At 50.3% G+C, this 70,239-nt stretch overlaps 1 protein-coding gene across 1 annotated transcript; it reads left to right on the plus strand.

Annotated features, from left to right (window-relative positions):
• The first annotated feature begins 731 nt into the window (after positions 1-731).
• MICALL2 (MICAL like 2) lies at positions 732-24,719 on the plus strand. The gene is made up of 17 exons (XM_059826321.1): positions 732-874; positions 7,250-7,298; positions 10,912-11,053; positions 13,534-13,694; positions 14,376-14,497; positions 14,888-15,559; positions 15,769-15,944; positions 16,797-16,872; positions 17,196-17,311; positions 17,836-17,985; positions 20,765-20,820; positions 21,339-21,462; positions 22,062-22,152; positions 22,535-22,608; positions 22,956-23,070; positions 24,075-24,121; positions 24,213-24,719. The coding sequence occupies exons 1-17, from the start codon at positions 732-734 to the stop codon at positions 24,308-24,310; spliced, it is 2,412 nt and encodes an 803-aa protein (XP_059682304.1). The 3' UTR covers positions 24,311-24,719.
• The last annotated feature ends 45,520 nt before the right edge of the window (positions 24,720-70,239 follow it).

Raw genomic sequence — 70,239 nt, forward strand, 5'->3', positions numbered from 1 at the left:
GCTCGCCGGGCCGGGGCTCGCCGGGCCGGGGCAGGGCCGCAGCTGGAGGCCGCCCTCTCGGCCCCCTCATGCAGCCACCCCGCTCCGCCGGGACAGGGAGCGGAGGCGGCTGCAGGTGATGGCCGGTGCCTGACGGGCTGCCCCAGGCCGGGCGGACCCTGTGCCCGCGGCCGGCCCCCCTCCGTCCCTAGCCAGCGTGAGGCCTCTGGGCTGCCGTGCTTCCTCCTCCTCCTCCTCACGCCTCCCCTGCGCGGCCGCCCCTTCACGAAGGAAGCTTCATTTTTTTTTGTGTGGACGCAAAAGAAATTTACTTTGTCTCCGCGGCAGAAGCCCAACGTGTGGGATCCCATGTCGCGACAGGGCCATGCCGGGACAACCGGGGGTGCTGCTGCCCCCGTCCCTGAGGAGAAGCGGCCCCCCCGGCCACACACGACGCCCCGCAGCAGCTTGCCCACGCAGCGCCGCGGCTCACGTCCCAAACACACTCGTTTTCTGTCATTTCCCCCCCCTCCGCCAAGCTCGGCCCCGGGACGAGGCGGAGAGGCCCTCAGGGGCCGCCGCCCGCCCCTCGCCCGCCCCTTTCCCCGCCTCCTCCCCGCCGCGGCCGGCCGCCACACGCCGGCAGCACTGCGGCTGGGCTCGGCTGGGCAGGGCGCGGGGCTCCCCGCTGCCTCGCCGAGCCGCCCCCGGGGCACGGGGCCTGCCGCTGTCTTCCCCGGGCCGTCGAGGCCATGGCGGCCATCCAGAACCTGCAGCTGTGGTGCAAGCAGCAGTGCGAGGGCTACCGCGATGTCAGCATCACCAACATGACCACCTCCTTCCGCGACGGCCTTGCCTTCTGTGCCATCCTCCACCGGCACCGGCCCGACCTCATGTGAGTACCCTCGGCGGGCGTCGAGGCCAACGCGTGGGCTGCCGGCCCGGTGGGACCGCGACCCTGCGCTCGCAGCTGAGGGCCCTCGCCGGGCTGCGGTCAGCCCGCCGTTGAGCTGCGGGCTGCAGGCCCTCCGTCCAGCGTGGGACCTCGCCTTCCCCGCAGTCGCAGCCCTAACAGAAATCCCAGCTCCTCCTTGGGAGACGCTGCAGGCGGGCGGCCGTCGCCAGGAGCTCAGCTAGCCCCCGCACCGACAATCTCCAAGCAAAGAGCTCCGCTCTCGCTGCCTACGTGCTTCTTTTTCCCCCCTATATTTTTTGGTTTTCCCCTTTCTTCCCTCTGTGGCTGAAGTATGACTATTTTAAACACATCCTTTCCATTGCAAAACAAGTTTGGGCACCAATTTTTGGGGAAGCATTTCCTTCTTTGCTGTTTGTGTTTGCTTAGGCTGGGCTTTCCTCGCTCAGCCCCATGGCGGCTCAGCCACTGACGAGCTGGGAGGCGAGGGCTATTTAAACAAAATACAGTAGAAAGGCAGGGCCCGGCAGCCGCTGGATTCCTGAACATCACTCGTTTTTCCCATCTAGAGCTCTGCCTGTGGGAGGCAAAGTGTTTTCCAGCCCTTGCTGGTGCCCTGTAGGTTTTGACCTCTCCCTGCCCAGATGTTAACCTCTGGGAAGGTGAATCGTGGGAAGGAGACATAGATCCTGCTCTCTAGTTTGTTTTTTTTTTTTTAATTTCTGGGCTTTTTGGACTTTGAGGTGGGGGGGTTGAGGGGGGAGGTCAAGGCAAGGGAGCAGCGCAAAGATTGCCCGGGAGTATTGATTTAATTGTTAGGTCTCTCCCAGTCAGATGTGTCTAGCTGGTGGAGGACCAGGTTGGGTTTTCTGTACTGTGGTTTTCCTCCTGTTCCTTGAATTCTGCCTTTTCCCTCATGCTCCCAGGACAGCTTGCCGCTTGGGTTTGTGTGCAGCGATCTCTCTTACAGGTGTCTCACTTCTGGTGGAAGCCCAAGAAGAAGATCTCCTCTTGCTCTTTTTCCTCTGTTGTTTTGAAATTTGGAAGAGCAGGAGCAGGCTTGGGCAGCGGGAGGTTAGTGCAGGAGCTTCAGGCACACTTTCTGTGCAGTCCGCAGTGCTTGGGCAGTCACCATGGTGTTGCTATGTACGGCTTCCTGACATGCTGTTGTGTCTGCGTGACTCCAGATATTTCCTTTCCTTCCTTTGATTCATAGCCCCAAAGGTACAAAATACCAGGGCAGAAAGTCTGATGTGACCAGGAGGTGCTCGTAGAGGGACCATGACTGCTTCCTGGCCGACTCTGCAGCTGGCCCATCCAGAGCATGGGTGTAAATAGGGGCTCAGTGACATGAGAGCTGGAGTAATCCTGTTGACCAGTTCAGTGGGTTGTTTATAATCCTTGAACTGTGCGTCAAGGGTTGTGGATAGACGTATCTTAAATAAATTCCCCTGTGCTGAAGGGGGAAGATGTTCCTTGTGGCGTCTTTCTGTTCCCATTCATTTTCTTTTACAATAGAAATTCTGCCTGACTTCATTCAGGACCTTACAGAAGCTCTTTCCGACTTGGACCAGCACAGCAAAGACTGCCTGAAGGTTAAGGAAAGAGAAGCTTTTACCAGTGACCTCCCTCATCAGTGTCAGTGGTGTAATGCAGGAAAGCACCAGGTGTATCCTTGGCTGGTCAAAGTCCTGCTGGAAGGAAATTATGCTTTCAAGTGGTTGATGGCCAGGGCTGCCAGGTGTCATGTGTTGGATCCTGGGGCTGAACGCTTGTGCAAATTCTCTGTGTATCTGTAAAAGCTTCTCTGAGTGTTGGCGGTGAAGGAGCCACTGGCAGAGAAGTGCGGCTGGGTGCATGTGTGGCTGTGACTCCTGCTTCCCAGGGGCTTGAAGTGGTTTATCCTGAGCTCCTCCCCTTGCTTCTAGCAAAGATCCTAGTTGAAGATTAAAAGCATCATATTGAAAATAAAATTAGAAAAGGATAATTGGTGTTGTGAGTGCTTGGTGTGTTTGCAGCAGCTCTGCTGTATAAATCACTTGCAGAACATGATTCAGTCATGGCATCAGAGTTTTGCAACAGTGTGTTTTCCGTCTTGGTTTAAACAAATGACATTCTTGGGCTGAGGAGTGCAGGGGATTTTTCCTTGTAGGAGCCTGAGAAATTCACAGGAAAACTTCAAGCAATTACAAAACACGGTCATAATCATGGGCTTCTCTTGTGGGGTATGTGACTCAGAGGACAGGCTGGTGGGGGTCTCTCCCCCCTTCCTGTTTTCTTGCTGGAAAACATATGGAAAATATGATAACTTCTCTCAAGCTTGGCTCATGTTGGTCTGTATGTTATCGGTGAAGAGGGCTGGCTGTGTAAAATTAGAAATGCATTTCCCACTCACTTCCCACTCACCCAAGGATGCTCTTGGGGAGTGGAGACGCATGCTGAATTACCATGAAAACTCATTTCTCTTTTGTCCCAGCTGAGGAATGCTTCATAGCCAACCCCAGCCAGGCACGCATGCTGTGTCAGGCAGGTCCAGCCCATATTCTGGGATGACTGCAGAGCCCTGAGGCTCCTCTCATCAGAGGGACGTGAAGCCTCACGGCTGCGTGGCAGGAGGCTGAGGTCTGCAACTGCCGTGTGTGATGGTGATGGCTGTGTGAGCTCTGGCCACGATTTTGGTGTCCTCGGACTGATAAGTGAGTTAGAAGAAACAGGGGAGCTGCACATACTTGCTTGGATATTAATGCCAGATGTCGAGGAGAGGTTTTGATTAAGCTCCTTCTCTTCGTCCGGGATCTCGCTCTTTCCCAGACTGTGAGCTGGTGTTTAGCTTAGCGTTCTGGGAATTGACTGGTTGTGAAATCCCCCTTGGCAGCTGAGCAGCAGCGGGTGCCCATTCCTCCAGCAGCATTTCCTGGGCTGCTGTCAGCTCCACGAGGCAGGATGAAGCCAACAGTTGCCAATATGGACAGGGAGGGCCCTGGCTGTGCTGACGATGGGTTGCCCGCAGTCTCCAGCAAAAGGCAGGGGTGAAGCAGAACTGCTGACTGCTTAGCCTCTGTGGGGTTGTGGTTTGCGTGACAGGCATAGGCGAGGGGAGGATGGTTCTGGGGTCAGGGAGTCTCATCTGCTGTTAGTCAACCCCAACAGCACACTGCAGCTCGCCAGCGAGACCAGAGTAGTGTGGAGCAGGCTGAGAGGAGGGTGAGTGCATGGGGGACATCTTCCACCTGGGATTCCCAGCCCTGTCCCCTCTCCCCAGGTTGTTTGCACCTCTGGAAAGAACACAGCTGAAAGGTCCTGTTCCCAGCAGAGCACGCTGGTTTTGAACCCTCTGCTCAAGGACTGTGAGCAAGCACAGGGTGCTTCACTCTTTTTCAGTGATCCTTTTGACTGCGTGTATCTTGTTGTCTCTAGAGAAAATAGTACAACAGCGCTGAGAGGCAGAAACTTTTTTGGGACCGTCATGGCTCTGGGACTTCTTTTGCTCAGTCTGCTCCAAGGTAAAGTTTCCAACCGAGTTAGTGCTTCTGGCAGCAGAGATTCCTCCTATGGAAGCACATGTGCTTCCTGCTTGCACAGGACCGTGGCGTGCTTTGTGAGCGCTGGGTCTGTGCAGCTGGAGCAGTGGGTGGTCACGGAGATTTGTGGGCATGAGAAATGCTCGGCCACTTTTTGCTAAGAGAAGAATTTTTGGGGAAGCTAAAAACTTTACTTCCATTCCTGTGCTAGTGAACTCCACTCTGATTTCTTCCCAACACTGGAGGCCCTCTCTTGGGTCAGATTCATATTTCTCACCTCTTCCAATTAATTCAGTTGCCTGTGTTTTCTCAGCGGAGAACTCCTACTTCTCCATTTGTATTAGCTTTGCTTTCTTAGGATTACGTTGGTCCAGAGAGCTTTGATATTCCAAGATAGGAGATGCACCAGCAAGATCAATTTCCAAAAGAAATATTATATGTAAGCAGTTTACATGACTAGCCAGGGAAGGAGTGATGCTGAAAGGGCAGGAGGCTCTCGAAATGACTAAGTAACCTGGTTGTTTGCACTCTCCTTTGGGGAACAGAAGGGGATTTCAGACATTCACCATCAAGAGATTCGGGTTTTTACATCTCTCTTACATACCACGCAGTGTGAAGCTGCACACACACTGCCACAGCAAACAGCATTCAGCTTGGCCGAAGGCCACTGACCGACAATAAATAGGTAACTCCAGAATGTTGTGTCTTACGTGTCAGCATGACCGAGGAACCTGCAGCTCTCCTTTGCTCTTGCAGGTGTTTTCCTGCATTTCTCTACTACAGAGACTATTTGGGAGCAGAACCGGGGGTGAGACAGAGAGCTGTAATCACCTCCTTCAGCTCAGCTGAAGCTCTTGGAAAAAAAAAAAAAAAATGCTGATTTTCTTGCCTGACACAAACCAGGATGATTGTATCTATTGTTTCACTGAAACTTTTTTGGCTTGTGATTATTTTTGTTGCTCTTTTTAATCCATTGTCTCAGGGAAGGGAAATCTCCAGGCAGGAGCAATGCTTGAGGAAAAACCTCTGCGAGTCCCTTTGATTTTGCACAGGAAAGCGTATATGATTTAGAGGTGGGATGTGCCTTGTCTTCACATGCTTCTTGGGGGAGTTTGACCTTTGGGTCTTATCTGTCGTTCGTTCTTTCCTTATCCCACATAGCAGTACCAGATGTGGGAAGCAGGGAGGAGGCATAGGCTGCAGCATGATGGACAAACCTGTTTGAAGGCGCCTCTCTTATTTATGATGTAATGCTCCACTTTCTGTACTAAGCAGATAAGGTACCTGGCTTGCTCCTTGTTGTTACAAGTCATGGAAAAAGTTCCCCTGCTGCGATACAGATCATGTGTTTGTCTCATGAATAGGTTGCCGCGAGCCAGCTTTGCCCTGGCTTTCACGCGGTTATCCTGGCTTCTCTCAGAGGTGAGGGACTGGCTAACAAGGGTAGGTCCACATCGGTTATAAAGGTGCTACGTACAAAAATGCAAAATTGGTGCTGTAGCCTTTTCTGTTTATCAGCGAGAATTTTCTCTCCGATACCAGCCTTTTGCTTAGCTCTGTGCCAGCGGGTACGAGGATTGTAAAGTGAAACTGGGTTATCATAAAGGAATTGACCCTGCCCGTTTGCCTGGGCAGAAGGAAGCAGTGTTGGAGAGCACGGCTGCCAGCCAACAGTCAGTTTTGTATTCCGAGTTTATCAAGTGACAGTCAGTTTAAAACAAAGCTGACAGTGAATGTTTCCTAAGTAGGGGCCACACTCTGCTATGGGTGAGAAAGCATGCTGTGTTGCAGCTCTACTTCCAATAGCACAACCTCACTCTCCCCTGTGCCTCCTTGCTTGTCCTGCCAGGCCCCAGTTTCTGAGTTCCCAGCACAGTGCAGAGAGAGGGAGAGAAAATCTGGGGAGAGGGGAAGAGGGAGGTGATGTCCAGGGACAGCAGAAAGGAAGAAGGATTGTTGACTTTGGCTTGTAACTGCAAACAGTAATTGTCTCTTCCTTTTCAGTTATTGGTTATGATTACAAATCAAAGGTGACAGCCCTAGGGAAAGGAGAATAAGATTTCTACAGGCAACTTTGGTGTTATCAGCCACAGTATTGTGTTGTGGGCAGAGGTATTTCCCAGGCAGATACCTGGTGCTGGTTTTGTGGAGCTCTGCCAGAAGAGAAAAGAGGATTTGAAACCAGAACTTGTGTGCTGATGGAACCAGTAGTTTCTGAGATCAGAGGATATGGGTGCGTCAGAGAAGCATGCGATACATGCAGTGTCTGAGGTATCCACGTCTCCTTGGAGCTGAGGTCTATCTGTGTGGAGACAACTTGCAAGATGGGAGAAAAGCATGGATGTAGCTGTTGGAAAGTACTTCCAGGGAGACAGTGTTGTAAATCTGGCTGGCAGGCATTGGTGTATCTTTTTTGAGGTGGGAGAGGAGCAGGGCTTTTTTTGGGGAAAAAACCCCACCCCATGAGTTAGAGGTTGCTCCTGGCTGTGAATCTGCATGGGATGTTTAAGCATCAGCACGTCCTGTCCGCAGGAGGCTGCGGGAGTCAGCCCTGCAAGGGTAGACGTGCCAAAAATGTGTTGTGCTGCATGTGGGCAGATGGCTGTGCCTGCTGGGTCTCCTGTGTGTCTCTGTCCCAGGAGGTACAGCACTTCTTTGACTGTCTTGGACAGGATCTGCCATGCTGCTCTCTCCGGAGTGTCTCTGAGAGGGCAGGATGGGAGGAAGTGCTCTGTTCCTCAGACCAGCGAGGCTCAGAGAGGCTTGAGGAGCTGGAAATGAAGCAGCTTGCTCTACATCACCGACCTGAGATTTTTCTCTTCTTTCTGTATTTCAGAAACTTCAACTCCCTCAGTAAAGAAAATGTGTATGAGAACAACAAGTTGGTAAGTGACTTCTGATGTTTTACTTTTGGTCTAGTCTATGACCTGGTACTTTGCTCGTGTGGTTTAGCAACAGAAACCCTACAGATGCAGTGTGCTGAGTGTGCCATATTCAAATCCTTTGCCTTATTCTCATGTGTCCAGCCTTCTGATTTGAACGTGATGTCCAGGCTTGTCGGCTGCTTGAAAGCACCGTCAGACTGCTCACACTTCTTTGCTGGCTGCACAGCAATGCCTGTGTCCAGCGTGTCCTGTGGCAGCAGGAACTCAGACAGAGATGCTGGAGGTCAATACATGGACATGGACACGTTGAGCACGTGATGCTCCTGAGCAGGATGAAGCAGGAGCTGGGAGGCAGCTGGTGTGAGAGGGGAAGAGCAGGGAGTCTTCCCCTGCTTCTGCTTGTTCCTGGTGAAGGGGATGAAAGCTGCTGGAAAGTGGAGACAACCTAAAACCTCATCCTGCCTGGACACTTCACTCCAGGATGGGATTTGAGTTTCTCTTGTTCTCTCCACAAAGAAAGCAGAAGTTCAGCAGGCCAACACCCCCCTGCACTGGATTCAAGCATGAGCTTAGTGCTCCAAGGAAGGACTTTTTTCCCCCCTCTCTCCCTCGCAAGGAGAGAGGCAGTGGATTAAAATGCTTTTCTTCCCTTGGCATTGCTCCACACAGCTTCGTGACTGCTTGGCAGGAGCTCAGGATGTGAACGAACCATGGCAGCCTACTCTTGTCTGGACTGGAGAAATGGCATCCTCTGATGCAGTGAGCTGTCTGAGGTGGTCCTTGCCTCCAGGAGAGCTGAACTCACCTCTCCATGCTCCTTAGCTTCCGCTCCCCTTCGTCCTCAGCCCTGTTCACAGTGCCTGCGACAGACGCCCTCTCCCCAAGCTGGGGCTGCAGTATGTGAGCAGTTATTCAGTCTCTGAGGTTCAGCCCTGCATGTTCCTCTCCTCTAGGTGAGATTCAGACCTAGTGTTTTTGCCCTTGAGGTTTGGTATTTGGCAGGCATCAGGGCCTCTTTGCCATGGACAGTCATCCCAGCCAGAGTCCTGTGAAGCCCTGAGTGTTGCTCCTTCCCCAGCCAGGCTGATGGTGTCTGCTCTGCTGGCGACTTTGTTTTCCTCTGGGAAATGAGCTGTATGAGCCACCTCTGCTGCTTTTATTAATGAAAAGCTTCTTTGTGCCTCTCATAAAAAGAGTTGCTCCCCTCCTTTGTTGCAGCCTGTGTTGCCTCCCTTCATTTCTTACTTTCTTTTATGTCCTTTATTTTGCTCTCTCTTCCTCATTCCACCTACTGTAGTATGACTTGTCCGTGTTACCCTTTCACTGCTGGTATGGTGCTGCCTTGGCTCTGCCGTGGGTGCAGTTGACTCCTCCATCTCCCTGTGGGCTCCTGGGCTGGCCTCCCCCCTTGGACTGCTCTCCATCCTAGCTCCTACACTTTCTTCCTCTGGCTGCCCTTGGGATACGAGTGGGTCTGATTTCTCCCAATTTCTCTATTGTTCAGACCCTCCTTGATGCCTCACTATTCAATAACTTCTTTTCAGGGACTGTATTATTCAACTAAAAATATCTTGTTTGGGCTGCAATTTGCCATATAAGGTCTTCTGCCGAGGAAGAATGTGTCACTTCTCAAGTGCCAATAAAAACAACCCCAAACCCTAGAAAAATTTCAGTTGGTGGCATTTTTTTGCTAAAGATTTCAAAAATATATAAAGATGAGGAAGGTTTCTAGGGGCCTTGGATCCAGTTCTTTCAGTGCTAATGGATGGTGGTGTGGTGTAGCAGATACAGCAGTGGCCTGTGTCAGAGGAAAGCTGTGCCTGGCCAGCTCATACGGCCTTGAGCGTATCACTTTGCCTCCTCTATGCAAAATGGGAGCAGTGACACATACCTCTTTCATAAACCACTTGGAGCTGCACTGTTGAAAAATGTTATGCAGAAATAACGTGTTGCCTCTTTAAAGGCCAGCCTGGGCAGGCAGGTAGAGGAGAAGGGCAACTGGGCCATGTTAGGTGGTGATCTTGTTGGATCTCTAGGCAAGAGCAGTTCCCAGGAACAGGAGGATACTGTAGGCACAGGGAACACTACATCCTGATGCTGCTCTCTGCATTGCTTACCTGGTTCTGGCCAAACCAGTTGTGTGCCTAGAGCATCTTCCTCTTTGTGGTCCAGGCAGCCCCTTGCACTTGTTCTGTGCCTGTTGCGCTGGTCTCAGCTATGGCACCGTCTGGCAGGAGGTGGCGTGGCCTTCGTATCCACTAGACTGCACACCAGGAATGTCCAGCAACAAAACCCCATTGGTCGGACCAGTTGTGCAGCCAGTGAGATGGGGAACACTCCAAAGAATATATTAAGTACCAGGTTACAAGACAGGCAAGTGCCAGCCTGGCCTGGCAGCCAGCATGAGGCAGCCGGAGGTAACTGGCTGAAAGCGTGCTTAATGTCAGCTCAGTTACATTTTTACTGGGATACTCAATGGAAAAAAATGGTAATTATCTTGCTAAAAAATAATGGCTGTTTGTTTCTTCTAAGCAGGAGTAGTTGGCTTGTACACCAACACTGTTGTGTGTCTGTGCCAGAGGTCAGATGCGGAGGGTTTTAATATGTTTGAGTCTTTCTTTAACCCTTTCACTGTGGGGTTTAGCAGTAGCCTGCCTTGTACCTCCGCTCCTGCAAGTGCTGTTTTCCTTTGCTGTGTTGGCATTTCAAAAGGGATGCTCCAAACAGGGAGAGAAGGGTTTTTTTTCCTAAAAGCCAGGAAGGAAGAGGGCTGGAGAAGGTCCCTAGTAAAAGCCTTACACTGAGTTGAGCAAGGGCAAAGTTGCTTTATGGCTGTTATGGGTTTTTTGTCCTCTAGTAAAGGCTCTTGTTCAGAGGCAGAAGAAAATAGATTTTCCCTCCTTTGCCTGACTTTGATCCTGCAGTTTCAAAGCAGAGGCAACCACCAAGAGGGATATTTGCCCAAATACCTGTTAGGCAGCATGGAAATGGTTAAGCTGGAGAGAAGCTAGGTATCAGGAATTCTTCTGCATTATTCCTCTCTTCCCCCTCCCTAGTCTGGGAGAGAGAGCTCCCTCCTGCAGCCCAAGATTTCCCCTTTTTCAGATGGGGAAGAGCAGGCAGTAGGCAGGAAGCGTTAACATTTGCACAGCACTTGGAGGTAGAAAGCTGCCTGCAAACACCTACCAGTGCACCGTTAATTGGGGAGCGCTCCAGGTTGGGCTGGAAGCCTGGAAATGAGTCTGCCAGCCTGGACTGACATATCCCCTTCTGCCAGGCCTCGCTCTCCGCAGCTGTGCATATCCAGATAGAGGCAGGCTGGAGGAAGAGCAGGGGAAGCCCAGGTGAGTTCCTGTGCAGTGAGCTACGGACAGCTTGCCAGGCCAGATTTTTGGCTCCCTGCCTGAATTTCTCAATGCGGTGGCTGGAAGCCATGACTCCATTGGTTCCTGTAACGGCTGTACGATGTAGGAGTTAAACTGGTGCAGCTGTTCCCCAGTAGAGTTATTATTTGAGTGGGGCTGTTTGCAGTGGAGTTTCTTACTTCTGATGAGAAGCAGCTCTGCTGCCTGGGCTGAACAAGACACCCTTTTTTTTTTCCTTCCTTCTCTAGGCATTTCGAGTGGCGGAGGAGGAGCTGGGGATCCCAGCCTTGCTGGATGCAGAGGATATGGTTGCTCTGAGGGTACCAGACAGGCTGAGCATCCTCACCTATGTTTCCCAGTATTATAATTACTTCCATGGACGGTCTCCTAGTAAGTACCATATTCCCTGGAGGGGTGGGAAGGATTGGGGCTTAATTTTGTGCTTTCCCTTGCCTCCTAACAAGCTTGGAAAAGTAAAATAGACTGCACAGATGCCTTTTGGTAGCAGAACTATTTCAGTGGAGGATCTGAACTCTTTACACACTGGCCTACAGTAGCACCAGTGCTTTTGGAAGGGCACAGGGCCGTGCCTTGTCTTAAAACTAATGCCTTAAAATTTAACATACAATCTAAAATTTCTTATGGGTCATCCAGACAGGAGCAGTGAAGGTTCCCCTCCATGGTTCCAACCTCATCTTTCCTTTTTCGCACACCTTCATCCCTGTTCCAGTCCTTCCCACACTGCAGGGCTGGTGAGAACATGGAGTCTAACAAGGCTGAGCTTTTCTGGGAGGCTGTGCCAATGGCACAGCATCCATAGCAGGGCTTGTACAGCACAGCAGTACTGGTAGAAGGAAGTAGAAGAAGATGATCCTCTTAACTGACATAATTGTGATAGCAATTCTTTCAAACGTAAAACAGGCCACAGAGCTGCCAAGGCATTATATTCATGTACTGGAGAGTTTATCTGGGCTCACAGGAGCATTATTGTAGACTTGGTTTATATTTGGCTTTAAATTCATACAAAATGGAATAATATGATAAACCAATTTCACAGGTTCCTCCAGAGGAAACTTTGGAAAGTGGGACATGAATGACTTAACTGGTTAAGGTGAATCTAGATGGAGAAGACAGATATGTATTGAAAATGTCCTACATCTTGGAAAGAAAGCACAATTCACTGAGAGCTGTCTTTCATGTCTAACCTCTTCCCTCTTCTCCGCCTCTTTACACATCGAAGCATGCTTTTTTTCTCGCTCTACAACCTCTTCCCTCCCCCCTCTTCATTTTTTATTTCTTGTTTTAAAACCATTCTGATTGGAGTCAAACAAATTCCATCGTGTTTGTGCCAAGTGGTGGGAATCTGGGTCAGTTTGGGATGTTTACCCCCTCCCCGCCAGCATATCGCCTACCACGTCATCAAGAACAGCACATTTTTATACTCTCTAGTGTCCCACAAAACGCTCTGGTTGCATTCCTGTTGCTGGGGTGAATGTGTGTGTCTGAAAATGAGCCCAGCCAGGAATGTGCCCTCTGACACCAAGCAGACTCCTAATACCATAGTTGTGTCCTTCGAATGGGCTCCAGCAGGACCATGAAATAAGCAGGGCACAGGAGGCTGGAGAGGGCCAGCGGCCAGTATTTTATTGAGGTCAGGTGTTTACAGAAGAGCAGAGCTGAAGCCACCCATCTTTGTGCGGGGCTTTGGGAACTCGATAAATGGCACAAGCGGGAAGTGAGGGGACAGCCCGAGTCTAAACCATTTGTTGGGTCGGCTGTCACCAGTCCACTGGTCACTGGGGTAAAAGAGCCCTGGGTGTTTATTTGGATAGCTAGCTTTCCTGAGAGAAGAATGCTGGGAAGTGGCCTTCTTCTCTGCTCCCTACACTCTGCCCAGACTCCCTCTGTATTTACTGAAAAGGGTATAATTTCTTTTCAGATGGGTGGTCATTTAATTGGTTGCTCTTAAAGCGAATCTGTGGCTCGAATATCCCACAAGGAACACAGAGACATCTCATTCAGAATAGGAAGTGGCACAAAAAAAACCATCCCTGTGAGACAGATGAGGGGTCTTGCCTGTAAAAATTGTGCATGAAGCCTTATTTCCCAGGGAAGTCTCCCCGCACTTCCCAGGACACGGGGTATCATTCTTTGCTTGGCTGAAGCGTGTTGGGGATTCTCTTTCCTCCACTTGTGAATTTAGAGGGTTTCTCTTCCATTTGCAAAGAAAAGAGCATTGGGCATTTGCAGGCTTCGTGTGGCAAATCCTGTTGGTTTCTGCATTGGCACCATCGTGGCACCTCCAAGTCTCTGTCATAGAATTACCCATTTTTATTGGTCATTTCTGCATTCTACAAGCCTGTTTGCTCCATGAGAGTCCCAGCTGGGATGTGGGGTGGACACCCACAGCAGTAAAGGTTCAGGGTGTGTAGGAGGTCTGGAGCACAGCCACTTGAATGAAGCAAACCCTCCATGCTTCAGTTCCTTAGCTGTAATACCTAACAGCAGTGCCTGTTTCAGTGGTGATCAGTTCCAGCCAAACTGTGAGCCAGGTACAAACCCAAGATCTTGTTCACACTATTGACTGGTGGTGGTTTGTATTTTTCCACTTTTTCATTCCCTTCCGTGGAATTCCCTGAGAAGAAAACAAATCAGCAGTTTCAGATACCAGATGATTCCAGCGTATGTTGGTAAAATTCACTTGTTGACTGTTTCCCCTCACTTCACTACGCAACTGCTTGTGTGTCCCCTTGTATGCTTTGCATGTTATCTATCAGGCACCTCTGGATCTTCGTACACTGTAAATGACTCCTAAGCTCATGGGTTTTCCTTATGTTACCTTAAAATCTTCCCTTCTTCCTTTCTTCCAGTTGGAGGCATGGCTGGAATCAAGCGTCCTTCCTCCGAACCTCAGGAGCAGCCTCTTGGGAAGAAAGCTGTTTCAGAGCCTCCTAAGCCAGTGCCACCAAAACTGCCTCCTGCCCACCCACCAGCCAGAGCTAAGCCAAAAGAAACCTCCCCGGTCACAACAGTAAGAAATGTGTTTTGGGATGTTCTTTAAATCTTAAATCTGTTCAGTGAGCCAGAGAGTATTATGTTAGTTCAAGGCTCCTAGTGGTAAGGACTCAGTCTCTAAATTTTCTGCTCACTATGGGGGATTCAATCCAGAGGTCTGGTTAGTGAACAGATTCAGGTGGGAGTCATTGGAAAGCCATCAGTCAGCTGGGATTTATCTAGCAATGAATAGAACATGGGTGACTTAGGAACAGCATAGCCGTGTCCTAGGTCTTGGGGATGGAGATTTTTAACAGGATGTGTTATTTTTGCTAGAAAACATTGATTAAATTCTTGGAAACAGTTTCAAAGCAGAGTAGGGACAAAAACAGGATGGAAGAAAGGAAGCTCCTTTCTCAAAAGGGTAAGGACCTTCCCCAGCTAATTCAAATCAGAGACCTTTGCACTTCAGTTTCCCACAGATGGACAAAAAACCCGGGTCCTCTGACTTTGTGGGAACAAGCCCCCCTTACCCTATTCTCCCGAGGGCTGTTCCGCTTCGTATAAACACGGGGTTAGTGGGAGCAGGGATTTTCTGGATTTCACTTCTCTGTCCTAGCCAACTGGCTGTGCGTGTCGAACTCTCGCCTGCCTGGGAGATGCGTAGCTGTATGCGGGGCCACAGTGCTGCCTGCTCACCCGCTGTGTTTCCCCACAGAAAGGGGTGCTGGCAGAGAGCGGGAACATCCCTAGCAGCAGCTGTGGTATCTGTGGGAACCATGTGCACCTGGTGCAGCGCTACTTGGTCGATGGGAAGCTCTATCACAGGAATTGCTTCAGGTACAGCTCTTCAAAGTGGGGGCACAGACCTGTGGGTCACAGAGGGGCAGCCTCGTTCCTTTGGGACTGGAGGGAGAGTGGTGTGAGACACTCAGGGTGTTGGTGGACATTTTTGTCAGAGTGGAGGCAGCCTGAGCCTGCTCTTGATCCGTGCGTAGGGAAGACTCTTTGCACAGGTCTGTTTTCATCCACACCTTTCCTACTTCAGGCCATGCTGTCAGCAGCTCCTGTTTTGGTGCCTGAGGAACATGCACACGGGGTCTGCTCACTGCCAGTGTGGTACCTTCACGCTCCCTGTGCTGCCGGTGGAATTGTGCCTGCACTCTCAGCTATGTGTCGATGGCCTCCCAGTGCTCTGGAGGATGTTTTCTGAGACTTTTGTATCCACAGGTGCAGGCAGTGTTGGAACGTGCTTCTTCCTGGAAGCTACAAAGCTGGGCCTGAGCCCGGTACGTTCATCTGTACCAGCCACCAGCAGCCAGACCATGTCCAGATCTCTGGTCTCCACAGCACCGGGAACAAACCTGAGAGTACCCCAGCGCCTACCGCTGCCAGGGCGTTCCAGAAAGCAGCAGAACCCAAGAAACTGGAGCAGGTGTTGAAGAAACCCAGCCAGGAAGGCCTTGCTAATTCAACCAAGCCATCTGTTTCATCTTCTGGAAGCTCTGGCTTCAAAAGTGTAAATACTCCATGGTCCTCTTCAGCTGTGAATAAATCAGATGACTGCAAAAGTACCCCGTTGGGAAGTAAAACAGATCACCGTGAAGGTACCCCATCAGGGCCTCTTTGGGCAACCTCCACAACAAAAACACAGCAAGCCCGAGAAAATTTTTTTCGGTCATTAGAGTCCTCCAGCAATAAAACCTCTGACACTAAAAAACAAGTTCCTTCTTCTCATGGCCCTGGTAAAACTGCCCCTGCCAGAACTACTACTGAAGTCAATCCAGTGAATGCTGAGAAGGATCAGGCACGTAACCATATTATACAGGCTCTGGCTGGATCAAACGCCTCTCCAAATAGGCCAGGAGGACTCGGTTCCACTGGCTTCTCAGCGCCCAGCGGGTAAGTACTATTTCTCTTTCCCTTTTTACTCCCAAGATGATCCTTGGGATAAGTTGGAGAAGTCCCTGCATCTTTCTTCCCTTTTCCCTGACTGCTTTTGTGGCTGAGATTTAAAGACATGTAGAGGGACTCATCCAGGTCTTTGGAACAGAGGCCAATAAAAAGGTCTGTCTTTTCAAAAAGGGTCACTAGGTTGTTCTTCTTTGCAGTGGCAAGTTTTCTCCCACCAGTTCTCAGTGGCAGAGTCCAGCTCCAAAAGCACAGCCCAGCAAAACAGGGTACACAGCACTAAAAGAGGAAAAGATTACAGACCCTCTGCTCAAGAGCCAGGCTGCCAGCAAACCTGTTGACTCTGTGCACAAGCCAGCATCGAAAGGCATCAAAGGTGAGGATGACTGATTTACATACAGCTCTGGCTGGACACAGCATGCCAACTTTATGCCTTTCTTTTGGATCAGAACAATTAATATGTCAGTGACTCCTATACTTTCTGTTTGTACCACCACACAAGGGTTTTCTGAGTTCTGGGGCTCAACACACCTCCATTTGTCCCTGTGCAATTGCTCCCTCTAGCATGGTGAGTTTTTCTTCTCTGAGGATCTCCAGGTATTTGAAGTTGTACTAGCTGTCATCAAACGTTGGGATCATGGTGGATTTCAGAGGCTTAGGTAGACTTTCCCAGATGGGAGACCTTGCCAGAACTTCAGGACGATTTTGTGATTGCAGCTGCGGTTCACCCAGCCTCCTTGTCTGTTTTGAACTGAGCTTCCACCACGGTGACTGAGCAGTTGGCCAAGGGATGATGTTCGGGGGAATACCCAGTGTCATCTTCTGAATGGCCTGTCTTTTTTTGGGCCAGAAGCAGTATGTCTGCAGTTTGCTGTGAGCTTGTGGGTTTTTTGTCTCTCCCCCTTCCTGCCCCATCCTTTGGTCTCTGAGATCTGAGCTGTTTGTGTTACATTGCTGTATAACATGCCTGTTCGTTTACACTGCAGCTGTGTTTCTGTAGCTGCCTAGGTTTTAAAGCATTTGAGCTGAAAGGGGAAAATGCCACCAAGGTTATTTACTACCTGTTGTATGTGAATCTGTCCATGTTAAACTTGTGCTGGTTTGCTGCAATAACATCAGAGTATCTACCCCAGTGTGTGGCTTATCTCCTAAGAACCTCCTGAGACTCAAATATGGGTTGTTTCTTTTTATTGGATCTATTATTATCTTGCTACGTCCCTTTCTTTAGGAAGCAAGAATGTTGGCGAAGACAAGTCTGAGAACCCAGCAGACTGGAGATCTCGGTTGAAACCTGTAGCCGACAAGTGAGTGTCCTGGAGCCAGTGGGTCTCCGTGACAAGTGAATGGGGATGTCTGTGTCTGCAACTGTGTTTGTTGCTGCAGGTCTGTGTGCACATAGGAGGGAAGAGCTCCTGTGTTTTAATGCTTCTGTTTTCAGCAATCTGATGGAAACGGCAAAGGCTTTCATTTCTGGGGAGGGAAAGCATATTTCAAATTGCTGGACTTTGATTAGAAAAGCGTGACCATCCCAGATGGAGATCCAGCCCAGGATGTTCAGAACTCTTCCTGTGGAAGAGACCATTCTGCAAGAGGGATGGTTTCCTACCTTTGTCTTTCTTCTTTGCAGAGACCAAGGTGGCTCTAAGAAACCTACTGCTAACTCCCAGGTGGGAACAGGGAGCCCAGCACACAAGGAGACAAAGCCAAGTCCGTTAGTTGTCCCATCAGCAAAGCAGGACTCTGGTATGAAGGATATAAGCTTTGCCTTCATTTTGCTGGTCAGGCAGGGGACAGGCATTAGTGCTGCAAGGCACATGTAAGGAACATGTTGGTGGAGACTGTGCCTTGCTTTCAGGGATTTTTGCTCTCTGCACCTGCTTTGGCCTCTCTGGTGCCTTTATTTGGAGAGCCGTCCTTCCCCAAGGAGAGGGACTCGATCTTCACAGGGTTCCCTTCTTCTGCAAGATAGCTAGCAAGATTTCGCTTACTCTCTCTTGCATAAATGTGTAATGGTGAGAAATCTTGGTGATGGTTCCCAACCATTTATTCTTCTCTTCCACCCTTCTCTCATACTCTGGCCTTATAATAGGTGGTTTCTCCCTGTTTCGTTTGGACTTGTGCCCTTCACTATCATCGAGAGAGGAGAACTAGGACTAGAAATGAAGGTGGCTAGTGGTGACTGCCAGAGATGTTGGGCAATAAAGGGATTTTTATGAGATAAGGGTTGAAATTTCTTACCCAAAACCTGTCTGTGCTTCTTAATCCAGCTTCATCTGGTGGATTCACGAAGAAGTTGTTGATCCCCAGCTCAGACCTTATCAAGAGCTGTCAGAATTCGAAGCAGGGCTGGGAAGACCCTGGGGGCTCTGCCAAGAAGGAGGAAGAGGGCAACCAGTTGAAGAAAAACACTACCACATGTAAGGTCTCTTCTGCCTTCTTAAAGGCACTCTCTCTGCACTGTCAGGGAGCAGCCTGAGTGGTCAGTATGGGAGATATGTCCCCGAGTTTTCTGTGGCTAAGCCTGCGGCTGTTGTCATGGGGGAAAAATCTGTGTCATTAATTTTTTAGCCAGCTTGGCTTAAGCAGGAACCAGCCAGGCCAGAGAATTCAATGGGAAGGGAAGAAGTTAAAATAGGGATTTGTCAAGGTCACTGCCCTGTCGATTCTTTAGACTGAAAGATGAAAAGGACCACCTCGTAATTTGGGGAACTGGGATCTAGTTGATGTCTCTCTTCCTCTCCAGTTGACTGGCTTTGGGAAATGAAAGGAATGCAGAGAACTGTCAGCTAGAGACTCCATCTGGCAGGACCCGCGGTAGCAGCAGCCAAAGCTGCTGCTTCTTGGACTTTCAAAGATGACCTGACCAGTTCTGACCAGTTTGTCCCTACCTGTAATCCCGTTTCTTACTCCTATATGTTCAACCACAGCTTTACTCTGTATCTCTCCTCCTTTGGCCAGTTGTACTTGCCTCCTACCTATCCCACCACAATGCAAATGAAACTCTCTGGAGCTAACCTGATGTTTGCTGCTGTCCTGTTTGCTTGGTTTGTTTGTTCTCCCCTTTCCTTACCCCATCTGACCCTGTCTTACCTGTTTGGACTAGAAGGTTTTCACAGCAGGGCTCAGCCCTGACTCTGATGTTTGCCTCGGACCAAGCGGGATGGGTCCCGACGGTTCGGTGGCCTTGTGCTTTAGTATTTGTTAGCTGGTTCCAGCATTGTCCTTAGCCTGCAGCTCTGACAGCTATGAAGCATTCAAAATCCAATTGTGTTGTCTGTTTTAAAAGTTTAGCGTGCCTCCACTGCCATCATTTTCCAAAAACTTACCATCTCCTTTTTCCTCAGACTCGGGCACAAGGTTCAGCATTACATCTTTCCCGGGAAGTGAGCTGTTAAGATAAGGGAGGCTGGTTTTATATCAGTCTTTCTAAAGCTTAATGATTGCTGTTGGGGAGTGTCTGCTATGGGAAACTTTCCCAGCAGTCTCCCCTCGTTTTTCATGTGTGTGCAAGTCTGCCATCTGAAAGGCTGTTCTCTTGCTGCTGTCACTTGTCAGCCTGTGGATTAAGGACAGACTTGTTGCTCCTCTGTATAGGTCTGTACCTCAGCACTCAGAGAGCTGCTGTGAACAGTCAGCTGCCATTCCTGCCCTTAATCTTGTGTGTGTTGAGTGGGGCTGTGGATGGTGAGCGTTTCTGGGGATCATTAATTTTCTTTGGTGTAAGTAGTGTTTTCTGTTGAGAAAGGAGGCTCCAGGATTTTCCTGCCAACTGTCCTACTTCCAGTTTGCAGGCAAGCAGCCAACCCATCTTATGTCTGTCAAGACAGAACTTGAGGATGTCAGGGGATATCAGACCCTGAGCTGATCAGGAGAGCATCATTTTACTAGCTGTTCCCCTCCAGTGACCTTGGCTTTCTCACGATCGGTGGTGCAGCTTTCTGCCTTGGGTGGAGATGCTGCAGAGATCAGCCAGAAGGAGCCTGGAGATACAGGGCTGAGCTGGGAGAGGGAGGTGTTGCTCGGGCAGCAGCAGCAGACTGCCCGTGGCAGGCCAGGCCCCTCTCGGAGGAACCTTTAAGAGAACTGCGAGTCGCAGGTCAGCAAACCAGCAGCATCCAGAGGGAGGAGTAACCTGATGGAGGCCGGGAGGCAGGGACAACACAGGTTATTGCCACATCCAGCATCTTCTCCTTTCTTCCTAGAAAACACAGTAGAGCAAGGACTGGGCAATTGGAGAGCTGTTCTTGAGCTCTTCCTCAAGTCAGCACCAATTGCCAGAATCTCTCAGGAAGCTCCCCTAGTCTGTCTGTCCTGTTTTCCTCCTTGTGTGTGCTGAGCCTGCACCACTGCTGCCTTTCTTACAGCCCTGCTCTTTTGATATTAGGGTTTTCCTTCCTATCACATCATCCGTGTACGCCTCTGTTCTCTCTCTGTGGTAATTATCCAGCCCAGCCCCTCGGGTACCCGAATACCTCACACTCTTCTGTAGTTATCCTTGCAGCACAGTTGGGCAGAGGAAGCTGAGGCACAGTGGAACAAATACACATTGCTTAAGGAATGATTTTTAATAGGTGTCCAGGGCCTAAATAATGCTGTGTAGCAGGGCCTAAGGGACTTCTCACCTAGGAAGTGTTTTGTGGGAGGAATTGAACCTTGGTTTCCTGAGACCTATGCTAAGGTCCCCTAGACCATCTTTGTTTCATCAGTATTTACTGATACTTCCTTGTACAAGAGCACCAGAGGGGCATTTTTAAGTATACCTTGGTGTTTCCTGTGACAGTAACTCAGTATTTCTGTTCTATACTTCAGAAGCTTAATAAGGGGTGGCTTTTGGCACAATAAATACCTACGAGTTTTAACAAGATAATGAATGAACATGGAAGTCAGTATTCTCGGGTGCAAGCTCCCAAGTCACACCTGAGTTAAGTGACTGTCTATGCCCTGGGGATGCATGTGACCGGAGGGTATCTGAGTGTCCAGGCACGAGGAGTATATCAGGCTGTGCTGATTCCTGCAGGCACATCTCTCACCTTAATCTAGCCTGCCAATGCATGCGTGCCGTCAGTGCCCTCTTGGGTGGCAGGGACCTGTTGTGCTCTCTGGTGGTGTAGGTAGATTTAAATCTGCCTACGTATTTAAATATTTAAAGTTTGTTGTGGTGTTTTTTGTTTTTTGGGGTTTTTTTCTTCCTTCTAGTTAAACCTTCTGTTCCGAAAAGCATCCAGAGCCCTGAGGCAGTGTCCCCAACCAAGGTATGGCTGCAAACCAGGTGTAATGGGTACAGGCTGGGGTTGCTGGGTATCCCACTGGAGTGCTTGCCCAGATATATCTCAGTTTGTCTTATTGGTGGGGGTGTTCTGAATTCCCAGGGAAAGGGTAAAAGGCTCTGGGGCAGAGACAAGATGGAGAGACTGCCAGTTATCTCCCATGCAGGGGGACAATAGAAGCTGGAATAAGGCAGAGCCAAACAAAATTCTGGTAGACATTGCATCCCCCAACAAAGGAGGGGGAATGTCTGTGGATCGACAAGTCTGGGTGGATGTTATCATTCACAGCGAATGTATCACAGTGCTGTAACGTTGCAGTGGCCACCGCTCTGTTATGAGCAGCCAGGTCTGCATCTCTGCTGACTTGGCCCTTCAAGGACATGGCTTGAAGGGCCCATGCAGTTGGGCTCCTTATGTCGTTTCTTATCTCTGTTTGGGGCTGTGACCTCAGCAGGCAGCCTGAGGGTACTGAGCTGTATTTGGTCCTACATTTGTTTTCCTAGCTGCACCCAGACTACCTTCCTGAGGAGGAAATCCAGGAGAAGGTGTGTGACATTGAGAAGCAGCTGGATGAGCTGGAATTGAAAGGAGTGGAGCTGGAGAAGCAGCTGCGTGACTGCGAGGGAGGTAAAGGAGACCTGGGACCAGCTGTGTTATGGTGGGAAGGTGTGAGGCTGCTGTCCTACCCCTGGGCATCCTTGGCTCCATTTCTAGTAGCTCATGCTACATGTGAGACACCAGGTTGCCAAAGGTACCTGGTATAGCAAGATAAAACCCTGGGGATTTTGAACCCTCTCTGGCTGTTTCTTAACCTATCGTGTGAGCAAGGCCTTGTGTTTATTTGGCTGAGGATCAGAGAGTTTGGGGAGTGGAAGGCTGCTATTGATCTGGCTTTTGGACCCCAAGCCAGACTGGCCGTCATGGCTGGCTCCTGTTTCACAGGGCTTAGTGGGTTCATTCAGAATGGCAGAGTTGTGCTGGCCACATGGAAGATGAGCTGGGTGCCCTATAGCAGAGTATCTGTGAGCAGCTTCCTTGAATCTGCAGAGGGTGATCTGCATCCTTTCCCTTGTGCCAAGGAATACCAAAGATGATGTTTTCACTTGAGGTTGTCTGTGGCTCATATAAGTTATCCTAGGCTCTCCCTCAAGTTATGGCGTGTTTGAGCCAGAGAGACTGAACTGATGCAGCTTCTGAAGGAGTCTTGTTCTTTGTCTCCTTTGCAGATGAGTCTGAGGATGCCCTCATGGTGGATTGGTTCAAACTGATCCATGAGAAACAGCTGCTGCTCAGACAGGAATCAGAGCTGATGTACAAGTAAGTACAACCAGAAATTCACCCGTCTGCCTGTGCACTTCCCCTGTGAGCAGTAAGCAGTGAAGGAGAGGGAGCATGGCAGCCCAAAAAAGTAATGTGCCAATTGGTGGGATGAGGAGGGCTGGAGGATCTCTCTGGGAGAACTGCCAGCACCCTGATGTATTAGCTGATGGGCCTTTGAGCACTGATGAGCACGCAGGGTCTCTGACGAGCTTGTGAGGAGGGAAACCTCACAAATGTGATGGAGGAGGATTCCCCCTGATCCACCAGCCCCTACCCAGGTGGTTGGTAATGCAGAGATGAGGCTTTAGCATGATATGAGAAGGGTCCAGCCCTCGGGCACGGAGGGGCATTAATTCATCAGTTCTGTGGTTCCTTCCAGGATGAAACAGCAGAAGCTGGAGGAGCAGCAGTGGAACATTGAGACAGAGCTGCGACACCTCATGAACAAGCCAGGTAAGGACTGGCTGCACTGAGAGTCCTGCTGGCCCCTGGCTGTGCGGAGTCCTCTGCTCTGCACGCCAGCCCTGCGATGTCCTTCAGATCTGAATGACACTGACAGGGATCACAGTTTCACTGGGGGATCTCTCCTGACGGCTGCGCTGTCGAGCTGTCAGGTGCAGACTCCCTGTAACTTTCAACACACCTGCGCTTTCTGAGGGGATGTAAGATGTGCCGCTGAGCATGAGGATAATAAAATTTGGGCCTGTGAGAGGGACTTGCTGGAGCAGAGTGGAGGCAGGAGCCACAGCGGGGAGGTACTCACCTGTAGCTGTGAGATGGGCTTCCCTTGTCTTGTGCAGAGGAACTGAAGACACCAAGGGAGAAGGAGCGAGAGAAGGAGCTGCTGGAGTCGTACCTGAACACAGTCAATGATCGGAATAATATTGTGGAGTGCCTGGATGAGGACAGACTCAGGTGAGGGGCCTCGAGTGGTGGGAGATGAGCCAACACCAGGGATGATTTCCACTGTACTTCCTCCACTGCCCAGGCTGTAGAGGTGGATGAATGGCTGTAACCCAGATTTCTGCTCCATGAGAGGTGGGTGGTGACCTGTCACCAACCATCTTGTCCTAAATGCTGCTGCCATTGCTTTCTTGGCAGCTGTTAGAAACAGATCAGAACCACAGCCATGTTCAGTGCTCTCTCAAGCTAACGCTGCTCTGAGGACAAGGGCTGTGAAAATGTAGAAAGCGGGGAAAGAGAGGGCAAGGCTGGAGATGGGGAGGATGCAGGCAGCACAAGAGCTGCAAGACGACTCTGGGAACATGAAGCCAGGAGTGCGCTGGTCTGCTGCAGCAAGTGAAAGAACCACTGTAGCAGAGAGTTGGATCCTCCCCAAGTTCAAAGGAAGACTGCTGTGTCAAGTAACTGGATTTGTGCCTCCTGTTGCTAAAAGCAGCCTCCATTTCTTGACCTCAGGGCACCAACTCCAGCTCGAGGATTCTAGTAATGCCCAGGCTTTTGGCTCTGGCCTTGCCGAAGCACAAGGAGAGAGCAGCACAAGGAGAGAGCAGTGTGTTTGTCCCTGACTGTGATGCAAGCACCTCTGCAGCACCCCAGGCTACTGGTGTCTCAACCTTTATTCATGTCTCGGGTGTGGTGGTGTCTCACAACTCGGTGAACTTGATGATTCATAGACCAGCTGTGGGAAGGGCCTCCCTGCTGCAGTGTTGGACTGCCACGGTCTGGAAATCCCCGCACAGGCCCTTGCTTTCAAGGGAACCGCATGAAATTTGCTAATGTCTAGGACTCCTCTAACTGGTTTTTGTGGTTTTTTCCTGCACCCTTCTCAGGGTGTGCTGTGCAGGTTGGTTGTTTCTGACTGGGGAAATAACGGTATTCTTTGCATGGTTTTTGGTGTCTACCGCCTTGTCATGAAACACAGCGAAGTTTTCTAATGCTATACTGTTCCATTACAGAGAGCAAGAGGAGGACCAGATGTTGGCAAACATGATCCAGAGGTTGGGTAAGGGCCCTTTCAACTCTAATGGAGCAGCACTGGGTGGCACTGGGGCTGTGGGTCTCAACCTGCTCTGTGTCTGCTCCTTCTCCTGCAGATGGATCTCTTGAGAGCCAGGAACCAGAGAAGAAGAAGAACAAGTTCCGCTTGTCCAAAATATGGAAGCAGAAAAATAAGAGTAAAGCTCAGGATTGATGTTCCTTTGCCCAGCGGCCCAGAGGGGGTCATCAAAGGGATGTTCCTTCCTCACTGCTGCTTTCCTGGAGTCGTGCAGGACTGTGATGAGGCTCCTCTGCTCCCTGACATGGAGACTGCAGGTTTGCGGACCAAAGGAATAGTGTGAATCCCCTCTGGCGCTGGTATGGGGCCCAAGGATGCCTTTCCCAGAAGATGGACTTTTAAGACTGTTTTCCTCCTTTGGATCTAGCTCAGAGCTGGCTTCAGCCTTGTTGGCAGCTCAGGGGGGCAGACCTCAATTTGCCCATCCACTGCTCAGGTCGTTGCAGTCCTGAACGCAGGAGCATGGCACTGCATGTCAGCCCACGGTGCCCCACTCATGTCAGCCAGGGCTGCACTAAGGATGCTTCACTGGTCTCTCTCTCTCCCTACGTGTGCTGTGGCTCTTTGGCCAGGATCAAAGATGCAGAGAGGGAGGTGCTATGGGCCACGAGAGACTGCGGGTCTCCCCCTTATTATGCCAGTGCAAACTGGAGCTGCAGGCCCCACAGCTGGGGGGAGGCAGAGAGCAGAACCACCTCTGTATCTATGGGGTGGGACGTCCTAGACCCGGAGCGGTTTCAGCAATAGTGCTCTGTTTCCAAACCTCCTTTTGGGAGGTGCTGTAGGCTGGTTTCTCAAAGCCATGAGGGGTTGCTCACTGCTTCATTCGCTCTATGGGGGAGACTTGTAGCTTCCTTCTTTCTCTGACTGCATGGTGAAGCAGGGTTTTCATTGTCTGTGGCCCATCCTGCTGAAAATGAACAGAAGTCTTCTTTTAACAACCTGGTGCTAACTGGGAGCAAAAGGGAATTAATGGGTTTGCCTCACCTGTGAGTCTTCTGCAGGGGACCAATATTTCAATCCTGAGGCTCCGTCCCTGGACAGCCAGCGCCCTCAAGGGGTGCTGCGGTTCAGCTTGGTGAGACCAGGAAAGTACGAGCAGGTCCTGGGCTCTTGGCAGTGGATCTTTCTGCTCTTCCCTCAGCCCAGTGACTGCAGCCAGACACCTGCCCTGTGTGGCAGCATCCTCTCTTCCCAGTCAACCTGGGGAACAGGGATGGAGACAGGCAGGGAAAGATCAGATTAATTCATGATGCCTCTAGCTCTGGTATGTGTGGACTTCCCTCCTCCCTCCAAGCCAGGTACTTTGAAGTTTCTCCAGGTCCTGTTCTCCAGCAGGGACTGGGATTTTGCAGGGAGGAGGTTTGCTGACCGCTGTGCCCGGTGGCAAAGCAGAGGCGATGCGTCCCTTACCCACGAGGTGGCAGTGGGACTCTCTGACCCAGGCAGCCCGCCCTGGGCACCGCAGAGGTATGCTGGGTGAGGTACCAAGTGTCCAAAGGGGTTCCTGGTGCCCACAGTGTGTGCCATGTGTGGGTCACCCTGTACCTGCATATGCTTTTGTCCAATAAAGAGTTGCTGGAGCAAATCTCAGAGTCCCAGTGTGAGTTTGGATGTGGGTTACTGGGTGTAGGGTGCCCTGGTCGCTGTGAGCGCTGACGGCCCCTCTCTGGAGCTGTGAGCAGTAGCAAGAGCTTGGCGTACCTGTGATGGAGAGGCTCCCCTTCCCAGAGCTTGCAGACCAGCTACAGGTCCTGGGAGAGCAGGAGCACCAAGGGGTTTCTCAGTGATTTCGTTTACGTGTCAAACTCCTCCTGGCTCTCAGGTAAGTGCATTTTCCCCCTTGCTGCTTTAGCATCACGCGTGTCCCCAAGCCTTGTGGGATCCCAGCCTAGCCAGCAGTCTGAGGGAGAAGAAGAGAGGCAGAGCTTGCTCTGCCATGGTTGTCCTGTGGCATTGGTGACCCAAATGGCTGAGCCACGGTTTCATCAGGTAAAACGCTGATGAAAGTGCTGTCACCCCACTCTTTGCTCCATGCTCACCCGTTCTCGCCCAGAGGGGCAGACGAGCTGGTTTTGGGGGACATGCTGACCACAGGGGCTGGCATGCTGTGCCTCGCCATCCTGGTCTGCTTGTCAGGAAGTTCATTCTTTCCTGGGGCTGTGTGTAAAGATGAGGGGAGTGAGGAGGGCCCCTCTCCCAGGCCTGGGTGTCAGCAGCAAATCCCCAGAATTAAACCTGCCTGCGTGGGGCTGCCAGCAAGAGGGAGGGAGCTGAAACCACCTCTGCTGTAGGAGAGAAACACCCTTCCTAATGAGTAGGTCCCCCTCCTACAGCTATCCCAGGCTGTCATTATTGCTGGGCTTTCATCTTTTCAGGCTGAGATTCTCCATCCTCAAGAAATTTAGTCTGTATGGATTTGGGGGTGGCAGCATCATCCAAATGCACCCAATCCCTCACTCTCCAGGAGACACGGGGCAGTTTAACCTTTACCTAACTTGAAGGCAGGCAGGAGATGGGTCTACGCAGGAATGTGTTCACAAGGTGCCTGAACTACAAGTCCTGGGGCCCTGCATTGGCCACGACTGCATGGTTTGATCTGCTGTAGGGTTTGCTTTCGTGAGAAGGCTAACTGCTGCCAGAAAGCAGGCACTCGTTACACCTGCCAGCTATGTGCTGACCTGCCTCCAAGAAGAGGTTTTGAAGGGAAAACTCTGCTGCTTTTCCCATCTGGAGCCTGCTGGAGATGATAACCATGGTCTAGGGGATATGAGGTGCACCTGGAAATGCTATGTGCGTTTAAAAGGTTTAAGTCATCTCTAGGCAGAGAAATATTGAGAACAGGAGTGGAGACAGGGCCCCAGCCTTCCTTGCTGCGCCCCTGGGAACAGGAGTTTATGGGCTGGTGTGAGGCTGACTTCAAGACTGACCTCAATTATTTCTACACCAGAGATGAGGGGATAAATAGTGCAGTAGTGATCCAAATGGATACTGCCCAGAGACCCAAACTCGTCTGTACCGATGGAGCGCTGTCTGGTCGTGGCCAGGGTCTACCGGTACCAAGCCCCGTGCAGCCTGCCCAGCCCCACAGCTCCTGAACACCCAGACAACTGCTGGTTGTGAACACGGGGACAGCCCAGCTTGTTCCTCCTTCCTCTACCTTGAATTTGGGACTCACAGGATTTGCATTTTCACCACTCTTCTAATCCAAGGCTTGAAACGAGCCCTAGACAAACTAAGCCGTTGGCTAGGATGGAAAAAGGGAACAGCTTTTTTCCAGCTGGCTGCTTTTGGCTGAGCCGATTCCCCCGCCTGACCCCCGATTGCTCTCCCGGCGCAAGCAGCTTTGCTCGTCTTGTGGAAGTGCCTCCAAGAGGCAAAGCAGGAGGATTTGCCCTTGGGACTGAGCGGGGAGGGAGGCGTTGGGAAACCAGCTCTTGGCTGCCCCTCCATAGTGGTCACCCCTGAGTAATTAGGCGATCCAGGCACCCTCCTGTAACCAAACAGGAATCAAATTCCTCTCTGTTCTCCACGTAAAGGACTGTTTGTGCTCTGCTCCAGCCCCATCAGAGGCTGAACCCCGAGGTCAGGCTAGCAGGGGGTTGACTGATATGTTGCTGTGTGCATGTGGGTGTCTGCATTTCAGTGATGACTGAGAGCTTAATTGCTCTTCTAGGTCAGCTGCTCCACTTCCAAAATGGTTTTAAGGGGGCTGAGCTTCCCTTTCATTTCCTGATGGCCTCCAGTTGGGTTCGTGGCCTCATCAGCTCCTGGATACCCAGAGTGCTGCTGTTGCTTTCTTTGTAGCTGAAGAGGAGTGCGGGGGACTGTATGGAGCCTGGGGGCTGCATCCCTAAGCCTCTACCATTTAGGAGGCTCTTAGGGGTCCTTCTGTAGGCTTGGGGTAACAGGGAGGCCACTGTCTGCTCCAGCACTTCAAGACGTACAGATGAAGCTGTGATTAGGCAGCGTGTGTGTGTGTATGTCTCTCTCTCTCTTCTGCCGTTTTCTTTAATTACAATCTCAGAGGTAATTTCTGACGCATCATTAGCAGTTCTGAGTAAACAAGGGGAATTCTCCAAATTATTCGCCATGAGCACAAAGGAAAATTGGCTTTCATCGTCTCCCTCTTCATCCGAGGAAGAAGCTGATCTGCAATAGGCACGGAGAGGAAGGGAGCATCGTGGCTGCCCTCAGATGCCTCGAGTCAACTTGAGACGGAGCAGCAACCCATCCGGTTTATCCAGCTGACTGAGAGGTCAGCGCTGCCTCCAGCTTTTTGTCGCTGCTGCTGAGCCTAAGTGGCCAGGGCTCGTTGGGGTTGGGACTGTAAATGCAAAGTGCCTCTTGCCTATGAGAGCTTTGGGTGCTGTTTTTGAGTGTTCACCTCCCATTTCCAGCTGGATGAATCGGTACCCGAGCTGCTCAGGAGACAGGACAGATCAAAAGCATCCTCAAGGCTGTGTCTCAGCACGGAAGGTGACAGCCTGGTCCTTGGCTGTCAGGCTGAAGGGTAATGCCCGACGCCAGCATGGGGTTGGGAAGGGAAGGATGGAGCACTGATATGGAGGGACTTGGGGCCTGGGGAGCTAGGTTCAGTCCAAAGCAAGAACTTGGAGGGATGCTGGTGCGCCCTGCGAGAACAGCCAATATGCCTGGCAGCTGGGGTGGGAGGAGGTGGCTGGAGAGGACCTCTTTGCTGGGAGTCCATGGGATTCATTAGAAGGGTGGCACGTGGAGCTTGGACGAGGCAGTTGCACCCATTGGAGCACCCACCCTCCTCCCCTCTCCATGCACCGCGCTGACAGCCCCTTCACCCACGCTCTGGCACAGTGGCAAAGCGTCTGTGGCAGCAGCCAAGGGAGCGAAGGTTATTTATATTCATGTTGCAGCTCTGCCAGCCGTGACTCTGTTATCTGCCATGCATGAATATTATTTGAATACAGAGTTTGTCGTGACTATTCTTCCGCATGAAACGAGGGATTTGCTGTGGGATGGGAGCCCTCCCTCCGGCTGTCACTCAGGAGGGGTTTCCTTTTCCTGTCTCGTTGGAAGCCGCGTCCCCAGCAAGGTGAGACAGTGGACACTTTTTCTCTTGTTAATATCCATGTCTAATCTCCTCTCAGAGGGGCCCTTTGTCCTAGACTGTAGCCAAGATGAGTAATTCAGGGATAGATGAGACGCTATAATTGGTTTGTGACAAATTAAAACATTTTTCCTTAGGAGCTGAGAGCAGGACTGTGGTCTGGAGCTGTCAAGCGTCACAGGGGAGGGTGATTTTCGGAGTAAGCGCATTGCAAATTGGCTCCAGATACGCCTTGGAGTCTGAAATTAAACTCCAGCTGGTGACTCTTCTCAGTTGGGGTTTTATTTTGGGGGGGGACAAAGGGAACATGTGTGGGGAGGAACAGCCTGATCGATAAAGAGAACGTGACTTTTTTTTGCATCATGCAATGAGCTGGGGACCAGAGAGAGCCGTGGTGGGGATGTTGGGGAGCACCCAGAAGCATGATGAGAGTGAGCGGGCCAAGAGCCAGAGCCCACCGTTGCCTGCCTTTCCTCCACGCTGCTCTCGATGGTTCCTCCATCACATCCCAGCAAGGAAGGACCATAATGGAAAGTTGCAGCTCACACCATGTCTTCCCCTTGGTTGCGAGTGGGTGCCAGGTACAGAACCTCCTCAGGAGCTGCAGGCTGGTCCTTGCCCTGTAACACTTGTTTTCCTGGGCTAAGGAGAGTCCCTCACCTCCCTCACCTAGAGAGCAGGGGACCAGCCAAAAGTCAGGAACACAGAGGTGATCAGGACAGGCAGTTTGATGAAGTACTTGGTTTGACCCCAAGGTGTTTATGAGCTGGTTTTGGGCAAAGGGATGGAGGTGGGAGGAAAATGACTTCCTGATGCAACTGCTCGGCACTGCTTAATGGAGAGTTCCGCAGCAGCGGCATCTCCACCTTACGATGGAGATGGATGGAGAATGAAGGAGCGCAGGAACAGCAGGCTTGGGAAGGATGCGGGTCTGTAAAGGGCATTTAAAAGAGGCAAGAGGAGTTACCATGTGGGCTGGTTTGTGTGTAAAAGGCAGTGGGGAAGGAAGCCCTGAGATGGGAAGAGTGAACAAAGCCCAGAGGACAGGGGTGTTGGGGCTGGGCCTCGCCAAATCAGTGGTGTGGAGACCACAGGCAGGTTCAATACGGGAATGAGTCAGATGAGTGGAAACAAGACCTTGAACTGTTTGCCTCAAGATTTTGCCTCAAGGAGGCCCAAGGAAGGGGTGCTGTGAGTTTTCCAGGGGGGGCTGTATCTCAAGGTGAAGGAGACGGTCTGGAAGAGAAACTTGTAGCTATCAAAACAAGTAAAGCACAAAGGCAGTCAGGGAGTTGGAAGAGTTCAGACCCTGGAGGTGTCGGGTGAGGAAAGGAGGAGGAGATCTGGGCACCTCCTAGATATGAAAGGTATAACTAGCAGTCCAGGGTGGCAGGGTGATGGTGACGGGGAGTTGGAGGACTTGGAAGGAAAGATCACAGGATCTAGTTTAATGGTGGAAAGTGCATAGACGCAGCAAATCCTGAAAGGCAGGATCAGATGGTGAGCTGTGACTGGTGTCACTGGCATTAAGACATTAGCTAATCCGGTTTAAGGGGATAAGCCCAAGGAAAACTGTGGAGACCTAAATTGGAGCTTGTCACTCTTCTGTGGAAAGCAGAAGTGTGGAGGAGGAGGATTTGCTGAATGAGCCCCTGGATGGTTGGTCAGAAACAGAGGGCAGCTAGAGGAGGGCTGTGAAGATGAAGGATCAGGAGGTATCGGGTGGGAAGGAATGACAGGGGTCACCGAAAGCTGCATGGGGTAGAGAAACCATTCGCTGTGGCAAGGAGAGGCCATGGAACAACCTCTGTGAGAGGTGGCCAGTGCAGAAGATGGTCTAGGGGGTGTGGGAGGGGAATGGATGGGAGAAAGCAGGGAAAACCTGCTTAAACAGAGATGCCTGTGACTTAGTGCAGTGAAGGGTTTGCCGTATTTCAGAATTCACACTTGATTTTACAGTCTTTTTTTACTCATAGTGTGATGTTGCAATAGAACAGCAAAAGGATAGATCAAGTTCAATTGTCTTGCTGATGAGGCTAAAATAAATACTTAGCTGCATACTTTTTATCAGTATTGCTGGATATATTTCAAAAAGGAGACAGGGCGACACTGAGACTTTGTAAATGGAAATTACAAGCTCTGGAAGAAATCACTGGTCTAGTTTCAGTTCGTATGTAACTTCTCTTGTTACAGTTTGTCCAGGAGCCTTCTGGGCTGCACAATCGCTCTTTTAATAGCTGATCTATAGACCGTCCTATTGGTGAAACTGGTAAGGTAGCAGCAGATCTATAGAAACCCAGTGATTATGGTGTGGGAAGCTTATATGATGCGTATCAAAGCCAGTATGTGAATTGCGTAAGTGTGATGTAGGTCTGGCACTAAAGTGATAAGAGTCATATCAAGGGAATAACTTAATTAACTGGTCTTGATCAAAGAACTATATGAATTCAATAGCCCAGTTTTCAGCGCTAAATGATGAAGTTTAGAAAAACTGTACTTGACGCAATTATCAATTTTCCTGTCCAAGGAGCTTTGAAGTGGCATTAAGAAGGGACAGTCTGTTGTTCCATTTAGGACAACTTTCTCCCTCCCTCAAGTGATCAGGAGGCAGAGAGGCTCCCTCTCCTTTTCAAGTGCTCATTTGAAATGGTCTGAAGCATAATAAACACTGGATGCCAAGGGGAACGGTATCTCGGCTTTCACAAGTTAATTGTTTCAGACGGTGTAAATCAGGAACAAAGAGCTCTCCTTTCCCTGCCAGCCAGAAAAAATTTCTTAATTTCCCTATAGCTTTCATTTTGCCCAGGATTTTGGAGGGGAAGTGGTCCCATTTAACTTCCAATGGTCCTGGACCTTTCAGTCCCTCTGGCATATCTGCCTGGCTGCATGCTGTTCAAACAAGACACTGGGTGTGAGAGCATGGAAGGAGTTAGGCTGTAGAAAGGCTTCCAGAAGTCTTTAAAATACTAAATGCCATGTGTGTTTATCCAGTTTGGATGTGTCTGTATGTACCACAGTGTTTGGTGTCTGTCCCACAAGTTGGATTTCTGTGCTGAAGGACTCTTCGGGCCAAAGGGAGGGGGAAGTTTCTGGCCAGCCTGAACCACAGTGGTCCAGACTTGGACATTTTGTCCACCTGAGCTTTTTCTTCTTGATGGATCGCTCAGCTGCCAACTCAAATGGGTACTGGAGTTGGGTTTGCACCTTGAATAACCAGTGCCTATAAAGCATTGATATAGTCTCTGGAGGATATACACAGAGGTGTCCTGCCACAACTCACTCAAGCTCAAGGAGGCGGATTTGCCTCTGCTACAGGGCTGATGCACCCGAATCTGGCTGCAGGGCGGGAGGATGTGCCAGGGCTCCGCAGACCCAGAACATCCCTATCCCTTACTTAGAGTTCAGTCATAACCAGTGATAAAAGTCAATGCCAAAACACTGAGTCAGAGAGGAAAAGATGCCCTCTGCTAAAGGGGCATCAACCCATGCCACAGATGAAGGGACAAACAATCCTGGAACAAAAAAAACCAAACAAAAAAATTTTAAAAAACGAGAAATCAAATGCTGAAACATCATGAAGAATAATAGTGAAAGGCCTGTTCTGCAGAGGGGTAGGGTTTTAATGGACTTTCTGAGCAAAATCTGGCCTGTGTATTTGGTCCACGACTGAAAATGGTGTCATGGTTAGTCAATGAGATATTTGGCTGATGAAATCCACCTTGTTATGGAAGCTGAGGTTTAACCTTCTGCACAACTTTGCAGCTATTGAAGGGAGATGGGGAGGCAGGCAGCCCTGCACTGCACCCTGCATCATTGCATGTGCCCTCCTCTGTTTGTTAATGGCTTCTCTCCCCTCCTTCATGTCCAGCTGGTGTCCTGGAAACTCACCCTTCTGCTTAGGTAGAGTCAGTGCAGGAGACGGTTCCTTTCTCCACTGTTACCTTGGCAGACATCAACCAGGTCTTCCAGAGAGGTGAGCCAATGTGTTTGGATACATCTCCTGGAAAAGGATACCTAAACCTCGTTCATCCATCAGTGACAGTGATGGGAGAAAAGTCCGACTGCTTCCAGCTGCTGCTACCTGTGGACAGACTTCCCGATTCTTCTCCATCCTCTGAGCACTGTGTCCTTTCCACCAGCGAGTACCTCATTCCAAGGCAGGGAGACCTGGAGATGTGTCGTGTCGGCCAGGTATGGTGTGAGGCTGCTGTAAAAAGCTAAGAAGCCTCAGAAAGGCCCTTGAGAAGTTGAGGATTAATTCAATTTCCTTACGGCTCCAGGACTTCCCGCTGCAGAAAACAGATGGACCTCGGTTTTGCTCTTTGAAATGAGGTGGTTCCTCATCCTCCTGCGCAGAAAGAGGGAATTTCCAAAGGCAGCAAGCCCAAGGTCCGCTCGCTTGGGTCTTCCCCCGAATAGGATGGAGCGATGGAGGTGGGGTGATTGGCTCTCCAAGCCACGCCGCTGGTTTTTCTCCAGGAGATGGAAGGAAGCTGGGTGCTGGTAGCCAGGAGGGGAAGCTGCAGCTGGCCACGCCAGCTCTGAACAGCGAGGGCAATTAGAGATCAGAAGAGCTGGGGTGGCTTCGTCACATTTCCCTACTGCCGTTCTGGAGGTGATAATATAATTCATATCAGAAGAGTTAGTGGGCTGAAAATGAATTGGAGAAATCAATCCAGAGGGTATAAATGAATTAGCATGTAAATGAGGACACTTGCTCTACATAGTTTAATATTGCCTGCAGCTGTAAATAATTCCAGGGATGGAATCAAAAGCCGCAAACAACTTCATTTTTGTGCTCCTCCCCCGTCCGGGAGCACCTGCAGCTATGACCGACCCACCCTTGCAGAATCATCGCATTGCAAGGGAATTAAAGGAGATGAGATGTATATACATTTATTTTTTTTTTCTCCTGATTGGCTATTATTTACAAGGCTGCTGCTCCTGGTTTCGTGCACCAAGTCGCTGTTTATGCATGCACATGGCAGTCTGAGCAGCAGGGAAGGGGGAGGCAGGGTACCAGCTTGCGGTGAGATCTCATGCAGCGTATCACCAGCCATCCCGGTCATCCCGTGGTGGGTCGACGTGTGTGTGTGAAATAGCAATTTCTCACCAAGACCTGCAGCATGAAAGGCCTTGATTGGGGTGGAGGACTTAGCCCTCCTGGGGCGTCTAAGGGTGGGAGAGGTGGGTGCTTGGAAAGCAGGAGCCAGCCAGTGGGAGCAGCTGCTTAAATAAAAGGGTGCTTGGAGCGATCTGGAGAGGTGGCGTTTCCAGGGGAGATGGAAAAGCGTTTGCGCTAGAAGCACGGTGGGAGTTGGAGTGCCGCGTGCAGTCTGGAAAACTGGAAGAGGTGCGGAGAGGGGTCATTAGAGCGGGGAAGGTATCGGAAAGCCCCTTTATGAGTGGCGACTAAAGAAGCACAGCTTATTTAGCCTGACAAAATAAAGGCTGAGAGGAGATGTGGTGGCACAGGCACATAAACACAAGGGAGGGAGAAGAGGTAGTTAAGCTAAAGGCCACTGTTGATACCAGAACATGCAGATACAAACTAGTCATGAATAAATTTCAGAGGGAAATGAGATGGAAGTGCCTAAGCACCAGAGCAGAGACTATGGACGAGCGCTGGAGAGTCCACACAACCAGGCTGCTCTTGCACTGGTGTTTGACTGTAAAATAGGATTATAGGAGCAGGTCCCTCGAGATCAGGCAACTATGTTTTGTGATCCGGGAAGTCCTGCCTGTTGCCAAAAGCCCCTTTAATATTCTGGCAGGGGAAGGATGCAGATCTGAGGAGGGCATATGTCTCGTTGAGTGACTCCAAGAGCGGTTGTTGAGAGCTTTTGGAGTGGTGCTGATGACAGGAGGTTAAAGATGATCCTCGACAGTCTTTTATCAGTGCTTCCCTCTTGTTTTTGACACTGACGGATCACTGAGTTCCCTCTTTCATCAGGTTGGAGTTTCAGGTTCTGCACTAACTAGATCTCCCAGGTGGACTGGAAACACTGATTAAGATGGATAGAGTGAAAGCAAGTCCATTAAATTGTTAATAAAGAATATTACACACATACCTTAATCTGCAGCTAGCCTGACACTTTATAAAAGTACATTAGGATATAATCCAATTGAAGCCACAATATCGAGAACATCTTATCTCATCACAAATTGAAATTATATCATATTCCTCATTTCTTAAATTAAAAAGCTAAAACCTTTTAGTTTGCTCTCATATGCTTGTGTAAAACTTAATCAGTGATTTTAACAACATTATTTTTCAATATGGGCCATTTCTGCTCTCATTTATTTACAAGAGAAAACTTCCTGGTAGGAGAAGTGATTCAATTTGCGGGAGGATACATCAAGCACTTAAGGATTTTGCAGGGATTGATTGATTATTTATCGTGTTATCTTGCCTGGAGACGTCTGATATGGCTGTGCTTTTGCTATCTCTCATTCCACCTAATGCTCTTCCTTTGCGTCTTGTTCCCCTCCAGTGCTAAGGATGCCCTTCCCGCATGCGTGTGCCTGCACGAGTGTGTTGGAGGAAAAGGGGGTTAGGGAAAGCAAGGCTGAGGCTGTCTCTGTTGGGACGAAGATGCTGGACTGAGCAGATATATGAGAGATTCATTTCATCTGGGAGATAGCACAGAGGTAAGAGAGGTTAAAGGGTAGTTGGAAATTCTGCTGGATTTTAACCACAGGCTGCTGCGCTGCTCAGCCGTAGATCTCCAAGTGCGTCAAATATGTCCCTCCTCACAGAGGAAGGAATTGGGGCACAGAGAGGCCATATGGTTTGCTGGAAGACCCCCAGGAGCAGAAAACAGCCCTGAAGGGCCATCAGCCCTGGTTGGTAGCTGGTCACCTTGGGCCACACTTTGCAGGGTAGCTGTAAACACCTTCGAGTTGCCCAGCGAAGCCCCGGGTGCTGTCCGGGAGCCTCCGTGGCACAGCGATTCCTGCTCAGCCGAGCTGTCCCAGTGATAGACCGTCAATGGCTTGTCCATGGCTCTTTGTAAAAACACCATTGTCCCTACGATTGTGATTAATCTGGTGTCCCGACAAGGCCGGGCTTGCGGTGTGAGGACGAAGGGACCACCTCTTCCTGCTTGAAGGAAACCACTCTTGTAGCCATAGCTTCACAAGGTGGGGGATGCTAATTGTCTCCCACTGCCTCACTGTAGCAGGAGTGTTCATTAGCCATGGCATGTCCTTCACAGAGGTGTCAAGCCCAAGGCCAAAGGGGAGACACGCAAGGTCTCCATTTGAGGGAGGATGACCCCTAGGAGCCCTGCAAGAGGGCTACAGCTTGAGCTTCGTTTAGAACGTTGGCCACTTTTTGGCGCTGGGGCATGAGTGGGTGAAGGAGGGGTGCTGCCCACGGGGGCTTTTGACCTCATCTCCCTGGTGGGGCTTTGGGGCATTGGATATAGCAAAAAAGAAAACTTCTTTTATTTTAAGCAAGAAAACAATGACAGCAGAAACTCCAACCAAACACTCAACTGTTTGGATCGTGGTTGTCTTTCTGGCAGGGGGAGGCACTGGGAACAAGGACATTTGAGGTTTATTCTTTTCACTGCTGCAGATTTTGGCAAATTGCTCTCCCTGCCATGGCTTTCCCTGAGCAGTCTGAGATCAGCTGGGTTTATTCTTTTATGAGTATTGGAGTGCAGGAATTGCTCTCTTCTGGTGAAAATAAATACAGAAATCCTGAAGCACAACTCCAAAGAGAGACAAGCCTGCAAAAAAGCACCACGCTGGAAAGAGAGTACTTTTGGTTTCTCTTATTTTTCTTTTGCTTTCTGGGCTTTTAGGGTTCCCGTTGTAGGGATTGCACCAAGCTGACAAAGTAGAGAGGTTTGAAAAATGGAAACAATCCCCTGACTCCAGGAGCTCAGACTTAAATATCAACAAATACCTCAGATACACTCGTGAGTGCTGATGGAGCAGCTGGATCGGTGAGCATGGACGTGAACAACTGCAGAGCTCTGCAGAGCCCCACAGTCCTGATTTGCTGAACCCAGCAGAATAAATTCCCTTATAGGATGATCCATGTGCACAGGCCCCCGCAGGATCAGGGCCAACGTTTGCAAAGTACTGTGAGATGCTTGGATGAAAGGAACTACAGAAGCGCAAAGTATTACTTTTTCATGATTACTGCAATTGCTATCCTTGGGGCTGTCCAAATGTTGTTGTTCCAACTGAAAATATAAAACCATTTTGGCACGTTTCTTTTTTGCGTTGTGATAAATAGAAATGCAGAAGGAAAAAAAAAATCTCCTCCTAACAGCGAGAGAAGGAAAGCAGTCCCTATGCAATTTGTTACACATCTCATATGTCTCTGACTGCTAGCTGTAGAGATATTTAGAGGGAGTATTTAGCCAACACAGTGCACAGCCTCTGGAGTACCAGCTTCTGCTTTGGTCCATGCTTGGTTGAACCTTTACAGCAGCTTTATGGTTTTTCGACACAGCATTTCAGGAGAGGCTTTGATTCTGGAGGATGCCAACTGCACTGAGTGGGGCTAAGATGATTAATCAAATTATTTGAAGTGTGTTCGCCAGAACTGGGAAGTGACCAGTCTCCATCCTAATCTCCGGATTGAGATGTCAAGCTGGCCTCCAGCTCAGAGCACTGAGCTCGCCAGGAGGCAGAGGGTGGAAAGAAATCTCCAGCAGTGAACAGCCTGGCGGGGCTGCCCGTGGTGAGGAGGGATGCTGGCCACCAAGGGCCACGGGCTGGTGCTGCTGGGTGAGCTGCGGACACTTTGCACATCAGGAAGACCAGACAAAGCTGCTCCAGCTGCTACGGAGCAGGAATAAGGTCATGATTGTCCCTCAAGCTGCCTTCCTCCCACTGGGCTGTGGGGAGGCAGGGGGAATGGCCAGGATGTGCTCTGCTCCTGCAGCTCCCAACCAGCCATGGGGTGTGGACTCCTTTGCTCCCACACCAGTTTTAGGTCTTTGCTGAGCAGGATGGAGGAACAAGTGGCCTGGCATGGAAGAGACACAAGCATGAAGTCATTTTGAACTTGGTGCTGGTGCTTAGAGGAGCTCAGGCTTTTGTTGAAGTCTTGCAGGGGGTGGCTTAGGGCAGACAGCGTGGGAGCATGCTGACAGAGCTGGCAGAGGGCTCCACGAGACGAGAAAGACAGTGGGGATCAGGGACTCAGCTCTGCTGATGTGCTTTTTGAGGACCAGATGGGTTCATTGCCCATCTGCTTTTGCTTTCAGTAAGTGTTTGGAGTTATCCACAGTTAAAGATGAAGCCAGAGCACCCAAGAAGGAGAAGGAACATGCTGCAGCAGCACAGCACGGTGCAGCCGGGGCTGGGTTGAACACTGCGGGGTTAAGAGAGAAGCCACCCGCATGGGGATGATGGACTGCTCTCCTTCCCCTGCCTGCCCGGGGGCTTGCAGGCAGATGGACTTTCCCCAGACCCAGGGTGAGCACGTGGCACCGCTGCATAGGGAATTGTAGGTCTTGGCTCTGCTCTCCAGCTGGCTGGGTGGCTAGTGTCCCTGCTTCTACGTGAGCCCCAAAGCATACCGAGATCCCCTTTGCAGCACGAGCTGGCAGCACCTGGGGCATTTCATGGACTGATGACCTGAGCATCCTATTGTCTGCCCTCCCCGGCATGCTCGATGCCACTTTCCTGTCCACCGCTCAATTCTTCCTCAGCAAACACCTCTCACTGTCTCTCCTCTTCTCTTCCAGCACCAAACCGGGGGGCACTCGTCCTCGGCCGGAGCAGCGTTGAGGCCATGCGTTTGCAGAGGCCCCGCTCGCCATCTGCGCGACGCAGAGCCGGCGGATGCTGGCTCCCGGCCAGGCCATGGTGGGTCGAGCCGCCGGCAGCCCCCAGTCGCTTCGCCGGGCGCCCCGAGCCTGGCACCCACGGCACCACGGTCACGTGCGGCCATCAGCTGATGGGGAGGATGACTCAGCCGGCAGCTGTCGGGCCCCTAAAATAATGACAAAAACAATTAGCAGTCCAAGCAGTAGCCTCTCCTTAATTATCTCCTCCGAGTTTAATTAACTAGCTAAATTATCAGCAGTAATGTAGGCATTAATTATGTCAAATTACAGTGTAAAAATCACAAAGTGTGGAAAATGTCAATTCAGCTGTGCTCACCTGCCGGGCTGAGACAGCGCCGGTGACAGAGGCTCAGCCCGGCGCAGGGGAAGGAGCTGCTCCCCTTCCCCGGGGGATCAGGACCCCGCCACGGCACCCTTGGCGGGACCGCGGGGCACCGACGCCGATGCTGACAGGAGCTGGTGGCACGGTTTGGTTGGGCTTCGGTGGGGGCTGCATGGATGGGCGCAGGAGCGGGGAGGCGGGAGCGTTTTGGCTCTGGCGGAGGGAGGGGAAGGAGCGTGGCTCCCCAAACCAGATGGCTTGGATGCTGAATTATTAAATTATGAATATTAATACAAATCAGACACGGAAGAGGTAATAATTTTGCTGCCCTACAGAAATAATTAACATAATTTTGATAAATTACATGATAAGAGAATCTCAAAATTGAGGTAGATTTATCTTAATTAATATCTTGGACTTGCTCCGAAAGGTAAATTATTCCACTGGGGACTGGGGAAGGGTGAAGAAGGGGTCCCTGGCTCCGTGAGCTGGACCCTTCCCTGGCTTAGTGTGTGCAGGGGGGATGGCGTAGCCCCTCCAGGCTGCACCCCAGCCCTGGCTCAGCCGCACAGGGGGGAGCGATGTTGGGGTTACTCCCACCCCCACGGGGACACGAAGTGACTTATTTCAGGTTGCATGGGTCGGTCGGAGAGTGGAGGTTTGAGCTGGCATCTCCAAACTCCCGTGTACCCAGTGCCAGCCTCCACTGGGTTCTGACGGACGTTTTGCCATGTCTTTCTGTGGAGGCAGTGCTGGGCGTGCACCAAGGTCCGAGCCCATGGGATAAGTGGCTTCACCAGAAATTGCTGCCCAAGTGCCTCTTGACTTTGCTTCGATGGCCTCTGCTTGGGCACGCGTGCATCGCAACACGCGTGCCTGTTGTATTCACCATCTGTGCTGCTGCACGCACACGAGGGTGGTTAGTGGCTTCTTGTTTTCACAATTCATGGAATAATGTGGGCACCTTCCCTTGTCCTCATCTAGCCAAGGGTTGGGCATGTGGGTAAAACCCCATGTGCTTTCTGTGCTTGCACACACATGCTTTTTATCCTTCCCAGTGTATCCTGAAGACCTTCATCCGCACACGAGCACGCTGCAGAGGCGGGCGAACGCTCCCTCCCAGGGCCCACAAAGCAGTGCCTGTGCTGCACATCTCCGACATCACCGCTCCAAGGGACCAGGACAGGGCTGCATCCCAAGCAGATGGAGACACACCAGGCAGGTACGGTGTGTTTGTTTTCTGCAGGTGAACCACCCAGAGCTCTGTGTGGCTGAGCCAAAGTCAGTGGGGACATCCCAGGGTGGAAGTTAGCCTGGAAGTGAAGGGGACGTTCAGTTATCGAGTGATTTGCTTCACCATCCATCATCATGGTGTTGGGCTGATTTGCCACTGTCCCACATTGTTTTCCTTCAGCTTGTGTGACTCCAGAGAAGCCCATGTCCCTCTCCAAGAGTGCGTGCAATGAACAGGCAGTGCCATTCCCCTTTGCCCAGCCGTGGTTATTGCCAGGGTCTTTGTCTTGGTGCTGCTGCTGCTGATCATCAGCAAAGGTGCAAATCTGCCTGACAAGGGTGTACAGACGGGGCATGCAGATTGCTTTATGTAGCATAAAATTTTGCCCCCAAATCCCAGAGTCATCCAGGAGAGCGTAACCTCACACCTTCAGCAGAGGTGCAGCCCGGAGCAGACTCGGAAGCAGTGACTTAACCCCTAAAGCAATAGACATCCCCCAGGCATAGGCAATGCATATGCTGGTATGGATATGCATATGGAGATCATCGATAGCTTGTGGCATCAAAGCTGCAACTCAAATTATGGGGCTAATTGCAAAATTAAAGGAAATTATGCTTTACTGTGACATTTTTGCAATACCAGTTCAAGCAATCCAGGAGGAGATATTATCTGCACATTAACGGTGTCCGTTTAAATGTCCGGAGCAGTAGCTCCACTGCAGTTATATCCGTAGCCTAGTTATGTTTCAAGTCTGTGTCTGCCGAAAAGGCTTATAGCTTGGTTACTTGATATATTTCTGACATGGGTGAGCGGGAGGAGTGTGAGGAACAGCCAGGAGAGGCTGTTCTCAGGAGGCTTCCGTCTTGGTCTTGAGCTTGAGAGGTTTTTAGATTCACATCCATGCATTTGCCAGCTTAATTGGCAAAAGCTTTAATTTTTCAGAAGGGTTAGAAATCTTGTTGATCTGTTCCCACTGGCAGTATTTAAAGCCTCAAACACTTGCCTTTTTCAAAGAGCTGTACAAATGCTAACTAATAAAACCCCAGTTAAGCTTAATCTCTAGATGGGGAAACAGAGTCACACGCTGCACGAGTCCCTTAGCCTGGACAGGTTGCTGGGTCTCTGTCCCATGCTTCATCCAGAAGGCGCTGTCAGCTCTTCCAAGCCTTCCCAACGCTGCCTGATCCCCTGGCCTTGCCACTGTAAAACAAAAAAAAAAAGTTGTATTTCATGGTTTTTGGCTGGGCAGAAAATAACGGGAAGACAAAACCCAAAGCCACTAACTGCCGTGACGCCAAGGTCCAGGCTGGGACCAGAGACTTGTCATGATGTGGAAGCATTGGTGCATCCAGGTGAGACCGGAGATGGTTCCTGGGATAATAAGGGATATTCCTAGGGCACAAAGAACAGTAGGAACTAATATTGGGAATATCATTCATGGAAAATACACAACAGGAGAGCCTTTGCCTTACTGGGAGCTTTTAAATACGGACCGAGTGCTGCAGCCACAGGGTAAGTTTTTTTAAGGAGAGTCAATGCTGTTATGGAACATGTGGGTGAGCACCCACCGTGGTCACCCTGACACCCCTTCTGCTCACCACCCAGCAAGGTGGCAGAAGAGGGAGGTTTGTCTTGGGGTTCCCTCTTGTGTGGACCCCATCCAGTGGTCCCTGCGGCTGGAGCTGTCCGCAGCCCCGGCAGCAAAGAGGGATGTGAAGCCTTGTGTCTGGACGATGCTGGAAATCCTGTTAGAACAAGGGCACCCCGCTGAGGGGCATTGAATGTGGCTCTGTGCCACCCACCACCTCGGCTGGGTCCTGCCGGGGCTCGTCCAGGTTCACCGGCCGCTGGCCACCCGCCACAGCCAGCTGAGCAGCCCTTTCTCGCACGCATACTGATGGGTGCCCAGCTCCCGTGGCAGGGCGGGTGCACCTTTGGGCTCGTATATACACATATCTAGACGTTTTCTTTGCAACAGCAAGTTAGAGCCCGGGCTCTGGTGTTGCAGTAATACCCCCTGTGCATTGCGCCGCACAGCCCTGGGAGCATTTTTCGGCCGGCGAGCCTCACGCTGTGTGTAGATATATGCATGCACACACACACACAGATGGATGGATGGGCACCAACGCCCGCTGCATCCAACAATTCAATTTGAGCCCAGCCTTAACCCCTTCACAGCTGCAGGAGGCATGTCCTGGGGCTCGGTCCCATCAGGAGAGGGGGACACGGTGCTGGTGGCACTTCTACAGAGCTGTTGAGATAGGAAGGATGTGGCTGGCCCTGCGGGGTCCGAATTGTTCAGCTGTGTCTGAGGTAGGGGGTGGAGAAAGGAAACTGAAGCCCAGTGTAATGTAGGGCACAAAGGAGGGATTTTAGGAGGTCTGGGGGGAAGGAAGGTCGGATGGAGAGTGGGGCTGGCAGGACCACCCCTCCTTCAGGCAGCTAACCCCGAGCCGTAGGGGAAGGGTGTGGAAGGTGGGGGAAACTGAGTCGGGGAAATAGGTGGACACATATGGAGAGGGGCCGTTGTTGGTGTGACTGCCCTGTATCTGCAGAACAAGGACGGGATGTAGGGGTGAAGGACATTTGTATGGGGTGAAGGAAGGCAAGCTGAGACAGCAGGAGAGCGCAGGAGCCACCCCTGCGTGTGCACACACATGGGTGCGAGCAAGACATTCCCACCTGGGAGAACACATCCGTGACGGGGAGCTGGTGCAAACCTCATCCTTCCCCTCCTCTAGCAACCTCCCCTCTGCTGAGGCTGAAGGTGGGGAGACTGGCTCTGCTTCTGCCTTTTGTGGTTGCTATTTCCACTTTGTTTCAGGTTTCTCCTCTGTTGGGACTTTGGACCTTCCCGTTCCCCAGTAATTATATAATTACTTCACAACATGCTGCAGGAATAGTTGGGGAGATGGCTACAGCTAGCACAACAATGGTGACAAGTAAAACATTAATTTCTGGAGTTCTTTTAATTAATTCATCAGGAATCGTGCTGTGCGGGATGATTACGTTAAAGTGTTTAATTACAAATTTATATGTAATGATGCACTTTAATTACTTTGGACTGGTACAATATTATTGGGCCCTTTTCCCAAGATTCCTGGCACTGGGTTTGGGCTGCACATAAGCAATGCCATGGATGCTTGTGCCTCTAAATTATTTACATGGCATGGGAGAAATCCGGTCCTGATTGATGAGAGCAAATTCTCCCCTTAGCTGAACGGGAGCGAGGGCCGTGGGGAATCTGGAGAAGGAAGGTCAGCGTGGCGTGCGTGTGTCAGGCAGAACATCAGGGCATTTTTTGTTGGAAGAATCGAGGTTAATCTGGTGGAAACTGAAGTGATAGAGAGCCAGGCGCGATAAATATTTATCAAAGGGACTGATGTCAGGATTCTGGTTCACTGACACGGATATGTCCCGGATGGATCTCACGAAGCAGCACGAGATGCTGCTGCAAACAGCCCTCGCCAAGTGCATAGGGTGGTTTTCTCCAGCTCCGCTCCTTTTGCTTGTCCCCCTTTCCTTTGTCTTGCCTGTCTTTGTGTGCACGTGTGTGTGTGTGCATGCATGCTCATTTTCTTTCCCTTTAGGCTCCCATTCTCCCCTCATCCCATCTCTATTTGCCTCTGTGCATGGGGAGCATCTGTCATTCTTCTCTCTCCTTTGTCAGCACCCTCCCAGGCTAGACGGAGCCCAGAGGGGCAGCCACGCTGTTAGGAAGGCCTGTGAGCTAAAGTGCTTCAAGTTAAGTTTGCGGTTGGGCCATCTTTAAGCTGCTCTACATGCAAAATAACCAGTTATGTAGTGCAGATGTGTGTGTGTGCGCGGCATAGAGTAATCTGCCGGGTGGGCACTGCCTTGCTGTTGTGGGTTCACAGTGTCTGGCACACCGGGGTCTGGCAAGACCTGTTTTGTTTTGCTTGAGTTTGGAGAGCAGGGTCTGGCAAGGAAGAAATCAGACAATTTCCTCTTCAAGAGAGAGGGAAATAGAAATCAGCTTTGGGTACGTTACACTGATGGACGCTGGCAGATGCACTAGTGAGGTTGGGTGTAGTGTTGCCGACACTTGTATTGCAGTGGGTTTGTGTCAGTATAATTGCAACCAGAATTTGCTGGCAAATAGCAGCAAATGGACCTTGTGAGATGCTCTGCTCCACTGCAGCCGGGACTTTGCATGCTTATTTCTTGTGCAGTTGCACAGATGATGCGCTGCTTTGTCTAGGACTGCAGGGTCCCAGGGTCCAAGCCATTTAGTTGCATTGCTTGGCTTTGAGCACACAAAAAAAAGTCACTTGCAGGAGCTCACATCACACTGTCTCTTCATGTGGGTGCAAGCTGTTTTTATTGGCGAGCTGGTTTCCAGTGGACCCAGCTAGGAAGAAATGGGAGTTTTCTTCGGAGATGGCAGAAGAAGTGCTGGGACAGAGGCAGACGATGGTTGCCGTCATGGCCAGCACCCATCGCCTGCACCCTGGAGCATCAGAGCTCAGTGCCTGCTTTGCTGCAGTGAATTAAGCTTCAGACCTCTGTGGCAGGTGCTGCAGCCAGCTCATCTCCTCCATACAGACAGACAAAGTTTCAGAGCTTTGCCTTGCTGCTGGGCCCCAGCAGGATGGTAGGCGAAAGCAACTTCAGTGGTTTCATCTTCTGGGGATCTTGGCAGAGGGAGACAGTGTTGACTTTGCCTTCATTCATTTTTCTCAGAGCTTTGCAAGTCTTTATTGATTCGTAGCTATTTTTTTTTCACCCCCTTTTCTAGTTTCTATCTCTCCTGCCTCTTCCCACCTTTCCTGGAACCCTTTTGAGCTGCTCCACCATATCAAAGCCATATTTCATCACAGCAACCCTGTAAAGGGAGTTTGTTCTCCCTTGCTGGGTCAACGGCAAGGCCCCGGTTTGGGGCAGGTAATGCTGAGGAGCTGCCATGAGAGGAAGAAGGTTGGGACATGGACCAGGAGCAGCCAACAGCAGAACAGAAGGGGATTTAACAGAGGGGACCAGACCCCCACCTCCTCAGCTCTGGACCCAGAACACATCCTCATCTGCAGAAATGGAGTAAAAATGGACATTTGGGTAATCTCTGGGTGGCTGCTGCCTGGAGGCATGTAGCTGAGATGACATGCAGTGACAGCCCGGGGATTATTAGTCACAATTCAGTCTACAGCCATGGAGAACTTCACAAGGAAAGAACAAAACAGCCCCTACAGGGCTTAGACTGGCAGGAAGGCTCATTGCCAGGGTGGCTGGGCATGAAACTTAAATGGAGAAGGGTACAGGCTCACTGGGTCCCACCTGAAGCCCTTGGTGTTCATCTGCTGGATCATCAGATCACTGATGTGTGCAAAAATGGGGTGCTGTAAGGAGCTGGTCCCTGCGACGTTCCCCAGGTGAGAGCTCACAGCCAACACTGTCTGTGCTCATGCTGTCAGCTGGGTGCAGATCCCAGGGATGTTCATTATCTTCCAAGAGTTGTCAGGGCTGTTACAAGAGGCGGTGTAGCTCTTTTGCCATTAGCAGGGATGGCAGGGGGGCTCGGATGCCCTCCTGGCAGAGCAGGCAGTGCCTGGTCTGGCTGACACAGGGCTGCGGCACGGGGAGGCTGTGACGGCATCAGTGGGTCATTTCCTAGTATTAGATACGGATCCAGATTTGCAGTCCAAGCCCTTCTCTGAGCTCCTGGCCCTCACCACGCAGTGAAGATGGAAAGGAGCATGATGACCGTATCCTCCAAGAAGACGTAATGCAGGGCACGTGGGATAAACCCTTGCAGCACAGGGTGCCCACCCTGGGCAAGCAGGAGGCCGACAACTGCTGAGCGAGATTGGTCCTGGTGAAGCGAGGCTGTTCACGTGGGTGAGCAAGTTGGAAAGAGTCCCGCCAGGAGCCAAAATATGCATCGCTCTGCTGACTCACACCAGTTGCCGGTCCTGATGATGCTATAGCTGAGGTGAGGGGGGAAAACCCCTTTTTTTCCATGGGAAGACAGGGTGTTTGCAAGCCCAGCTCATTCTAGAAAGTTTTGTCTCCTGCATATCCCCTCCTGTGACGGTCAGGCTTTGCAGAGGCTGTCCCAGCAGGTGGAAATGGTCCGTCACTGCACGCGGAGGGGAACGAAGCACTTCTCCCCCACAGGCTTTCCGTGCCCCTATCCTTTGCAACTGTGTCCATAAGATGCAGCTGTATTTTGGCAGGGAGCTGGGAGTGCCGGACATCTCAGTGAGTGCAGAAGTGCTTCGTGCCACAGCTCGGGTGTTTCCAAGCCAGAGCTGGTCCCAGCATTCAGCATGGCACGTGCTGGGTCATGCAAACCTTTTCCTGGCAGTCTTCGGAGGGAAGGGGTTTGCGAGCAATGGCAGGAGCAGGGCTTTCCTGGAGGGTGGGTGGGAGATGGGGGGGCTACGATCAAGGTACAGGCAAAATATGTGAGCATCACGAAGAGCAAACCAAATGGACTCATGTTCATCCTGAAATTCTAGAGTGGGATGTATCCTGCACAAGTCTGTGGTAGCCATAGGCTCTGCATGATGGAGTTTGTTAGACTGCCATGCAGGCTTCAGAATTCCCTTTTTGTTTTTCTTTTTTCATTCACTTTCACATTAGTCCAGACATCAAGAAATGGGTTTAGTGCTGGTACTTACCGTGGGAGGAGGAGACGGGGTGCTGCACAAATACCCCCCTCTCCCAAGTGCACGGTGCTCATCAGAGGCACAGGACAGCTTTCCAGGGCAGATTCCCCCAGCTGAGAGATTCATTATGCTATAAATAAGTTCCGTTTGTGGCTTTTCTCCTGCCTCAATTGGGCCGGTTCAGGTGCTGGAAGCAGAGGCTGCTGCCTTGCTGCGGTGTGTTGGAGCCCCGCGCGTCACACCGGGGAGGGCTCCCTGCGGTGCTGAGGAGCCTCCCAGTGCCACCTCCCCACAGCCTCATGCTGGAGGGGCTGGGGGGCTCCTGGGGGGCCATGGAGGTGATACTTGAGCTGTTTCAATGCAGCTGAGGGTTGCCAAAGGTTCCTCTTTGCATGGGGTCAGGCTCCCGGCAAGAAACCCCCCTTAGCCCCCAGTCCCTTCTCCGAGCCCCGTCCCCAGCGCTGTTGTGGCACCTCAGCCGTGCTGAGCGTGGCTGGCACTGTCCGTCCGTCCGGGCTGCCGGCATGGGGAACGGCTCCTCGGGCGGCAGGCCTGCCAAGGCCAGATGGTGTTTGCGAGCGGCGCCAGGTCCCAGCTGAGCGCTGCCCGGCGAGACGCGTGCAGAAGCTGCCGCCGCAGCCGGTGCTGCCAAACCCGCGGCATATGCTGCGCTCTGCCCTACACCTGCCGATGGGCAGCCTCCGCACGCCGCTTGCGTGGCGCCGGCGTGAAGGAAGGAGGAAAAGCGGCAGCCCCATCTGGAAGGAATTTAGTGGATAAACAAGGGCAGCGAAACCCGAAAATGAAAAAAATCAAAAAAAGAAGATGGCGCAGGGGGAGCCACAGCCACCCTGGTAAGCTCATGGGGCGCAGCGGAGTGCAGCGGGCGAGGGCTGAGCAGCACCCAGGGGTGGCAGTGCATGGGCACGGGGTGGCTGGGACATGTTCCCCTTTGCACAGGGACCCCCATTTGCACCAGGACCCCCATCTGCCTGCACGCAGCCCAGGACCGGCTGCCCTGCCACATCCCCACTAGCCCCAGCGAAAGGTGCTAGGAAATTGCTGGGGGTTATTTAACTTCTTCTCAGGAGAAAGCCCCAAATGATCAGGAGCAAAATTGATGGGAGAATATACTTTCTGCCTACTTGAATTTACTTTGGTAAACTGTATGCACTCAGGGCTCAGGTCTATAATTTATTGAAAGGAACCAGACTGGAAACCAGCTTCATACTGTGAGTAATTTCTAGCATCGCTGTAATCTATCACCGGGAGACAAGGCACTTTGTTTCTCTGAAAAATTATTTTTATAGTTGGCTTAGTAACAACAACAATTATTATTATTAATATTAATAACTACTTGTGTAAGGCCTTTCATGCACGGTTTAGAAAGTGTTTTGCACATGGGTCGATAGGTGTTACCTGCATCTCACAGGAAGAGAAACCGAGGCACAGATTTGGCTGCTGTCTTGCTTAGGCTCACGCTGGCGTGCAGCATCCTCACTCCCAAAATACAGCTTGGACCACTGAATGCTGCTGCCCTTTGTGTATTTCTAAAATATTTGAGGGTTTAGTAGTGATGAAGGAGCAGATCAGGAAATAATTTTCTTTAAAATTTGGGTCTACTTGTGTTCAAAAAATTATTAAGCACACTGCAGAAAGAAATAGCCCTTGCCGTGCAATGGTGGCTAGAGTTGGCGTGCAGGTTGTTCCCCGTGTGCTCCAGCTCATCCCCAGGGAGAGCACAGAAACAAACACAACATCTCAGCTCGGAAATAGTGACTCAAACATTTTCTCCACTTAGTTTTAATGTAAGGGAAGTAGAAAATTTTAGAAGCCTTTGATTTCCCCCAGACTGGCTCTCCGGTGTTTGGCCTGTGGCCACTATGGCCCCAACACCATCGTCCCGAGCGGAAGGACGTCTGCCTGGATGCGAAAAGCAGGACCCATCCTCAGCGGCAGCGGTGCCAGGGCTGAGATCTGTCGGATGTCCGTCCTTAACTCCATGCTGCCAAGCTCACCAGCTTGGCTTATTAAATAATGCGATGCCACTTCACAGGGATCTCCCCGATCTCATCTTCCAGAGCGGAAAAATGCTGTTTCTGGGTAGAGAGAAGCAAAGACCTGCTGCTGAAAACACACCGGGTGTTGGGGATGGGGGAGAGGCCCCAGCCTGGCTCCTGGGGCAGACAGAAGTGGATGGGGACACCTCAACGTCACCCTCTTCACTGCTTAGGCCACGTGCAAACTAAACGTGGTTGTTCTGGACATGTGTGAACTTACTGTAATTTAGAGAGCGAAACTATTCCAGGTGGAAATTGCCTTCTTCTGTGGAAGTGGTGTAAACTTTCTATCTATACATTGTTCAAGACACTATTTTATCTGTAATGAGAGAGCTCTTCGGCTGAACTTTATCCCTGTCTCTTTTCACTTTTTGCTTTGTAGCAAGAATAATAATATTTAACATTTATAGAGCACTTTATGTCTTCAAAGTCCATTTGTGGGTATTAACTAATGAAGCCTTGGGCCACTCCCGTGAGGTGGAGGGGCACGGCAGCGTTATCTGCATTTGCAGGTGGAAAATTCAAGGCAGGAGAGGAGATAGGGCAGGATCAGGACTGGAGCCTGGGCTTCCTGCCCAGCCCCAGGCAGCATCCTTCAGTGCCTCGCTGTGGCCCACCATCTCTGGGTTTGCTTGCAAAATGTTCTCCTCCAGTAAGAAAAGTGGGTTAAAAAAAAAAAACTTTTTTTTTTTCCCCAGCATTAGGAATTCTAGCGCTTTTTTGGCATTTTTTCTTTTTTTCTTTAATGCAATGAAAAATGTTTGGAGCAGAGCCACGTTCCTTAATCCTGTACAGCGGTAATATAATCTGCATTTGTTCAGAGCCATTCAACCTGAATCATCCCTGAGCACTGAAGCTGACGCGCAAGCAATGCACAGCAATAAATCCACCCACTACCTCGATGTAGGCGCTTCCAGTTAAAACACAGCAAGACAGCCCGGGCGCAGGTGGGGCAGGGCAAGGGCACTCGTTCCTTTACCCAGGAGCACATCAAACCAAAGGTTTTTCATAACATACCCACTTTGCTCAATTTGCTGTGCCGAAGTCAGATGTGTAGGATTTACTGTGCAGGTACGTGAGCCCCGGATACGTTGCGCCTGTGCTGTCTGTCCATCCAGGGTTTCTGGACATTGGCAGTTCCTGCAGGGTCATGCAACATCTGTGCATCCCTGAAAAATTCCCCTTTTCGACCTGGAAAAAATTTCCAGGAAGGTGTGTTGGAAGAGGCACGGCGCGTGGCGGTGGTAGTTAATTATCCAGTATCCCGGTGGGACTGAGCTGTCACCGTTAAAGCTGGAGAAGCAGAGCCATGAGGAGGGCAGCGCCACGGCCCCGCTCACACGCAACGCCAGGCATCAGATGGAAAAGCAAAGTGTTTACGCTGCCAGACCCATCATCTCTGCCTGCAGAAGTTAGAGAGGAGAGCAGGCAGCAGCTTGGGGAAAGCCAGGGCGCCCGTAACCTTTTTTTCCCCAGTTTTCTCCCGTTTCCCAGGACTTTGGAGGGTTTTGCTCCATCGCGGGTGAGGAAGCCAACAGATGGCACTGTGCAGTTTCTGGAGGAGCCCAGCCTTGCTGGAGGCCAGACGCGGGATGCCCGAATGCTGGAAAAGCGTTGCACTTCAGGGAGGTTTCTCCCCGTGAAAAGGCACAGGCAAAGTCTCCTCGTGGCCCTTCGTCCACCCTGAGCTGCTGTTTTGGCCCAAAGCACGACGCAAAGCGGATATGTTTGTACACAACCTCGGGAGGTTATCTGTTAACAGGAAAAAGGATGCAAAACCATCCTGCAAACCAGGTCAGTGTTAGAAAAGCTCAAATTCCCATCAAGAACATTTTTCTCCCCGCATCCTCTGTGGCAGGTGCGGGCAGATCGGAATCCCTCCGTGCTGTGCCGGTTCCCAGCTGAGGAAATCAATTGCGGGGAGCTGGTTATTTTGGCAGGAGGTGCAGGGCTCCCCAGTTGCACGGCTGGGTCGGCCGCTGGCCCTTATCTGCAGTTTGACTTTACCCCCGGGGGCTCCTGCTGTTTGGGAGCAGTGGAGCAGAGGTGAGGGATGGGGTGATGCTGGGGTTGGCTCCTGGCAGTAAAACCCTGCCTGTTCTTTTCGTCAAACCTCCCTTGTGTAAGAGTGCCCTTCATTGTACATGTCCCGCAGGTTTGCACACGCTGCTCTGGGAGCAGAGACACATTCACAGCTCCAGCCACAGGTTTGTGCCTCGTAGCAGGGTTGGGCGGGTGGTTTGGGGTGAGTTATCCCCACCGTTCAAAACGTGCCTGTTTTCCAAGCTGAATCTCTAACTTCTTTCCAGACCAGTATTGTGAAGTCCTGTGGAGCCGTTTCCCAGTGTTCCCAGTCCTACCTGGTGGGTATCACTGTCATCATTGATGTGCTGGGTTCCCTTGTTTCTAGCTCCTTAGTAAGCTTGCATGCCCCGAGATCTCTTCTCCCTCCTGTAATGGCATCGCATCCTCCATTCAACAGCAAATACCCGTGATGGGGGTGGGGAAAGCTGAGCTCCAAACCCAGCGTCCGGCACTGCTCTTACCTGGTAGCTACATCTGAACAGGCTTAGCTGTCAAGGTGGGGGAAACTCAGAAACATGGCCTGATTTTCCTGCCTTAAGCTGCAAGACCTTTTCCAGCGAGCGGGGCCAGCAGTGAGTGCGCGCCACAGCTCCACACCCTGCAGTGCCGTCTCTCCGCCTCGCCTTCCTACAATTTGCCATTGCTCTTTTTCCTCCCTCCCTCTTCTAAAAACCCTCTCAAGGTCCAATCCAGCAGAGGTATGCAGCATTTGCCGCCAGGTCCTGAGCATCCCCGTCTCCCGCGGAGCCCCCACGCGCCCTCCGAGGACGTGTTCGGCATCGCCGCTGCGCCCAGCCACCCCCGGCACGCGGTGGGCTTGACCCCACTGCCGTCCGACGCCGCCTTTCAAATTGCTGAAGTCAAATTAGGGTAAGTAGTTATATTAGGCTGACCTACGCCTTGTCAATCTTTACATCATTCAAAGGCAATTTAGCCTATTCATTCATAACAAGAGGCTATTGATTGAATAATCTCTGTTATTAGCGTTTGGGTAGAACTTGCTCTTTGTTTTATTTTATTATTGTTTTTCTTGGTTAGCTTAAACCTGCTTCTGTTTTGCCCAGCTGTAACTGCCACTGCAATTACAGTAGAGAGTATGAGCAGATACTTGATTAAGCCTTGCAGAGATTATTACAAAGCAAGGCCTCTTTCTGAATGCACATATTTCAGAAGAAATAGCATAAAGAAGCATGCACGTGTGAATTCCTAGAATCTGCGAGCACAATTTATCCTTGCAGGTCAATAGCTCATATTGTCTGCTCTGCCAAATTGTTCAAACATATATAATGCTCTCAAAACATTGCTTAATTAGATTCTAGAGAACATTGACACACAAACAAAAGATATTAATATCAAGGATTTCAGCATCAAATGTAGTTTACACAGATCAAAGAACATTTTTGGTGCAAAGAGGTTATGAATGTGACAGGTTGTTACTCCACAAGTGAAGGATATGACAAGAGAGGGAAGCAGTAATCAGAGAGCAGAGCACAAAGAGGAACGAGTATGGACTCGCGAGGGACACCGGGAAGATAAAGCTGCAGAAACAGAAAAAGCAAGATTACTGGAGAGGCAGGGAAAACACCTTACAGAAAATAGCGACAGACTCTGTGGTAATACCCCCTAAAATGGACACGGAGCTTTTTGGGGGTATAGGATTGTGAATTGCTGCTGTGGGATAGGATGAGATTTGTCCTCTTTCATAAGGATGGCATATTAAGAGCAAGATCCGAAACTTGAAAACGTGTTTGTAGGCAAAATCTTCCTTGAAATGAATGGCTAAGTTCTGAATGGAGACTTGGTCCTAGCTGGGAGCCTTTTGCTGCTTAGCCATTTGATGTGGTCTGTGTTGCTTGAAATTGGGATGAGGCAGTGAAGAGGTGAAGGAAGGGGATGTGGAGATGAGCTGGAAGAGTTGTGAAGCCACAGGTCTAAGTCAGAGGTGGGTTGTCAGAAGATGTGCAGTCCTAGCTAGGTGTGGGATCCTGGGGGGCAATGAGATAGGAAAGGGCACAATTATAGTTAACAATTATCTGTCCCGAGTTCCTCAATAGCTGCTGAGAACAAGTGACATATCTGTATATGCTAGTGGGGGGGGGGGGGGGGAGATTGATGGTCTCCTTGGGATGTGGATGTCCTGTCCCCATCACCTTGGAATAGCTACAGGGTCTGGGAGCAGCTTCATGCAGCCTCAATGATCCTGGGAGAAGCAGGACTGCCACAAACCTGCCCCCCCCGAGCTGGGAAAATTTTCAGTCTGGTCAATGGGATCTTAATTCAGCTCATCCACAGCACCTGGAAAAGAAAATTACTCTCTGGTGGCTACCTGGAACAGAAGCAAATAGCTGGAAAGAAAACATGGGAAATGGATGTAAGGGTAGGCACAAAGTAGCAGGCCAGGAAAAAAAGCACACAGCTAAAAGAGCAAGCCAAGGAGAAGTCAATAAAATTGACTTAAAATACATATGAATGAAAAAAAAAATAATAAGCCAAAGCTGTATTTAATGTCAATATTGTTGTAGTAGTCTGAGAAATCATGAATAAATAAAAGCAGATGGTGGATTGATCATACAACACCAAGAAAGGCACTTGTGAAGAATATTTTCTTCTCAAGGCACACAGACTCCTATGCGTGTTTCTCGTTTGCTTTAAAGGGAGTCATGTTTGCAAACTCCTGTGCATTGAGAAACAGGTAAACCTCAGTGGTTAAGGTTTGTTTTGACACAATTATTTCCTTATTCTCCTGGAAAGTATTAACTTCTTTTCAAAAGTGTTCCACCTGCATATTACGCTATATATCACAGCGACCTGCCAAATCCACTGTAAATTATTCAAAAATATGCTGACAAATCAAGGACTAGCATTTTAAAGTGTGGGTAATTTGCAGCATTATTTAAGAGTAACCTCTCCCTTCAACTTTTCCCAACAAGCACTAAATGAAAACTGTCCCTGTCACTTCTGACAAGGGAAGGATTACCCTCATCCAAATGCCGGCCGAGCTGCTGGGACCTGCACCTTGGTCCTGAGAGATGCTGAGTGCTCTCACAGCCAACCACACTGAAGAAGCTCAGCTCCTTGCCCAACTTTGCATCTATCGATTTTTCTACGTGGATAGTGCATTGTTAATATCCCATTTAAAAAATTGGGAAGAGAGGAAACGGCATCATGATGAGCTACGTATTCCTGGCACAGAGGGCTCGCTATGAGGCCCTATTCCAGAAGATCGTTTAAGCATGCACTTTCTGAAAAATCTTATTTTTATTAGGATCTTTCATTAAGTAGGTTCTTAGTTATACTGCAGTTGCAGAGAGCAAGCAATTTGTCTGTCTGTCTATCACTAGTTCTCATTTCCATGGTATGTAGCTTTCAGAGACTGAAATAACATCCTTAACATCCCCATGAAAGTGCATTATTTGTCTTAAAATGTAACTCCTATTATTAAAATCAAAGAGAGAGCAGTGAAGAAGTGGCCAGGTACAAAGTCATCAAAGTATGTTCAATTATGTGCCATTTTTAGCCCAACTTTATCTCTGCTCCTCAACAGGAAAAACAACTTTTGAGTTTCTTCTCAGAGGGTTGAAGGTACAGCTGTGCCAAAGCATGGCGTGGGTGACGCATCCCACTGTCGCTTCCGTGGGGTAATTGGAAAAGGGTGCAGAGGCAGAGCCATGAGCAGAGCAGAGAGGTGTCCCTGTTGCATGGAGTCGCTCAGTCCATGGCCAGTTTGGGCCACTGAGCAGGAGTGGTACAAGCTGGAGGGGGCTGGTGCACAGCTCAGGAGCCGGGCTGCTTCAAGAGCACGCTCTTGCTGTCTGCTTGTACCTCACTGACCACATTTCTTTGTGCCTTAAGCAATTCATGTTTCGAAAACCGCTGTTGTAGCCTTCAAGATGGGTTGCTTTGCATTTTGATCCCTTTCTGAAGCTGTGGAGCTGCCAGGAAAATTTTCTCTACTTAAAGTGAGTTGTTACGGAGCACCCATACATGGGATGGCCATTGTGTACTTCGAGAGATGCTGAACTGCCTGCTGATTATGGTCTGATCCTGTAGACTTGCTCTTTGGTCCCCAAGACGGTGCAGAGAAAGCCAAGAGCCTCTTCATTTGTCACTGTCACAATTTGCATCTTGTTTCAAACCCGGGTTCGTAGATCACAGCCCAGGTGTTCTGTTTGCATAGTGCCTATAACAGTGAGATCCAATTTATGGCTTGTGCTCTTCAAGTGTTTGACAGTTCCGGTTTATCTGCCCCAGGAGTTTTGTTTTTCCCCTGGAAATGATTAGGTGGTTGTGAATTGACATGAGGAGCTATCAGGAGGAATAGGCAAGAAGAACATTAATAGTCTGTAGAAAACACAGGAGACCTATATCCACAGGTATTTCAGAAAGGCATTTGGGGGGGTTATTCTCAGCCCTTGCTAGAGGAAAAAACTTGCAAAGCTATCAGCTCGATTACCACTGGACTTTAACCCAGCTTATAAAGTCACCTATGATCCAAGCACGTAGACATGCCCATGGTAGCCGCATGGCTGGGCAGCTTGTCGTCTGCTCGATCTGTGCAAACCTTGACTGTGAGGTCCTGGGTGTGCAGGTTTGTGGGATCAGACCTGGAGTCTGCCTCTGCCTTTAGTGATGAGACCAAAATTCCCCAAATGCAGCAGTCAGGTGCAGGACAGACTATGTAATACTGAATCAAAATGTTGCTAAGTGTTGGCTACTCATGGCTGTGAGCACCCTCAGCTGGGGAGCATCAGCAGAGTAAGGACAGGAGACCCTTGTGTTAAACCAAGAAGTAAGGACATCCAGTCTCCCAGTGACAAAGAAGGACCAGTCCCTTGTGACAAGATGCAGATGCACAACACAGGTAGGGAATTGTGCTGCCTGCCAGGCAGAGGTGGAAAAGGCTGAGGGGGGATTTGGCTGAGGGTTAGGAAATCCTGAAGGCAGCGGATAAGCTGGACACAGAACGGTTGTTCACCAAATCCTGCAATAGAAGAATGAGGGGCAGTTGATTGAAAACAGTAAGAGATTAAGTTTGAGATAGATAAAAGAAAGCACTTCTGGACACGGCAGGCAGTGAACTTTGGGAACTTGCTGCCACGGGAGGAAAAGGAGATTAGACAAACTCATGGAAACAGATTTATAAATGGCAGCTAAAAGCCTGGGCAGGGATGCACCCTACAGCATCCCCACCAAGACGGCTCGGGGAGCTGGGGAACATGAGGGGGATGGAAAACGAACGAGGTAACGTGCTCTCCTTAAACACCATCTCCCGCTGTGCCCGTTGGAGACAGTGTGCTGGGCTGGACATCCCGCTGGATGGAGCCAGCCAGGGCATCCCGTCCACCGAGCTTTCTGGCACGAGCATTTCTGCTGCAGTGCGCAAATGCCGGCTTGCACGGGGGCTGGCTCGCTTCCCACGCCAGGCGTGCGAAGGCCATCGCCCTGCAGCTTATTCTGCATCAAGGGGCAAGTGGCACAGCTGCTGGTGGTGGTGTTCACCCCCCATCCTCGGGGCAGGGGGCTCTGCTGTCCCCCCGCTCTCCGTTCTTCCCATGCCGTTATGAGCTCCAGTGATGGCAGCTGCCCGGAGAGTACCTCGCCGCTACAACATAAGACGCATGGATCAATTAACTCAGTTGCTGGGTTTCGCTTTTGAATCAATTAACTGGAACTGAAATTAACTAAAAATATCCTTTCCTTATTAACAGACCGAACTAATTGCAATAAAAGGTGGAAAAAAAAGGGAAACACAGAGATGCTATTTGTCACAGCGAATCTCTGCCCTCATCTTTATTGCAAATATTCCTCATTTACTAGGCGGACTAACGACTCCACAACCTCCAAATCGGTAGTGTCATCCTGCGATGAGGCGGCTGCATTTCCCACCATCCCCAGCACATCCCGGCTCTGCGGGGACGGGATGGGGCCTGGCTGGGACCCGCTCTCGTCTCCACCAGCCCTCCTGCCCCGGCTGCTCCGCAGGGCCTGGCAGCGCGCAGCACTCTTTGTCTTGCCTTCCTTCCCTTTGTTTCTGGCTCCAGTTCTTTGTTTGCCTGGTTTTTCCTTTTTTTTTTGTTGTTTGCATCCATCATACCTCTGTTGGCCTTTCCTTCCTCTTTCCTTCTTCATGTGTACCCCTACCCTGTCCCAGGGATTTTCATCCATCCCCCCAGCCCTTTCTTTCTTCCTGTTTTGACCATCCTTTTCCCCTTCCCTCCGTCCACAGAGCTATCCCACTCCTTCCTTCTGTCTTCCCAGCTGCAATTAGAGCTAATCAGATACCTGAGCAGCTCTGCAAAGCTATTAGTGGCTTCCCGCTCATCCCGGGGGAGGTGAGCAGAGCTGGACAATTAGGCTTTTCCACGCAGCCCCAGTCTGATAAGCACAATAAACAACACGGGGCGATGGGCACATCTCTGCCACTGGTGGGACCGCGCCGGGCACGGCACGGCGAGCATCCCTGGCCACACTGGTTGTCCCATGGCGGGACCTGGCATGGGGGGTGCTCCCAGGGATCATGCCCAGCCGCCCTCCTCCTTCCCCTGCTCCTGCCTTCGCCCCAAAAACCCCCATTTTAGGAGCCTGGGGAGTGCTTTTGGTGGGGAGCGCAGCCTCTCCTGCAGGACCGATGTGCGGTGTTTGTTGCAGAGAATTTCCCCGCTCGCTCCGCAGCCCGGCGCACCCCTCCTGCTGCTGGATCTATGAGCTGTGTGTGTGTTTTGTAATTAAGCAGTTAATTGCACTGGAGTTCTTGATTAGCTTTGGGGGATGGTAATGTTCTAGCAGGATGAGATGTTGTGTACAGTTCAGAATCATTTACAGAAATTGGAGCTAATTTTGCTGTCTGTGCTTATTACTGCATTAATTTAATTTGGGTTGCTTTTAGCTCATTAACACATCTAATTAATTCGTTGACATCACTATTAAGATGTCTCTTTGAAATTGGCGTCTCCAGATAATCAGGATGGAAGAGGCTGACAGATCAGGCGCGAAGCTGACTGGGAAAATGGGGAAGAAAAAAAAAAAAGGACGACTAATGAATTTTCCATCAGAATCGCACGGTTTGTCAGAGTTGGTATCAGAGAGGCAGAGACAGAGCTAGCGAGACAGAGAAAGGGCATGAGAGAGACAGCAATGGTAAAGGGAGACTAGTTCCTTCAAAAATATTATATTTGTTAGGAGAGCAAGCAAGACGCATGAGAGGACAATAAATATTCTTTAGCGAATCGACATCAAGGCTGCATATTTCTTAGTTAATTTTCCTCTCTCCCTGGTTTTCCGTTGCGGCCTTTTGGCTGTTTTCATTTTTTTCCGCACCACAAATGATTTTGTAACACCAGTGCGGGGGGCTTTGATGGACCGATTGGGCGGGGGGTCGTGCGATGCAGCTCCTGCTGCTGCGGGTCCTGCTTTGCCGGGGACGGGGGAAGGCTGTGGGCATGGGAGACCATCCGTGCCCCGTGCTGCGGTGAGTGCGGAGTTCAGGGGACGGACAGACGATTGCAAGCAATTAAATTACCATCATTTAATGAGTTAGCACATATCAGCAGAGCCTCTGTATCTGGCTGTATGCTGGCCCAGCTGCATTTGTGAAATAAAACAGCTCAGCTTAAGCCTGTCTCCACAGTGGGTGTAGCTAGCAGAAGAGAGATGTCTTATGAGTTTGGAGGGGCAGTTGTGGCTTGCTGGTCTGGGTGGAAAGTCACAGCAAGAGTCTAGGACCCTGCTGGAGGCTGGAAAATCATCTGCATGGGAGCAAATGTGAGCAAACCAGCAAAATGTGGCTGGCAGCAATGAGGCAAATAATGCCTTCCACTGGGCAAGTGTTGGTGCCCTTGTCCAGGGCACAGACTCACAGCCCATTTTTGAGTGCAGCCATGAAGACGGAGCAGTATCCTGAGGTCGGGCGGTGGCAGGGCTCGGGGACTGTCCCTTGACAGGGGTTGGAGTTAGGTGGACTGCGAGAGAGGAGGGAGAGAAGAGGAGCCGACACTGACCTAGCTCCCTGACACAGGTTGATAAGAATGCAGCACATGCTTAAAATGACCCAGAAGAGCTGCTTTTCTGGCTCCAGGACCCAAATTTGCAGGGCTGATGTGAAAGGGAAGGGGTTGGGGAGCACAGCTGGCTAAAGGCAAATAAGGCGGGGGGGGGGGGGGGCGTGTGGAGAGTGTGCACAGAGGACAGAATAAAACCAGAAAGGCACGGGGGAGTTCTTGTGCAAGAGGTGAGAACTGGGGGAGTCCCGGTGTTAGAAATATTTACTAAAAGACAAGGCAACACTTGAGGAGCAGATGGGGAACCACTGTGGACACAGACCCATTCCTTTCTCTTTAGCCCCTCCAATGTCCATGTCTGTAAGGCACTGAGCCTGCAAGCACATCCATCAGCACACAGCTGAACTCTCCATCCTTTTGGGTTTTTGCTGTTCTCGTATTATTTCTCCTTTCCCCCCAGCTTTGCCCAGAAGTGCCTGGTCAGCACGGTGCAGAGCTGGGACGCTGGGAGCCTGAGTGTGGCCATGCTGCCGTAGCGGGAAGTTCTCCCCTCCTCCAGCTCCAGACACATCTTCCCAAAACCACGGAGGTCCCAGACATGAGGGGAGGAGGGAGCACACACAGGTATGTTTTGAGGTTGATAACAGTTTTCTCCCATAGATAACCCCCATCCAACTGCAGAAGACACAACCTCTTTCTGTTCCACGTTCCCTGTGACAAGTGGGACAGAAACGGGAGAAACAGCCCCAAAACCCACTTCACCCATGGTTTTAGCCTTTTTGGATTCATGGAACCCCCAGGTTTCCATGGTGCATGTGCAGACCCCTCCATATACTTAAAAATCGTGCTGACTGACAGCAAACCAGCTTTTCTCAGTTACCTTCCACAAACCCTGACGGGTCCCTCTGGAGTCTGTAGGCAACACATGGAAACCACCAATCTAGTTAACTCAGCACACTCCCAACCGCGTATTGGATGTGCCAGCCAGCATGGTTTGTTTCTGGAAGCGTTTTCTGTGGAGTTAGTAACATTACCTGAGCTACAAACATAATGTTCCCTTCACACCATCCCTCTGCCCCTCTCAAGGGAGATGCAATGTGGATGGAGGCAATAGAAGGAGCATTTTCACTGGGAATAGCTCTCCTGCAGAAAGGCTTTTGTAAAACAGCTTCAAACTAATAGAATTTAAAAGAGAAGAAAATCTCAAGTTGCAGTAGGAAGGCCGTTGTGGAGGGAGACGATGATTTTAAAGGGTCTGTGCGTTGCACCTGATTCCATGGGCGGACCTTGAAGGCTCTGAGATCAGTGCGCTGCCCCGCTCGCTGCAACCGGGCAGGCCAGCCCCATGCTTCTCGCTCCCTGGACATCCCTGTCCTCATCAGATTCGTTGTCTGTGTGCCCTCCCAGACTGAAAAAGCCAGATGAAGAAAGCAATTTCTTCCTCACAGCAATGACAAGCCTTACAAGTGGGAGGCTGGGGGAGATCACGGGCAGGAGGGCTGGGTCCTGGGAGAGGAGGCTCCAGGATTCCTCCAGGCAGGGTCTAGGTGGTGGTGAGGGTTTGCAGAGGTGAAATCTCCGTCATTACTTTCTTTGCTTCACTCAAACCTCGCTTGGGAGAAGCTTGTGGTGGTGGATGGAGGTGAAGGAGAGCCAAGATCTTCCCATTACAGAGATAGTTGAGCTTTGTGTTGTGCACCGTAGGATGGGTACAGGGAGGCTGTGCACTTTTGCCAGGGCTGTCAGTCTTGGAAACACGTGTTGTATGTAGGCATCTACCTGGTTTCAAAGGTACCAAACCAGACTGGGGCCAGATTATAAAAGGAGAAGACTGGTTTTAAGAGCCTCTTTTCTGGCAGTCTTGGTTTACCACGCTGCCATGAAGCTGAAACACCGGGGCTGGCGGCACCACTGGTGCTGTTATCTGTTCTCCTTCCCAGACAGAGCCCAAATCCTCCTTTCAGCCCACCCTCAAAGAGAGAAGCACAGTATCATACTGAACGCATAGTCAATCTGAAAATCTACAGGAGTGAATTGCATTGGCTTCCTGGGATTCCTTGTCCAACAGCGGTGCTAAAATGGAGCGTGTTTGTAGGTCTCTTCTCCTATCTGTGATTTGGGAGGAAAAAACCCACCAGAGTATCCCCACATCCTCAGTCTAACAAATAAGCCCAAGCAAATCTTTCTCCCTTGCACCGCAAGGCTCTCCCTGTGAGGAGTGCGGGGCGATTTACTCCAATGTCGAGCTGCAGTTTCCACCTGGGGAAGAGAAGTTTGCTCAAATTTCTATTCAATTTCATTCAAGGGAAGAATATTAGAAACTCCACTCTTTAGCACTTCATTAAACACTTTAGTTTAATAGCATCCTCCAGGGAATCCCAATCTGGACCACGTGAGCCAGGAGTAAACAGCTGCATCAATTAACCCCATGATCTCGAGGGTGCTATTAGAAGGTGAGATACCCTTAGAAAGTGCATATGCCTGCAATTAGGCTTAAAATACTTACGTGTCAATAGCTTTAGTTATTTGTGCTCTCTGCTATTGATCTTGCTTATGTTTTCCACATTAAACAGTCTTTCTTACTTCATCAATAAATTAAGTGCTGTTTAGATTTATTCACTTTTTCTATTAAATGGTGCAAACTCCCCAGCTCCTGACCCTGGCCTGGGTCTGTCTGAGATGAGGGGCTCCCACCCTCTTTGCTGGCAGCTCCGTCTTGCTCTTGTTTCAGGAGCTGGGGAAAGCAGCAGTGGGAAGAGAAATGCAGGAGCTGCTGGCCTGGATTGACCATTAGCAGAGCTCACGCGGGGCAGAGGAGGCTTTTGGGCTGAGTTTGCTGGATATGGCACTTTATGTGTTTATTTTTCCTGCCTAGGTCAGATTTGGAGGAGATGTTAGAGAAGGCCAGCTTTCGACACCGTGAACATAATAGGAATGATTGAGTTTCTGCCAAACAGGGAATTTGAGGAAGGGGCAGGATCTATGAGACCATGCAGAAAATGAGGGTCTCCCTGGCTTTTCTTCCCAGGAAAGGGCTTTGGGGAGAGCTGTACATCTTTTGAGACGGCAGCTGAGTGGGCAGGGAGGAGTGCTGCCAGCCATCACCTCACTGGGAGCCGGTGGGGTGGGATGAAGGGCTGATCGTCTCTTTTTCCTCCTCCTATTTTCCATCAGCTTCATTACTGATTGCAGCCTCTTCCCTCAGACTATTTGGCCCAAAACCAGGTGGGTGCATAGACAGAAATGTGGCGGTGCTCAGTGTTCCCGACTGGAAGCTGCGACAGCTCTGGGACATATAGGTGTTCCTGGGTATCGGAAAGATATGAAGTGTTGGAGACACGTTTGCCTGCAGAGCTGGTTGAGAAGGGGACTTGAGGAGGGGGAAAGTTTTATGATTGTTTCTTTTTCATAGCCAGACTTCTAAGTCCTGATTCTTACTCATACGGGAGTGGACCAAGGCTGGGGCCCTGCTGCAGGATAAGCGCTGCGCTGAGGGTTGAGCACACTGAGCAAAACAGGAGCTCTTGCAGAGGGCTGGTGGCATTGCACGCTGAAAATATCTACTGTCCTTTTCATTCTTTAAGTTCTTCAAGAATCTTTGCTTATTTTCATCAGTTCCCCTTGAAGACCTGTTGGCTCTCTGTAAGGAAATTGCACAATTATTTTCACAGAAAATAATTCTGGAGGAAATTCTTACCTTTGTTTTTTTTTTCTTTGGTCATCCTGGCTTTTCTGTGCTGTGCTTAATGAATGTTGTGGTGTTTCATGAGGGTGAAAAAAGGAAAGACTTAGGGCATTTGAAAGAACAGTCTTTCAGATAGTTTGCATTGTTTAGTTTGCTGCTCCCCTGCCCATCTGGTGTGTATCAGTGCATGCAAAATTTTATTTTTAACCAGGATCTCCTGGCTGAACGGAGCCCGGCAGGCCCTTGTTGTTACAATTAAGCCATGTGCTACTTTCCATAACTCATTAGCCCTTTAGTTTCTGGATTAATTCAATGTGCAAATAATGTCACAAATTGAATATTAGTAGACTTCTATTGAGGATTAAGCGGCAGTAAAAGCATATCGCTGTGTCTTCATTTTGCTTTGCACGACTGTGGTTTGTCCAGCGTAGTAAGCGGTTAGTTAACTACCAGATAGCTCGCCGCCTTCTTTCCCATACTGTTTTTTCATGTAGTAGCCCAGCTATCAGAAGAGAAAAACAACTTCGTACGTAAAAGTGGGGGTATGCAAAATGAATCTCCCTGTTAGCACTACACTGTGTCCAAACTCTTTTTTAAAGAAGAGCTTTGCATAAGGATGGCCACAGCTCTTCTACAGTTGCTCCTGCAAACACCCAGCAGCGCTCAGTCGACAGCAACCCATGGTTAGCTAATGGGCTGTACTTGCTCCGAGCTAAACACTTCACCTGTGTCATTGCATGGATTTTGCAACGCATTTTATCACCTCTAATTCTCTGCAGATACAAAATTTGGGTGGGATTGCTTAAACCAGCCCAGGCATCCCTATTATTGCTACAGAGATGAAGCAGAAAAGCAGGATTTGGAAGGGGTGCAATGTCCCATCCCAGTCAAAGATCTCTATGGGGGTCCCAGAGCCTGCCCCTGAGGGTCTAGTTGTGGGTTTGGGACCCGCAGTGGGCACTGCAATGCCAACACGAGCCCAGAGCTTTTAACTTCAGATGTGTTGGTGGTGTCAATATGGGGAGAATGGCTCCATGCCATGAGAACTTTCAGGGCATTGCTGAGCAAAATGGGTGCAGCTTTCTCATAATGCACTGAAATGGAGGCAAATTTCAATCTAATAATGTAAAGCAGCAATAACCATTATAATTAATTTATATAAAAGACATTATAAAATTACACTTGATGCATTTAAATCCCATCCAGGAGCAGTGCTAGTTTTCCAGTTAAGCTATGGGCTGTGCTAAGGCAGATGGGGAAAGAGGTATTTCAATATTTCTTATAATTTTATATTCTTTCTAATATCTCTCATGCTAATTTCATTATGCAACACAGTCAGCACAGTGATGTAATTATTGAAAAGTAATTTTGCAATAAATGGATTTAAATGTGTTCGAGTCCATTGTAAATTCAATCTCTTGGTAAAGGTGGATTGAACAGGCAGGAAAAAGGGAGCAGGGATGTTGCTGGCTGAAAACTGAGAAGTCCTGGGCATCCCATGTCGAGCATCTGCTTACACCAACTAATAACATCCACTTCAGATGGAAACCGCTCACGGAGCTGGCCTCCCTTCCCCTGAGCCCCCAGAGCTGCTGCTTGCGGAGGGCACTTCCAACCTTCACGGTGGGGGAAATTTCGGATCAGTCAAGTCTCCTCCTGGAGCAAGGCACTGCTGTTGTTGCGCGTCTGTGCCGCTCTTAGCAAAGTGGGTCCTGTGTGGGTGTCTTAGTCTGGATTAAGGACTCAGTTACTGGGCAGGGACATAAAGATATTCTTCTGCATAAGACATGGGAGATGTGATTTCTATTCCTGGCTCTGTCAGAAACTTCCTGTGTGATACTGGGCAAGCGGTATATCATCTCTGTGCTTCCATTTCCTCATCTGCACAATAGGGATAAAGAGTGCTTCCCCAGCTCATCGGTGAAATTAATGTAACATATGTAAAGTGCATGTATATCCCCAGATGAAAGGTGCCATTGTAATAATATTCAAATTATTATGGAAAATAGATAAAGCGACCAACCCCTGCTAAATGATCGTCTAGCTTTTCACTAGATTCATGAGATCCACACAAAATGTGATAAGAAAACCTCAGATGTCAAGTGGTTTAGAGTCAGACTCTGCTCATGAAACAGAGCTGGCTGTGTCTTTTAAGTGGAGGATGAGATAGTGAAGAATTTGGGGCTTGGAAAGTTGTTGCCGTGGTTAAGCTGCCTCGGTTTACTGGATGCCAGCGTTCATCTAGAGGGGAAGTCTGGGGGATACAACACCTAATGTTCAAATCAGGACACAGGAACCCTTCAGTGGCACTGAAATCAAAGTGAGAAAGCAGGACTGTTTGTTTTATCTGACCCTAATGGCTGCATACAAGCTTGGGATATCCCAGAAAGGTCATGCGTGGATGGAGGTGACAAAGGGGAGATTGGATGAACTGGCTTAGTAGGAATACTTAACCCACAAGGCTTATGTTAGACCTTTACCTAGAGGTAAAGGAAAAAGCTCTGGTGTCACTTGTAGAGCATTAGCGGATACTGTAATGGGAGGATGTTCAGGTCTAAGTACCGAGGTGGTGATATCTCTGATGGCCTTTGTGCATCTCCCTTTTTCCACAGCATCGCCGCAAGGTATGTTTGGGCAGCACAAAGACCTCTGCCATATAAGCAGTATCCATGTTCTTGGCAATAGTGTTGTATCTGAGCAAGGCTGGTAGCAGGCAGACATTTGTGTGTTTTCTCTGAAACGAATGTACCTCCTGGAGTTTCCTTCCATTGTGAAGGAGGTGCTGGCTTGGCCTCCGAAAGAGCCGTGTTGGCTTGAAACCTGAACTCACTGGAGATTTGACTCCGAAACTGCTGTGCCGGTCTCTTCTGGCACCATTGTATAGTTGCCCAGCACCAAATGCTCAATTATAGACAAAATTGAATTTACAATTTGCTTTTGGGCAATGTGTAAATTGGCCCTTCATTGATTATTAATGAAGTGCTAATTGCTCTTTGCAACCAATTTTTATGCAAATGCTATTAGTGCTATTTGCACAATCCTGCAATTTACAGTTTTACATTTGCAATGGCCTGGTGAAAAGATGTGAAAAGATGACAGCTTGTCCTAAAAGAAAACAAGGAGGCGAGGGGGAAGGCAATCACAAAACTTGCAAAACTTGGAGTAGCAAAATAACACAATTAGGAAGGAGAAAACATTAAAAAAAAAAAAGAACATGAACAAACAAACCCTCTCTCTTTATTGATTGTTACAGATTCAGCGTTGACAGGGGTTGTTCTGAATGTAACAGGATCCCGTGGCAGATGTAAACCAGACTCCAGGCATTTGCTGTGTGTTTCACCAAGGAGGTCAGTGTATGAATTTGCCTGTGAAAACATTGATGCGAGGCTGCCAGCATTACCCATTCAAGAACTGGGTGCTTTTCTCGGTGACAAATGACGTGGTGTTAGTTTGCGAATCAAGTGTGGGCAGCTGCTGAACTGTTTTGGCGCGGAGCTCCTCTCTGAGATAACACCTCTCCCCTGCACAGGGCTAGGAGCCGAGCGCTCACCATCATCAGCCCATGGCTGGTGCAAATCCAGAGCCCTCCTGCCCTCCTCTGCCATCGCACCAGGCTTGTTTAGACCTCCCTTTGTTTCTGCATCACAGTGGTACCCTGTAGACGGCACAGGGAGTTATATTTTGGCTGGGTCCTGCAAAATGGGAGTGCTATGGGTCTTACTTTGCTAGTGGGGAACAAGGGTTTCCAGTAAGGGCTTGGTTGCAGGTCCAGTTTCCTTAGAGGCTCTGGGTGTTGCTACCTGCTCTGAGGCTTCACTGGAAGCCTTTGGTGGAGTACGAAATGAGATTCAGCTCCGAGCTGTTCCCTAATTGCTTCCCCTCTATCAGACAGACTTTTCAGTGAACTTCACTGAAGGTGTTTGGGGCAGCAGAGTGGCCTCATCTGCTGTTGGGTGACAGATGCTGGTGGAATCGGGCTTGCTGAGTCCCTAACAAGAATGTTTTTTTTAATTTGGGTAGGGGCAGGCTGTCGTCATTAGGACCCAAGGAAGCCACAGGTAGCCCCTGTGTGATGGGATAATAAGGAAACAGCTTGTATGAGTGCCTGCACAGGCGACACTAGCTGGGCAGGTTGAAAATAAATATGATTTGGGGAGCCTCAAGCGCGGCACAGTGAAAGTGGATGTCAGCTTGAACCTGTCCGTATCGGGGAGAATGAGATAAGAGGAGGGTTTATTGTTGATCCACAGCCACCCTTCTTTATTCTATTTTATTATTCATATTATTGCTTATATCCTTGAGCAGAAAGATGCTGTTTTTACATACAGCTCCTGTGTTCATACATCCAGGGATCCGTTTATTCTTTGGCTACAGCGGCACACTGGGAGCTGGTGCCGAGCTGCTTGTTCATGGCAGCTCCTGGTCCCTCTAGAGCTGTCCCTTTTCCAGGTGCACCCCTCTCTGCTTTAGAAGATCACTGTGCTCTTCCTGCTGACATACATGACCTACCCTTGGCCATATTAATGGCTTTTGCTGGGACAAGTCCAAGCAGCCAAGAGATCCTAACTGCACTTGTTTCCATTCTGGTTTTGTGTCATGCCCAACTTTCCCAGCACTGATTTAAAGTTTTCTTTCCAGAGCCTTAATAAGAACATAATTTCTACTAGACCTCGTGCCATTCTTGTCTTCAGCTTTCAGAGGAGGAGGAAGCAAGTGGACCACTGCCCAGCTGTGTTACCCCCATCCAGACCTCGCTAAGGGCATGAGCAGTTGGGCCGTATCTCCGGTTCGTGGCAGAGCACTAGACGCACGTGAAGGTCTCCCTGCTGCCCCATTGCCGTGAGCAGCTGCCACTCGCAGGGCTTTCCCATGGTGCAGCCCCAGCAAACGCTCGCTGCAGGCTCTCTCTCCTCAGGCAGCAGCGCAGGAATTTTGCTACAGCCGCAGGGATCGCTGCCGGCTGCCTCGCTCTCACCGGCAGCACGGGAAGATTTCCTCTTGCTTTGATTACAGCGTGGGCTGTTTTCTCAGTGGGACACTGGTCCTGGCCGTTCCTGGCATGGCTACTGGCAGTGCAGGAAACACACGGGTGCCGGGGAAGCCGCAGGCACGGAGGACAGGCTGGAGCTGGCGGCTGTGTTTCCCCCGAGGAGCTGCGTGCTGTAAGGCCCCACGCAGACGCAGCGTGGCACTCTTTTCCAGAGCACCGTGCCTGGCACCCATGGGAGCTCGTCCCCACGCCCGACCCTGTCCTACAGCAGCTGTAGGTGCCCGGGTGCTTTCCCAGCCCCATTCGCCCATGCAGACACCCCACTCCAGCCACCCTGGCTGCCGACCCGCCGACCCAAAGTTGGTGCTTTGGTGAGGATGGCGGCTCAGAGACCTGCAGCTGCCTGAGCCATCCCAGGGCTCAGCCTCAGGAAAGTGTTCAGAGGATGCTTTACAGCTGCTTAGAGCATACGTCAGGATGCATGCATCTATACACCACGAATGTTTTGTGCATAGACCAGCCAGGAAATAGTTGCCAGAGTGATAAATTCTTCATTTTTAATCCTGGGAGAATTGTCTGGATGTGCCTTGGAGATATTGTCGGTTTGCCTTGGTTATGGGGGATATAATCTGCTCTTTCTGGGTGGATGTGGCTGTAATCTGGATGAGGACCCAGATGTGACAGCTGAGGGTCCAGACGGTGGGAATACAACCAAACGACCCCAGGGACAAAAGCCACGCAGCCACCTCCCCCAGGAAAGCTCTGCCTGGTGCCTCGGGGTAGAATATGCATTGTGCCCGGGGGGAAGAGCTTTCTTAGCCAAAAAAAACCTGAGAAGCTGAGCTTGGCCTTGGCCGGAGGTGGCTGGTGATGTTGGACAAGTCTCCTGGTACTTTAAGGCGGGTGCAACAACACTCACAGTCCCCCCACAAGCAATGCCCCGGGTGCAAACACCCTGCAAGGAGCCCTGCCAGGACCCTCCCCAAAAAAGGCAGACATCAGCACTGCGCTGCTCTCCCGCTCCCCCGGAGAAAGAGGATTGTAGCTTCAATTTAAATAATTGTTGCCAGGGTTTCGGTGGTGACTCATTAGTCTCTGAGACAGGATGCCTTGTTAGCAAGGGGCTATCTGGGGAACACCCCTCCTCCCTGTGTTGCCAAGACACCTCTGCCAGAGGGACTTTCTGCACCTCCTTCTGCTCATTCCTCTCGCCTTTTGTTTTCCAAAACACTTGCCCCAGGTTGGCAGAGCTCCTCCATGCACCTCGGCTCTGCAGGTGCAGACAGGGTGAATGTGCACAGGGGTGTGCTGTCTGCACCCCAAAAGGGCTCTTCTCTGCCACGGCTGCCGGGCTCTCGTGTCTTTGCTCTTTGTTTTAACAGAGATGGGGGGAGAGGCCATTTTGCTGGACCACCAAGCATCTTATGGGTCAGTCCATACCACTTTGTCACCGGCATGTCATATGCATCCTAAGGTCCCAGCACGGCAGATCAGTGTTGGGCTTCCCTTGGCCAGGTGGGTACCTGGAGGAAGGGCAAACTTGGGATGGTGAGACAGGAGCGGAATAGACTTGTTTAAGCTGTTTTAGCTTTCAGATTCCCTCCAGGCTTAAAGCATGCTTTAATTTTCAGCATTTTCTTGTTTTCTTTCCAACATCTGGTTTGGAAGGCTCTTCTACCAATGAAACAGGAATAAAGTTATGCTTTTCCATACTCCTTGGCAGTGGCTGTCTGCCGTCGGCAGTGGCAGTCTGGGGTAGACTTGTTCAATTCATCCTTAGTCTCGAGACAGCACAGGGAGGCTCAGAAGATGGAGAAGGCAACCTCTTCTCCACCCCATACACAAACACGTCCCTCCATGTGCTGCTGGGTTTTGGTGTCCATAAAAAAGTCCCTCCTCCCCATGGAGAACAACACCCAAGAAGAAATTGTGGGTCTTATTTTTTGGGACCAGCGTCCTAGCAGGACCTCATTTTAAATCCCCCAAATTTGAGGAATATATATTTTAAATATGATGTTATAAAAATGTAGTAAATATTTAATTTTATTTTTATTAAATACTAAATTGATGATGGCTGACACTTTATTAAAGTGTCAAAGTGAGTGTTCCTACATTCTAATTACTTATTCTAACAAGGAGGCAGCTTCGTCAGGAGCCGCGCGCT

The sequence above is a fragment of the Gavia stellata genome, chromosome 18 (assembly GCF_030936135.1).
Source record: "Gavia stellata isolate bGavSte3 chromosome 18, bGavSte3.hap2, whole genome shotgun sequence".
NCBI classification, from domain to species: Eukaryota; Metazoa; Chordata; class Aves; order Gaviiformes; family Gaviidae; genus Gavia; species Gavia stellata.

What these genes read in the sequence shown, in the direction of transcription:
- MICALL2 (XM_059826321.1), top strand. Translation starts at nt 732, where the DNA reads ATGGCGGCCATCCAGAACCTGCAGCTGTGGTGCAAGCAGCAGTGCGAG. An exon ending in AGCATCGAAAGGCATCAAAG is followed by an intron (nt 15,945 to 16,796) that starts GTGAGGATGACT and finishes CCCTTTCTTTAG; the next exon opens with GAAGCAAGAATGTTGGCGAA. An exon ending in AAACATGATCCAGAGGTTGG is followed by an intron (nt 24,122 to 24,212) that starts GTAAGGGCCCTT and finishes CTTCTCCTGCAG; the next exon opens with ATGGATCTCTTGAGAGCCAG.